The sequence below is a fragment of the Limanda limanda genome, chromosome 21, assembly GCF_963576545.1.
Source record: "Limanda limanda chromosome 21, fLimLim1.1, whole genome shotgun sequence".
Lineage (NCBI taxonomy): Eukaryota > Metazoa > Chordata > Actinopteri > Pleuronectiformes > Pleuronectidae > Limanda > Limanda limanda.
This window is the reverse complement of record NC_083656.1, coordinates 118,113-188,667: the sequence shown is the minus strand read 5'-3', so window position 1 is coordinate 188,667 and position 70,555 is coordinate 118,113. Positions and strand designations below refer to the sequence as shown.

At 42.5% G+C, this 70,555-nt stretch overlaps 5 protein-coding genes across 17 annotated transcripts in view; all 5 read left to right on the top strand.

The window, feature by feature from the left end:
• The window catches only part of LOC133027799 (rho GTPase-activating protein SYDE1), a 10,683-nt gene extending 1,201 nt beyond the window's left edge, over positions 1-9,482 (top strand). Inside the window, exons 2-14 of the mRNA XM_061094929.1 lie at positions 3,758-4,026; positions 4,248-4,743; positions 4,831-5,172; positions 5,293-5,485; positions 5,597-5,760; positions 5,869-5,988; positions 6,073-6,161; positions 6,613-6,747; positions 6,879-7,005; positions 7,084-7,250; positions 7,473-7,716; positions 7,838-8,119; positions 8,195-9,482. Coding sequence (XP_060950912.1) covers positions 3,758-4,026; positions 4,248-4,743; positions 4,831-5,172; positions 5,293-5,485; positions 5,597-5,760; positions 5,869-5,988; positions 6,073-6,161; positions 6,613-6,747; positions 6,879-7,005; positions 7,084-7,250; positions 7,473-7,716; positions 7,838-8,119; positions 8,195-8,379 — 2,813 coding nt within the window. The 3' untranslated portion in view covers positions 8,380-9,482. The remainder of the gene's footprint in view (positions 1-3,757; positions 4,027-4,247; positions 4,744-4,830; positions 5,173-5,292; positions 5,486-5,596; positions 5,761-5,868; positions 5,989-6,072; positions 6,162-6,612; positions 6,748-6,878; positions 7,006-7,083; positions 7,251-7,472; positions 7,717-7,837; positions 8,120-8,194) is intronic.
• Positions 9,483-12,768: 3,286 nt separating this feature from the next.
• On the top strand, positions 12,769-25,930 carry jakmip3 (Janus kinase and microtubule interacting protein 3). Of its 13 annotated transcripts, none has more exons than XM_061095059.1 (22): positions 12,769-12,903; positions 12,991-13,233; positions 14,117-14,356; positions 15,563-15,676; positions 15,781-15,936; positions 16,227-16,364; positions 16,936-16,971; positions 17,087-17,158; positions 17,564-17,668; positions 19,376-19,383; positions 19,945-19,978; positions 20,078-20,161; positions 20,272-20,334; positions 20,411-20,509; positions 20,612-20,710; positions 23,702-23,761; positions 24,045-24,110; positions 24,414-24,482; positions 24,570-24,647; positions 24,921-25,154; positions 25,288-25,353; positions 25,880-25,930. In XM_061095059.1, the coding sequence occupies exons 1-22, from the start codon at positions 12,769-12,771 to the stop codon at positions 25,928-25,930; spliced, it is 2,250 nt and encodes a 749-aa protein (XP_060951042.1). The 13 variants fall into 13 exon arrangements, with proteins under 13 accessions (XP_060951042.1, XP_060951033.1, XP_060951032.1 ...); XM_061095050.1 differs by lacking the exon at positions 19,376-19,383 and adding an exon at positions 14,857-15,045 and having other exon boundaries at positions 15,569-15,676; positions 19,850-19,978; positions 23,702-23,755; XM_061095049.1 differs by lacking the exon at positions 19,376-19,383 and adding an exon at positions 14,857-15,045 and having other exon boundaries at positions 15,569-15,676; positions 19,850-19,978.
• A 4,800-nt stretch (positions 25,931-30,730) lies between these two features.
• LOC133027677 (dihydropyrimidinase-related protein 2-like) lies at positions 30,731-39,627 on the top strand. Its single transcript, XM_061094751.1, has 15 exons — positions 30,731-31,009; positions 33,386-33,474; positions 33,562-33,746; positions 33,887-34,051; positions 34,466-34,527; positions 34,671-34,751; positions 34,878-34,946; positions 35,532-35,652; positions 36,427-36,583; positions 37,686-37,827; positions 38,005-38,089; positions 38,195-38,280; positions 38,365-38,544; positions 38,754-38,919; positions 39,075-39,627. Exons 1-15 carry the CDS (start codon positions 30,731-30,733, stop codon positions 39,164-39,166), a joined length of 1,959 nt encoding a protein of 652 aa, XP_060950734.1. The 3' UTR covers positions 39,167-39,627.
• A 4,569-nt stretch (positions 39,628-44,196) lies between these two features.
• si:ch1073-416j23.1 (rac GTPase-activating protein 1) lies at positions 44,197-51,182 on the top strand. Its single transcript, XM_061095246.1, has 16 exons — positions 44,197-44,397; positions 44,734-44,877; positions 44,960-45,049; positions 45,381-45,434; positions 45,703-45,801; positions 46,047-46,182; positions 46,329-46,337; positions 46,519-46,643; positions 46,751-46,909; positions 47,353-47,448; positions 48,126-48,324; positions 48,746-48,851; positions 49,549-49,681; positions 49,880-49,982; positions 50,309-50,405; positions 51,041-51,182. Exons 1-16 carry the CDS (start codon positions 44,197-44,199, stop codon positions 51,084-51,086), a joined length of 1,797 nt encoding a protein of 598 aa, XP_060951229.1. The 3' UTR covers positions 51,087-51,182.
• A 9,906-nt stretch (positions 51,183-61,088) lies between these two features.
• Positions 61,089-62,082, top strand: LOC133028109 (uncharacterized). The gene is made up of 3 exons (XM_061095307.1): positions 61,089-61,146; positions 61,255-61,948; positions 61,995-62,082. Exons 1-3 carry the CDS (start codon positions 61,089-61,091, stop codon positions 62,080-62,082), a joined length of 840 nt encoding a protein of 279 aa, XP_060951290.1.
• The last annotated feature ends 8,473 nt before the right edge of the window (positions 62,083-70,555 follow it).

The following is a 70,555-nucleotide window of genomic DNA, read 5'->3' as shown; positions in this document are numbered from 1 at the left end:
CTTCATCCTGATGATGTTCTCTGTCTTCATCTTGAGGACGTTCTCTGTCTTCATCCTGTGGACGTTCTCTGTCTTCATCCTGATGATGTTCTCTGTCTTCATCTTGAGGACGTTTTCTGTCTTCATCCTGATGAAGTTGTCTGTCTTCATCTTGAGGACGTTCTCTATCTTCATCCTGTGGACGTTCTCTGTCTTCATCCTGAGGACGTTCTCTGTCTTCATCCTGATGATGTTCTCTGTCTTCATCTTGAGGACATTCTCTGTCTTCATCCTGATGATGTTTTCTCTGTCTTCATCCTGATGATGTTCTCTGTCTTCATCCTGATGATGTTCTCTGTCTTCATCTTGAGGACGTTCTCTGTCTTCATCCTGTGGACGTTCTCTGTCTTCATCCTGATGATGTTCTCTGTCTTCATCTTGAGGACGTTTTCTGTCTTCATCCTGATGAAGTTGTCTGTCTTCATCTTGAGGACGTTCTCTATCTTCATCCTGTGGACGTTCTCTGTCTTCATCCTGAGGACGTTCTCTGTCTTCATCCTGATGATGTTCTCTGTCTTCATCTTGAGGACATTCTCTGTCTTCATCCTGTGGATGTTCTTTGTCTTCATCCTGATGATGTTCTCTGTCTTCATCCTGATGATGTTCTCTGTCTTCATCCTGTGGACGTTCTCTGTCTTCATCCTGATGATGTTCTCTGTCTTCATCTTGAGGACGTTTTCTGTCTTCATCCTGATGAAGTTGTCTGTCTTCATCCTGAGGACGTTCTCTGTCTTCATCCTGAGGACGTTCTCTGTCTTCATCCTGAGGACGTTCTCTGTCTTCATCCTGATGACGTTCTCTGTCTTCATCTTGAGGACGTTCTCTGTCTTCATCCTGTGGACGTTCTCTGTCTTCATCCTGATGACGTTCTCTGTCTTCATCTTGAGGACGTTCTCTGTCTTCATCCTGCTGTTGTTCTCTGTCTTCATCTTGAGGACGTTCTCTGTCTTCATCCTGTGGACGTTCTCTGTCTTCATCCTGATGACGTTCTCTGTCTTCATCTTGAGGACGTTTTCGGTCTTCATCCTGTGGATGTTCTCTGTCTTCATCCTGATGATGTTCTCTGTCTTCATCTTGAGGACGTTCTCTGTCTTCATCCTGATGATGTTCTCTGTCTTCATCCTGAGGATGTTTTCTGTCTTCATCCTGAGGACGTTCTCTGTCTTCATCCTGATGATGTTCTCTGTCTTCATCCTGAGGATGTTATCTGTCTTCATCCTGATGATGTTCGCTGTCTTCATCTTGAGGACGTTCTCTGTCTTCATCCTAATGATGTTCTCTATCTTCATCTTGAGGACGTTCTCTGTCTTCATCCTGAGGACGTTCTCTGTCTTCATTCTGAGGACGTTCTCTGTCTTCATTCTGATGATGTTCTCTGTCTTCATCTTGAGGACGTTCTCTATCTTCATCCTGATGATGTTCTCTGTCTTCATTCTGAGGACGTTCTCTGTCTTCATCTTGAGGACGTTCTCTATCTTCATCTTGAGGACGTTCTCTATCTTCATCCTGATGATGTTCTCTGTCTTCATTCTGAGGAAGTTCTCTGTCTTCATTCTGAGGACGTTCTCTGTCTTCATTCTGAGGACATCCACATCTGCTTCCTGATGTTGCACTGTGTCTGTGGTTCAGTTCTGACTCAGTCTTGGTTCTTTTTGGATTTGCTCTTTACTAGATCATCAGACTCTGTCTTTTTTAAGACGACTTCAGACATGTATCCCAGCATGCATTTCACTGAACAAGCTGCGGTGAAGTGACTGCAGAGCTTTCAGTCGTGGTCATCTTCGGGGTTAGACTGTCAGAGGAACACCAGGAAGATTCCCGTTACAAACCAGTTATGGGAAGCGGGTTAAACATATCAAGGGTATATTTGAGTTATTTATCTGAACTTGACCTTGAATCACAATCAGGCTTTGTGATCACATGATCTTGGTTTAAACTCGTTAAGTGAACTCAGGTTTTTCCACCTATTAAAACTGTTCATTAACCAGAATCTGAATATAGAGTCACATGTCATTGACACGTGTTCTCAGTGTGTGTGTGTCAGTTTGAGTCTTTCAGGTGAAACCCTGGTGGCTTCAAGCTCAGCTGCAGGAAAACAAACACAAATAAACTCTAAAGAATGAAGAAGACTGATTTTCATATATTTACAATTCAACAGGTACAACACTTCTATTTCTACTATATTTCGATATCAGTACACACGTGTACGATGAAAACATGTCAGATACTAAGTATAATAAGTAGAAAACCAGAAAGAATAATAGAATCTAAGGAAAAGACGTTATTCATTTTGATCCTATCAGGCTGGTTCTGTTGGGCTCCAGCAGCTGACAGAGGTTCATCGTCTGAGGAGAATCTAGATCTTTCAGAATCTCATCTTGTGGGTCTCTGAAGACCCTGGTCCTCCTCTGAAGACCCTGGTCCTCCTCTGAAGACCCTGGTCCTCCTCTGAAGACCCTGGTCCTCCTCTGAACCCTGGTCCTCCTCTGAAGACCCTGGTCCTCCTCAGAAACTCGATCCACACCAGCTCTGTTGCATGTTGATTTTCTCTCTCTCTCTCTCTCTCTCTCTCTCTCTCTCTCTCTCTCTCTCTCTCTCTCTCTCTCTCTCTCTCTCTCTCTCTCTCTCTCTCTCTGTGAGTAACTAAGTAAAAGTTAAGTGAAAACGCTGAACTCGTCAACACACAAGTTTAATGTTCCACTTCCTGTTTACAGAGTGGACCACTTCCTGTCATTAGACATGTGTGTGTAGTTACTTCCTGTTTGTCTGATCTCAGATACATTGACTGACGGTTGCTGTTGCTGTGACCGGAGTATAAACTTGATAAATTCAAGTTGTAAGTTACCTGGGTAATCACGCTGGTAACTGATGCTGCAGTTAAATTAACTTCTGACCAATCTGAGTCATAACTGAAAAGTGTTATACTTTATTTTTCATGAGTCATGTGACGTGAAACAGATGTTAGTTTGAGTTATCGGCTCTGAAAGGCGCCGTGTGTGTCTGAGTGTGTTTGTGTTGTGACTAATGAATAGTGAATAGCAGCACTGTGCTTAGTCTGGAATACAGAGAAGTCATTGAAATCTGCGCAGACACATAAACACACACACACACACACACACACACACACACACACACACACACACACACACACACACACACACACACAGTCCTCTATCAGGTCCTCGTTGACATGACAGGAAATGGACGCTGACCTCTGGATAGTGTCACTTCCTGTCTGGTAAAACATTGCAATGAGGTGGAGACGAAACATGGAGATGAAACAAGAGGAAAACTGGACTGATTCTGATCATGTGACTCCACATGAAGCATCATGTGACTGGAGAGTGATCACATGACTCCGAGATTACTTCACAAACTGAATAAAAAGGTTGGAGGAGAATTCCTTGGTTCTTAATGTAGAACCTTAAAGATCTGCAAGGTTCAAATGTTACTGGGGAAGTTTCCAGGATCTTTGAGATGGTTGAATTAGGTCTAAAAGAATCTGACATTTGTCCTCTAGCAGCTTTAATGGGACTAAGGGGTTCTTGAAATGATCAATATATAATATTACATTATCTATTATTATTGATTATAGATTGATTTTAGGTTGATTATAGATGGGTATAGATGGGAATAGACAAACACAAAGTAACTCTGTGATTTCGAATCAAATTGTCACAGTGCTAATTATATCTGTGTATGTGTGTGTTTCCTCCAGATGATCCAGATGAGGTCATGTCGTCTCACTCTGATCAGACGTCATCATCACCATCAATGACAACAACAGTGAGAACAGCTTCACTATCAGACCCTGACCCTCCTTCAGCATCGCGTAACCACATCACAGTTGCTAAGAAACAGCACGCGGTGATGCAGGGGTCTGTCGCTCTGTCCTCAAGCCCCACCCCCAGGTCATTTCCCTGGGACTGCCCACCAGGGATATCCCAAGATGCACCTGGGTGGACCTGCAGCCAAATGCAGGATAAGGTACAAAAAGTCATGTGTAGCTGTGATGGCTTTACGAGATGAGACTCCTTCTACTCATGATTTGAACCCTCTGTTTACAACTTCTTCTTCTCTAGCTTCAGGTAGTCTTTCTCCTGATAAATGACACCCCCCCTCTGCTCACTCTGTTCTATCTTCTTCTGTTTTCTTGAATTTTTGTATCTTCGCATCTCAAGTTTCACACCCACGCCTTTTACTTCCAGATGGAACAGTTCAGCGACAGGAAGTTCATCTGTCTTGCCTTGGACATTCCTGTCAGCTCTCCAACAGTGTCGCAGGAAGCCTCCCAGTCAACAGGGGGCAACACTGATGTCCCCACCACCTCCATCAGCACCAAACGCTCCGGACAACGTGCCTACCTGCAGAGCCTGGATCGCAGCAGCCGAGCCTGGGTACTGTCTTCAGGAAAGTCCCAGGCTTCAGAGGATGTTTGTGGCCCTCCGGAGGACAGCGGCAGCAACATCTGGTACAACCCGATCCCAGAGGAGGAGGACGCCCCCCGCAGGGAGGGGGAGGTAGGGAGGAGGAGAGAGGAGAGGGAGGGAGAAGGGGGTGCTACAAATAGGGTGGGGTCAGAAGATACTAGAGGAGAGGAAGGAGGGGTCAGGTCGATGGAGGCTCGTAGCGATGAACATCCACTGGAGGGCGCTAACCCTAGTGTCAGCTACTGTACTGATGACATCACAGCAGAACTCACAGGTGAGAACACACCTGATTCCAGGTTGGACCTGGACATGTTTCATACAGACACAAGTTACATTTAACTTCCATCTCTTTCCCCCTCAGATCGCCCCCCCTCTGACTGTAGCCCCTCCTCCCAGAAGAAAGGAGGCGTGCCAGGTAGTGTGATTGACAGGCTGAGGTCTCCTGGTACAGTGAGGAAACTTTCTCAAAAGATGAAGAAACTTCCAGAACTACGACGCAAACTCAGCCTTCGCTCGTCATCTCGAGCTCATCGCCATGCCGATGACAGCAGAGGAGGCGGGGATGAGTGTGGCATGAAGAATGTGACATCACTGTCGACGTTGTCCAATCAGAATGTGATCAGCAGATATCACCTGGACAGCTCCGCCCCACCCACTCGTCCCCTGCGACAATCGTTGAGAGGATGCTCCGTGAGTAAAGGAGGTAAAGGTTCATGTAAACTGGGTCACGTACGATGACAAGAATGAACCTTCTCATGTTTTTCCAGCTGCACACACCCGTAGCTTAAAGTACCAGGTTGTTAAATGTCGCCTTTTCTTTCAGGTCATCTTAGCGATGGAGATTCTCCCGAACTGCTGCCACGGCACCAAGGTCCGAAACCTGCAGCTTCTCAGGAAATGTTGTGCGATGTGAGTTCGTTCCGGTTGTACCCGGGCTCGGATCCACCTCGATGCAGCCAGAGGGTGACGGGTTTACTGACAGTCCACCTGCTGGGTCTGGAGGAGATGAAGACCAGGTACACGACAACTGTACATAGTTTCATTACAGTGGCCTCTGGTGGACGTTGGTGTTTGATCGTCTGAGGAGGTGACAGATAAACTGTTAAAATGTTTGCATGTGCTCGTAGGTCGGAGGGCAGTAAGGACGTTTTCCTCGCCATTCAGGTTGACGGGGTGACGAGAGCGAGGACCGCCCTCCTAAACCTGCGAAGCTCCGCCCTCTCATTAAACCACACCTTCCACCTTGAGCTGGAGCGAGCTCGGCAACTCCGCATTGTGGTGCTGACACCAGGTAAGGTTATTGAAATTGATATTTTACTAGGAGGCTGCAGGAGAAGTTCCAGAAGATGTTAGGCTTATGTTTTTTTGTTCTCACAGACATAACCTTCCTGTATTTCAGCCAATCCCCAGACAGGGGGTGTTTCTAAACCAGGATCTGATGTTAATCCGGCTTCCTGCGGTCCAACCAGGAACAGAGTGTGTGGTCTGGGCGGAGTCTCCATCCCGGCACTGTTTAAAGGTTCCCTTCCCTCAAACATATTTCAAATCTAATGTTTAGCTGTATAATATTACAAATATAATGAAACATGTTTGTGTTGTTCAGGGAGTCGGAGTCAACAGCTGTGTGTGAAACTGGAGCCTCGAGGACTTCTCTTCGTCAAACTGTCTCTGCACGAGAAGTGGGACACACAGGTAAACACTGCGCTCACACCAAAGTGAATCTTCATTTTGCATTCCTAACACTAGTTCGGCAATCCGATCTTCATCATCTTCATCAGTTCAACATCTTCCTCATCTTCATCTGTCAAAGGCAGAGGGTGACGGGGACAATTATTCAGGCCAGGAATTGGACTAGAGTAAGTACATAACTAATTAAACAGGACTTAGTCACAGGTAGGTAAAAGACTGCGAGTCACCTTCAGGCTCTGAGAGGTACTGCGGCACCAGGCCATGTCAAAATTATAGGTTATAAGAACCAGAAAGGTCCATTGACTCATTTCTGCCTGCTACATTATTGTTGATCAAGTTATCAGAAAGATGACCAACAGGAAATGTCCCAGTGCTCCCGATGTGCAGTCCGCCACTGCTCAAATGTCTTCATCAGTTCACCCTCTTCTTCCTCTTCTTCTTCTTCCCTCCACAGGTCAACACTGACACATCACCTGTTAATGTGTTTGGGGTGGAACTGCACAATCTGGTGGAGAAAGAAGGTAGTTCAGCTCCGGTTCCTCTGCTAATCCAGAAAACAGTGGCAGAGATCGAACGGCGAGGACTGAAGGTCTGCCTTTTTTTCTGTTATCGGGGCTGTGAGTGGTTGTTTGGGTTGAGATGTGGGATCACTGCAGATCGTCATCTTGTTACGATGCAGTGAGCGATGGTCAGTCACATGATCCCATGTACTTCCCTCAGGTGGTGGGTCTGTACCGACTGTGTGGATCTGCCGCCGTAAAGAAGGAGCTCAGGGATTGGTTCGAGAGGAACAGTTCTGCCGTGTGTCTCAGCGAGGACCTCTACCCTGACATCAATGTCATTACAGGTCAGAATTCAGAAGTGACTCTGGTGGTAACAGATCACAGTCACTGGTTACTGGTGCTCATGTGTGTTGTTTCTTCAGGTATTCTGAAGGATTACCTGCGGGAGCTGCCATCCCCGCTCATCACCAGGACTCTGTACCAGGTGGTCAGGGACACGATGACCCTACGACCCTCACCCACGGCCTCTGACCCCCAGGTGGCCCAGAGCACAGTGGAGTTGCTGTCCTGTCTGCTGCCCCCAGAGAGGGTAACAGTTACTACAGTTATTAGTTATCCTACTGCTGAAGTAATTATCCCTACAGTAACCCTACAGTTCAACAATTCCTCCTGCTCTGACTCAGGAAACCCAGAGTCAGGGGCCCACTCCTGGAGGGCCCCTCAACAGTAGTATGAATTCTGATCAATCAGCTCTGTGGTTGTTCAGGTCAGTACTTCTCCTTTGTCTCTTTCTCCTCATGTCTGTCTCCAGGCAACTCTGTCGCTGCTGCTCGACCATCTCAGTCTGGTGTCGTCCTTCAGCTCGTCCAACAGGATGACCCATCAGAACATCGCCGTTTGCTTCGGCCCTGTGCTCCTCACCCCGACCCAAGAGGCCTGGAGGGGAGGGGGAGGGAGCGCAGCGAGGGGGAAAGGGTTTGGTGAAGAGATGGCGAGTGCGGTGGATTTTAAACGACACATCGAGGCTTTGCATTACCTGCTGCAGCAGTGGCCAGGTGAGATAGGGGGCGCTGCAGCGTGTGAGTTCTTATTCTCAACTATTTGAGACTCTGCTGTTGCCATGGAAACTACTGTGCTCTGCTCCTTTTTTTACTCTCTGTATCTCCTTTTGTTCAGTGCCAGTACGTGACCACACCCGCGACTCCCCTCCTCCCTCACCCACCCTTCCCCATCATCCCCTGGGCCCGCAGCAGCGGCATCCTGTGCTGCGATTAGCTCTGCCTCAGAATCCTGAGGGGGGGGTGGTGGTGTCACGGCGGGGCCGAGTTGGTCAGTCCCGACTGGAGAGTCCACCACCGGTAAACCGCTACGCTGGAGACTGGAGTGTGTGTGGTCAAGACCTCCTGTCGGCACAGGAGGCGGACTACGACGAAGTAGCAGGAAGTGACAGTGACAGAGGTAAAATAACGTCCACAGCCAGATGTTGATTTCATGCTATCATCGTCTGAACACGCCTCCTTGTTGTTGTTTCAGACAGTGGCGATGAGGAAGTGGAGAAGAAGGAGGGCGTGTGGTCTTCAGGAGGAGGAGGTCTGTACGTTGACGACTTCCTGGACTTTGACGCTCCGTTCAACTGTCGACTCAGCCTGAAGGACTTCGACAATCTGATCCACGACCTTGACCGAGAGCTCGCCAAACACATTAACATCTGTCTTTAGAGGAAGAGGAGGCGATGACCTCTGACCTTAAGCAATTGAAACAAACTGAAGAAAAGATGTTAAGATTTGTTTTTATTTTTATAACCATATATGTAACTGTCGTCATGACGATGGGTAGTCAGCTTCTGTCTGTGCCAAAAAAATAACAAACCAGAATAATTTATTTTTGTGATATGAAGAAACGAAGATGCTGCTGGTTCTTGTTATCAGAAGAACTTATGAGGTTCTGTGTTCTCATCGTGTTCCTTCACTCCCTGTCACAGCCATGTTCTGAAGACACTGTTCAGTGTTGTTGTTGTTGTTGTGGATCAGGGTCATCAATCACATTAGATGACGACGGATCACGTTGGGGCCGTTTGCACTCCAGCCATAAGAAGCCATGTCTTTACTTGTTGAGGCTTTTTGTTAAAGCAAAGCAGCTCTGCTGCTTCAGCCAATCAGAGCTCTGAGTTGTTTATCTCGTTCACATATGTTATTATATCGTGATCACATAATATATTTTAACCAATTGTCACCAGGGGGCGCTGTAACTTTACCATTGACACAATCCCAGATGTTTTAGCAGCTGTAACTGTTTATTTTATTCTGGATGTTTGTTCTCCTCTGATTTTTATCATAAAACAGTTTGACCCTCAGCTCTGCTGTCAGTCAAACTGTCCTTGTCTGTGAATGGTCATATGCAGTAAACTCCGCCCCTTTCATGTGCACACACTCAGATCTTAAAGACAAAAACCTGCGTTAATAGTTGATAACCAGCGTCATTTGACCAATCAGCCTGACTGTGATAAGTTCAGCTGGATAACTGTAAGATATCCTGGATATGTTGAACTGCAGCGTCCTCTTTAGGTCACTGCCGGACCTGCAGCGCCCCCTATGTGTGTAGCAGCAGATCATATTTTAGCGGTACAGAGTTTTACGCTCACTGTGTCACTGTAGTTTTCAACAGTATTCATTTGTTTTGCACATACTTCAACAAGCACTTACATTTTTTATCGACGATGTTTCTATGATGATGTAACCAAAGTGTCGAAGCACAGTTCCGGTCGGAACAAACTGTACCTTTCAACCTGAACAATTCCTTATTAAATACGTTGTTATTATCAGCTTGTTTTTGGTTTTTAGATTTTTATTTAAATCTGATGAGAATTGTTTTGTGTATTTTGTTTTAGACGTTCAGACTGAATGTGTGTTGACAGAACGAGAACACTGAAAAGAAGAAGCTCAGGGAAGGCACTCTAAAACCTCTCAACCCTCAGCTTTGTCTGACAGGAGCCTGGTGCTAACAGCAACAGCCTATCAGAGGCACAGTAGGTGGCAGAGGTGTGGACTCGAGTCACATGACTTGGACTCGAGTCATGAATGTGATGACTTTAGACTCGACTTGACAAAATGTAAAGAGACTTGCAACTCGACTTGGACTTGAACATCAATGACTCGTGACTTCACTTGGATTTGAGCCTTTTGACTTGATAAGACTTGCTCCTTTCCCCAAAACCCAAAGATTAAAAAGTATGTTATTAAGGAACGCTCTGTATCTTTCATTGTGTATGTGTGTGTCTGTGTGTGTGTGAACGTGCTGTCGGCACAACATCCAATCAAATTAGATCCACGTTGTTTTGAAGCGACAGCACCCATCCAATCAAACTGCAGGTCAACCAATGAAGAGGAACTGTCAAACAACGCCAGCTCCGAGGGCTCCGGGGAGACAACGTGATCCACCGTGGAGAGCGCGTCTCCCCGGGGTAGAGTCTCCACGATCTCCGCCTCGACGATCGGCATGTTTATCGGCCACTTAGATGTCTGACGGGTCGCGAGCTAGCGTTAGCTCGTGAGCTAACTGCTCCAGCTCCCACTGCGGGGCAGCGCTGGGGCTCCCCAGCTCCACTGCGTTAGCTCGTGGTAGTCTAGGTGTAACTTTTTCCCACATAATCTGATATAATTGACTGCAACAATAATTAAGTATTTCAGTCTAACACACTGCATCACCAACACAAATGGTAATAAGGGCTCATTTGTTTATGCTATTGTTTTTACATGTTTTGCCAGAATTGATCTTGCATGATGCTGCAGAGACTGAGCAACCTGTGCCTCTTGTTGATGAAGAAGAGCTGGAGGACCTTAGAGAAGGAGAAGGGCTGTTTGCTGCATACAATAAGAGGCAGAACTTAGCTGTAGTGCTGGAGTGGTCCCAACGTCCTTCTTCTGCCTCTTATGGTATGCAGCAAACAGCCCTTCTCCTTCTCTAAGGTCCTCCAGCTCTTCTTGACTTAGCCAAAGGACAGAACGCGCTTTTGTTCTGGGCATTGAACAGGAAGACTCTTCCTTCACTGTTCCGAGTGGCCATCAGAGTCCTGGCAGTGCCTGCCTCCAGTGGAGCGAGTTTTCAGCCATGGTGGAATCATACTACGTCCCCATCGTGCACAAATGACTGACAGACTTTTGGCCAATTTGTCTTTTGCAAATGTAATGCAGCATAGGGCCCTGACATATAAAAGGCACAACCCTGTTTATTGTTATGTTCATGTATTTGTTATGTTTCTCACATGTACACACACACACACACACACAGACAATATGAGATGAGATAAATAAGATGAGATAAATACAGGACAGGACAGAAACTGCTGTGGAACTTGTTAAAATGCAAAATACAATTTTAGCACTTTTGTACAAATAATTACAGTTGCACTTGTTTTTCAAATGTGTTCATTCTGTTAAAACACAAACAAGCACAAACACAAACACACACACACAAACACACACACACACAGGCACACACACACACACACGCACACACACAAACACAAACACACACACACAGGCACACACACACACACACACATACACACACTCAAACAAACACACACGCACACACAAACACACACACACACTCACACACACACATAAAAACACACACATACGCACGCACACAAACACACACACACACACACACACACACACACACACACACACACACACACACACACACACACACACACACACACACACACACGTAGAGAGCGAGAGATGACTTCAGACGACTGCTGGAGGCCAACGTCAAAAACAGGTTTTCATCCATTCAAATTCAAATTTAAATTCAAATTTCATTCATGTACACAATGTGACTTTTGAAATGAAAATAAGATAAAAAGATAAAAACTGAATTCACAATTTTTTGGAGAATATATAGTTTGAAGTCGTTGAGTCATCAGTATAAGAACATGTAACATTATAAATAAATGACACTAACATGATAATAACATTAAATTACATGATAATAAAAATAATATGTCAATTACATGACAATGAGTTTGTCCTCTGGAAACACAAGAAAACACTCAAACGTCAGTCATTAGATGATGTCACTTCCTGTTACAGGATAGACACCTGTAATGTCACATATTGCAGTTAATTAGAATTCAATTCAATTGTATTTGTATAAATATCAATTTGTAAATGTTGTGTCAAATGAACACAGGTGATCTCAGGCACTTCACCCTACATATTAAAAATAGAGAGAAAGCAACACGTGTGTGTTCCAGTGTGAGGAACCTTGGAACCTGTAAGGACCAGGTGAGACAGGTGAGACAGGTGAGACAGGTGAGACAGGTGAGACTTCATTGGCAGTGACAGGTGATGGTGTGATGAGGGCGAGCTTCCAGCAGAGGGAGACAGAGCTGTAATGGATCAGCTCCTCATCACTGAGGGATGCTGGGAGGAAGAGGAGGAGGAAGAGGAGGAGATGACGCCAGCAGAGGCTGCAGAGATGCTAACAGCACCGACACACACACTGACAGCAACCAAAGCTAACTGCTAACACACACAGACAGACCGAGAGAGAGAGAGAGAGAGAGAGAGAGAGAGAGAGAGAGAGAGAGAGACAGGGAGAGAGAGAGAGAGAGAGAGAGAGAGAGAGACAGGTGGAGGGAGGCTGATTCTGGCTGTGCACACAAACACACACACTGAGCTACAGTGAAGCTAACTGCTGATAGCATGTTGTAGAGGGGAAGCTATTGACACACACACACACACACACACACACACACAGCAATGCAGTGCTGGAGGCTTTCTATTGGATGGTGAGTGATTTATCTCTTTGGGTGTGTGTGTGTGGGGGGGGGGGGGGGGTTTGCAGCACATACAGTGAAGATGACAGCAGGGTTGATGTTACCATGGAAACAGTCATGTGTTAATGTTGTGAAGTGTTGATCACCTGTCAAAGGGTCACATGACCTGCTACAGGTGCTACTGATAGTAGTAGCCTCCAGTGCTGTGTGCTATGTACTACATCTATGTGTGTGTTTGTGTGTGCGTGTGTGTAGATGTAGTCAACCTTCAGATTGACAGACAGCCCAGTGGGTGGGGCCAAGCCTGCAGGTGCAGGTGGTAATGTCAAAGCGAGGAATTGGGGGGCGGGGGAAAGGGGAGCGAACGGACGCCATGGCAACCCTTCAAGCAGCCAATGATGAGCTTCGAGCCAAACTGACAGACATCCAAATAGAACTACAACAAGAGAAGAATAAGGTAAGGACTGCGGATCCCAGACTGCAGTGGTATCAATGTAGTTCCACAGTGTTGCGGTGTTGTAGTCACATGACTGTGTGTCGTCAGGTGAGTCGTCTGGAGAGAGAGAAGAGTCAGGAGCTGAAGGCGGAGCATCACCGAGCAACGGTTGCTGTGACGGAACTAAAAACCAAACTCCACGAGGAGAAGCAGAAGGAACTGGCAGTTACTAGAGAGACGTTACTACGGCAACACGAGATGGAATTGATGAGGGTCATCAAGATCAAAGACGGAGAGATTCAGCGTCTGAATGGACTGGTGCTCACGCTGCGGGACGGATCCACGGACAAGGTGATCCACGCCTGGTCCCCCCCCCCTGTCTGTAAACATCCTCTCATTGCTTACACTTGATCCTCATCGTCACAGGTAGAGAACATCACACATTCTTCTCAGTCTGGTCTGACTGGACATTATACAAGATCCTGACTCAGGTCTGATGGCATGTATAATACTCCAGGATGTCTTTGTCTGACTTGGGGGGGGTTCTTACTTGGAGGGGTCCAGGATGATCCTGATCAGGTCCATTTATTCCTGGATCTCTGAGCCCCTCAACCTGTCACTGACTCCAAAGTCTAGGAACTCTTTCAAGGAAACCCCAGAACCAGAGGTTCAGGGGTAGGACCAGTAACACAGCATCAGACCAGGACCACGGGGTTTGATTTAGGACCAGGATCACAGGGGGTAGGAGCAGGACCACAGCTGAGGGCGGGTGATCTACTGGTGAATCCTCTGAGCTACCACAGTCTGATAGAGTATATCACTACAGATCCTCCTTAATAAACTAATAAACATACAGTCCGGTCAAATGCCCGGAGACACTGTTTGACTTAATGATCAGAAATGGTACACCGGCTCTTATACTGACACAGTGTGGGTACAGTAATAAACCTTCTCCAAGTTTGTCATTGTCATATATACATAATCATATATCGACTGGACAGAGAAACTCCCACAACATCAAGAATAAACAGCTGTTCCACTGATCCAGGACCAGGGCTGAGTCCATATCTGTTCCCTTGATTTGAGTAGCTTAAGAAGCATCGGTCTTTGTTATCCTTTAGGTCTTTCGTTATTGCTTGTTTTTATTCAGTCATAACTGTTACAGGTTTTGAGGTTAACCCTAACCCATCTTACTAGATAACTAGAACATCCAACTCTTGGTCTTGTTGTTCAGGTGAGGAGCGCTCTGCTGGCGGAAGTGGAAGAGGCAAGGAGGAGCTGGGAGGCAGAGCGTTGTCGCCTCCAGCAGGAAGTTCAGGAGCTAAGAGGAGCTAAGAGGTTCACAGAGGAGGCTCTGATGTCGACTCAGCAGGCCTGTCAGGCCCGAGCAGCCGATCTGCGATCGGCTCATCACCAACACCAGGAGGTGCTGAACAGAACCAAGAGAGACTGCGAGAGGGAGATTCGCCGACTGGTACAAGACAGCATCACACACACATGTCTGCTCAAACCCCAAATCTGTTCATTCTAATGTTCTGTTCTCATTCCTCATCACTCAAACACATCGTCACGGGAACATTTTGACTCGATGTCAATGTGATAAACAAGTAGTTACTTTAGCCGGGTTCTGAAACATTATAAAACGAATTCACTGCAAAAACAGTTAGTCTGAAGTTGACGTGTCCTGAGATCCACTCATTTGTTTTGCTGTGAACTTCCTGTGATGAACCCGCTGTGACACGGTGCTTCTTCAAACATGACCTCTGACCCTCCGGCCCTCTAATTCTAACCAGACCCCTGAATTCAAAGACCCACCTGTAATAAAGCTTCATACTTCAATCTATTTTCATCCCACTTCCTGTTTGACAGACCAACTCTGCCCCTCACCTGCCTGTCTACTTGTAGATCTACTTGTCTAACCCTTCCTCTTACCTGTCTGTCTCCCTATGTGTGTGTCTCACCATGTGTGTGCAGATGGATGAGATAAAACTGAAGGACCGAGCGGTCAGTGTTTTGGACAAAGCGCTGGGGCTGCAGGCTGGACATGCTCACCGCCTGCAGCTGCAGACTCAGGCAGCAGAGCAGCAAATCGCAGCCCTGAGAGACGCCCAGAGGGTGGGGACAAACCAGCCCAGTCACACCCCTAGCCCCGCCCCTAACACTGCTCCTCACATTGTAAGCTCCGCCTCGTCTCGATCCTGCTGCATGATGTAGAATCAAACTTCCTGCTCCCTGATCTCATCATGACACCATCAAACATGTGGAGCCTCTAATCCTCAGAATCACAGATCCCTTTGCTCAAAGCTCAGTGATCTTCACGCCGCAGACGGTCATGTGACCAGATGATGTGTTGTTCAGGTGTGTGCGTTCAGTCAGTCCTTTAAACCAATGGAAAACATCCTGCAGGTGAAAACATTTCAACTTTGGTTTCAGAAGCTTTGCCAGTTAAATGTTTTCAGTGACTGACGTGTTGTAATATCATGTTTTCTCCTAATGTGACTTTTATCCAAGAGAGGAAGTTACATGTCATCACCATAACGACATCAACCTCCGACGATGGAGCGTGACGAGCTATAGGTTTTGCAGTTAATTAAGCCCTTTCACTTTATGGTATCTGTGTGTATGTGTGTGTGTGTGCGTGTGCCTGTGTGCGTTTGTGTGTGTGTGTGCGTGTGTGCAGTCTCAGGATGACCGGGACACCCGGAGGTTTCAGTTGAGAATTGCTGAGCTCAGCGCCATCGTCAGGAAGCTGGAGGATCGAAACGCTCTGCTGTCTGAAGAACGCAACGAGCTGGTAACACAAACACACACACTCAAACACACACACACACATCCTTTATTTGTATAATTTCTTATTGTGTGTTTATTGCTTGTTTATTGTTCACTCATGTTGTTTAGCTGAAGCGTCTGCGAGAGGCTGAGAGTCAGTTTCTTCCTCTACTGGACAAAAACAAAAGACTGAGCAGGAAGAACGAAGAACAGGCGCTTGCACTGCGTCGCCTCGGCAACAAGCTTCAATTTGTCACACAGGAGAACCTGGAGATGGTAGCTATGGTAACCCCTGACCCGCGTAACACACACTGTTATGGTTTTGTCTGAGTATAGAAGTGATGCTTTCAGGAAATAAATTACGTCAAGTTATTATTATTACACTGTTTACTCTGTGACCTCTGGCCGTACAGGTCATGTGAGACAGTTTGGACAATTTACTTGACTTCAGGATGAAGAACTACAAACAGAAAACTACAAACTTCAGACAAGAAGTTTCCTCGGTGTCAGATGCGCAGGACAACCATCTGTTACCTTTTCACCATGGTAACAGCAGCATTTATTGTCATCCATAGAGAAGACCCAGTTCATTAAATGACCTGGACCGCAGCCACTCCACCAGTTACCATGGTTACAGCCAGGAGGAGAGGGAGATGGAGTTTCTGCGGTTACAGGTTCTGGAGCAACAACACGTCATCGATGACCTGTCCAAGGTGAAGTGCTACTACTAATATTGCGACTGCTACCACCTACGGGGGAAGTACTGCTGACAGAAAACTCACAGCTCACTGTCATATTTACAAAGAAGCTGTGACCTCCTATAACAGAGCAACATGTATTGCAAAGAAGGATTATTACAGAGAATGTTGGGAACTCTGGAGTATTATTGATCACGGTTGAGCTGCTACTTCACATTTACACCTGCAGCTCACCTGTAGCTATCTAACCCTAAGTGTGAAGAACTTCTTAACTAATCCTGTCAAACGATGCTTCATCACATGAAGGGATCTTTGTCAGACTCTGAGTGAAACTCCTCCGACAGAACATTATTTTTTAAAATAACATTAATAATTAACAGGTTTTGCTTTTATAAACATGTTTTTATTTTTATTAACATGTTTCTATTTGTATCAATACTGTATGTAAAGCACTTTGAGTTCATTATTATCATAATTATTATAATTATTACCACGGCTACTGCAAGTACTGCTCCCACTAATACTACTACTTCTACAGTTTTTCAGCACGACTGAAATAACTAAAAGTTTCTGTTTTTGTTTTCAGGCTCTGGAGACGGCTGGTTATGTAAAGAATGTTATAGTAAGTATATATGTGTGTGTTTATATATATGTAAACTTTACACTGCTTTCGTTAATTGTGTAGTTATTCATGTTGTTGTGGTGTTGATCACTTTGTGTTGTTGTGTTTGCTGGAGGAGAGAGACATGTTACTGAGATACAGACGCCAGGACTCAGTGAGGAGGAAACGAACGTTCAGAGCCTGCAGGGTGAGACTGTACACACTTTATTATACACACTTTATTACACACACTTTATTACACACACTTTATTACACATACTTGCTCTGTCTCAAAGGAGAATTTCTTCAGATTTGCATAAATGTTAAGGATTACAGGGTCAAAGTTCAGGGCTTGAAGGTCAAAGGTCACTCTAACCTTTTGCCTCGTAAACACGATGTCTCAGGAACACCTCAAGGGAACGTTTTTAAATTAAAATTACTTAAATTTGTCAAAAACATACACTTGGACTCACAGATTAATTGATTCGATTTTGGTGGTCAAAGGTCACGACATTTGACCACCCAAAGTTTCTTGCTTGTTTATAATTTATGAGGGCCTATTCAATTAAATCTGTTTTTGTGTGTGTGTGTCTGTGTGTGTGTGTGTGTGCAGGTCATAGAGACGTTCTTTGGTTATGATGAAGAAGCGTCGGTTGACTCTGATGGATCGTCATTGTCTTTTCATACCGACAGAACTCCAGACACTGAACCAGAGGAGGTAACACACACACACGCAAGCACGCACGCACACACACACACACACACACACACACGCACGCACACACACACACACACACACACACACACACACACACACACATAATAGTTTTTCCGAAAACTTTAACCTGACTTAAAACTGAACCTGACATACCCTTATTCTGAACTAATCCTAAACCTGAATTTACCTTGAACTTGACCTTAATCGTATCTTGCCCTAAACCTGAACTTCTGAACTAAACATATTCTTTCCATTTTAAAACATGTCGCCTCTCAGACTCCGCCTCCTCTCTAATGACCTGTTTGAAGATTTCACAACACACGTCACGGTTAACGTCACCAATGTTAATCTTCTCTCCTCGGAGCCTGAGGTCCTCCTTACCGTCAGTTTTTGACACCATCAACCAATCTCTTTCGTCTTTCCCTTATTGACTCCTCCCTCAACATCACTGACAATGCTCACTGCCATGCATCTGCTCACAGCAGGGCCGGTCTTTCCTACAGGCGACATAGGCGGTTGCCTAGAGCGCCACTCAGAGGGGGGCGCCAAAAACTGCGCCCAGCTAAAAAAAAAAATATATATATATATTTAAAAAAAAAAATTTGCGCCCCTTTCTATATGTGGTATGCCCCAAAATATTGTATTTAATGACTTTACCAGTAATTAAAGATTATTCCTACTAATATACGTGATAGTCGCATGGGTTTATGTTTCATTAGAGAAATCAGTAAACGACCGCAGCACTCAGGTGGAACGTTTGGCACGGGAGCAGTTGCACCCCGGACTGTCTCTCTGGGGGTAACGTCCTCCCACATGCCAGATGCAGTCTGGATCATAGATATAAACACTTAAACTCTTTATATATATCTATGGTCTGTATGAGGAACTGGATGCTCCGTGTCTTCATTGCTGCTGCATTCATCCTGTGTTCTACGGGTTAGTAGTGGGCGGAGTCACCTACGTTAGCTCCTAAAGCTTCGCTTGATCACCACGAGTGTCATTGAGACATATTAATATCGTTTTGATTGTCTACTTAGACTGGTAAAAACTTAGAAACTCCGCTGTGCAGTGGGACACTCGCGCCAATAGGTGGGCGGGGCTACATTCGCCTGTATAGGTGTTTATTTTACCTGCGCGTCGTCTTGCAGGCGGGTCGAGATAGTATATTGTTTACTTTAGACAGGGTGTAGTTCAGCTCCGACACAAACAGACTCTGTAATTAAGTCATATATTGTTATTGTGCCTTATAAACCCAGTTATACGCCAATGTTCAATAGGTCTATATTGTTAATGTTTATATTTCTTTATGAGTGATAATGTTTGAAGTAAAGAGACACCATAATAATTGAATGTATGTTTTATGCACTTTAAAATGCAGTTACACTCAGAGAAATGCGTGTACTTGAAATTGTGTTTAATTTGAATAAGATGCAGTCTGGATGAGGAACTGAAGGCTCCATTCATGCTGTATTCTACAGATATACTTTGTTGCTGTGGTATAAACATTAGGGTAAAATGAGCCAAAAATCGAAAACGGTGTTGTCAGAACATGCTAGCACATTGAGGCTTATGGTTAGAGTGTGTGTGTCCAAGCAACTTCTTCGAAGAAAGAAATAATTTAATACGTTTTTCGTGGAAAATCGTTTTGAAAAAATATTTTATTTTTTTGGGGGGGGGGGGGGCGCCAGGAGTGAAGCTTGCTTAGAGCGCCAAATGTGCTAGGGCCAGCCCTGGCTCACAGTATCAGACATCTGCCCCTCCACCTCTTTCCTAAGGCATCCCCCAGGGTTCGCAGCCTGGTCCTCTCCTCTTCACCCTCTACCCGCTTCCTCTCTGAAACACTCTGAAACATCATTCATCGTCATGGTTACCACTTTCACAGCTGACGTCCAGCTTCACATTTCCAGTGAATCCATCACCACTCGGCCCACTCCACTCTCCAACCGCTGCACGGAAATTAAGTCATGGAAGAGTTAACTTCCTCAAACTCATCATTGATCGTTATCGGTTTAAAATCCATGAAAACATAAACTTTTCCATTAACACTTGTCCAAACAAACACTGGTTTAACCTCTGGTTAATAACTGGTTAATAACTAGTTTTTAATTTCTTGATAAAAGCTGTTGATTGGTTAATAATTGATTTAAAAAACACCTCTGGTCTTCTGTTTGTGTGTTTAAGACGTCTGTGCGTGAGGAGGCGGAGCTTCGTTACCGTCAGCTGACTCAGGAGTACCAGGCGCTGCAGCGAGCTTATGCTCTCCTGACGGAGACAAGTGGAGGAAACTACGATGCAGAGAACGAGATCAAGGTGACCAAACCTCTGAGCAAGACAACGGCAGACAGGGTTCTGATTCCTGTGATGGAGCAAGGCAACGACGGGTTGACGGTTTGATTCCCTGTGTTTCAGACAAGAGAACAGCTGTTGACAGAAATTAACCGATATCAAAGTCGAGTCAGTGACCTGGAGACAGCGCTAACACAACAAGGACTGGTAACACACACAGACAAAAAAGCAGACACACACACATTCCCCTGTCACCTCTCTCTCTCTTACATGTCCCCCCCACACTTCTGTCTGTCTCCCACCTGTCTGCCTCTCAGGATGTGCAGTGGGTGGAGCAGAAACAGTCTCTCTATCAGCGGAACCAGGAGCTCGTTGAAAAGGTAAAAATATTAAGACACAAATTCAAAGTTACCATGACAACACATCAGCTGATCCGAGTGTCGTCGTGTTGTTCAGGTGAAGCTGATGGAGGCTGAAGAGCTGCGACTGAAAAACGACATTCAAGACGTCAGAGATCAAAGCGAACTGCTGGAGTTCAGGATCCTAGAGCTGGAGGTAAACAAACATCAACAACAAGAACAAAACACAGACATACTGAAATCAACAACACATTTAAATTCACACACTGTGTTGCGATGTAAACTCTATTGGTTCTAGGAGAGGGAGCGACGTTCACCTGCCATTAACTTCCAACAACTCCATTTCCCAGAAGGCCTCAGTCCTCTGCAGATCTACTGTGAGGCAGAGGGAGTCACAGTGAGTAACCCCTAAATACATGTGATCACATGACCCCATAATCCAATCATCACCAACGATCTGTTCTATGAAGTGAATTCAACATATCCACCCTGTGTTTTGTTATCCTGCTTCACTGATCCTTCCATTGTACTCATCCTAACATCCTAACATCGTACTCATCCTAACATCGTACTCATCCTAACATCGTCCTGATCCTAACATCGTACTCAACCTAACATCCTAACATCGTACTCATCCTAACATCCTAACATCGTACCAGTGTTAATTTTGGCAGCTATTTTTGATTTAGTCTTAGTCTTTTGACGAAAATGCATATTAGTTTTAGTCACATTTAGTCATTTTTATCCTTCTTAGTTTTAGTCTAGTTTTAGTCGACGAAAACAAATTACATTTTAGTCTAGTTTTAGTCGACGAAAACTAATTACATTTTAGTCTAGTTTTAGTCACATTTAATAGCCACATTAAACTCCTTATCTTCCCTTCTCAGGCCCAGGGACCCCCTGTGTTGTGTCTACAACTGCGTACTAGTCTAGCTTGCAGTACTTAGGTTGTCCATTAGATGTCCCTCCTACAGGTCTATAGCAGGGGTCGGCAACCTTTATTATCAAAAGAGCCATTCTGCCCCCTCTTCCCCCAAATAAAATTTGTCTGGAGCCGCAAAACATATTTGATAACAAAGCTGATAAAATTTTATATAAAGTTATACTATACTAATCTGTAGATTATTGCATTTATGAAATTATAGAACAACAATAAAGAAAACTGTTGACATTTTATTTATTTTTACCTGTTACAACAAAGGGAAACACCAAATGCTTATGAAGAGGAGAAGAAAATACACAGGCAAGTGTAGGCCTACTTCGAAATAAATTCAGAACTATGTAGGGTTATTTGAGTCATCCCGTATATTTGTGGGAAATGTATGAGATAAGAAGTACCCTATTTTGAAATAAATAAAAACATATAGCTGCAGCCTATATATTTAAGTTGGCGAAATGTGAAAACAAAAAGTGAAAGCAGATCAGACCGGAGGAGGAAACTGAAGCTCGGTAGAAACCAGCTGCAGCCTCTGCTCTGATCCAGAAGCTGAGCGCTGATCTCAGAGCAGCTGAGACCAGAGAAACTCTGTGTTTTCACTGTTTCCATAGTTAAGAAGCAGCCGGTGAGTCAGTGACCGGCTGCTTCATGTGAACGAGCTCTGATCTCACTGTGTCTCTCTGAGCAAGTGCGCTGCGGCAGGGGGCGGAGCCTCGGGACCGGAGCGCTATCTGGGACCACACACACACACGCACACACACACAGACACACACACTCGCCTTCATGAAGGCCTGATACGATTATGTTTTTAAAAATTGTTGTGACTTAGTCAACCGCCAACATTTTCGTCTCGTCTCGTTAACGAAAATTAAAATAGATTTCGTCATAGTTTTTATTTTCAAAGATCCATTTCAATACGTCTTCGTCTCGTCTTAGTCATGGGAAAAGGGCCGTTAACGAATATTTTTCGTTATCGTTATCGTCAACGAAATTAACACTGCGTACTCATCCTAACATCCTAACATCGTACTCATCCTAACATCCTAACATCGTACTCATCCTAACATCCTAACATCGTACTGATCCTAACATCGTACTCATCCTAACATCGTCCTGATTCTAACATAGTCCTGATCCTAACATCGTACTGATCCTAACATCGTACTCATCCTAACATCGTACTCATCCTAACATCGTCCTGATTCTAACATAGTCCTGATCCTAACATCGTACTCATCCTAACATCCTAACATCGTCCTGATCCTAACATCCTAACATCGTCCTGATCCTAACATCCTAACATCGTCCTGATCCTAACATCCTAACATCGTACTCATCCTAACATCCTAACATCGTACTCATCCTAACATCCTAACATCGTACTCATCCTAACATCGTACTCATCCAAACATCCTAACATCGTACTCATCCTAACATCCTAACATCGTCCTGATCCCTAAATCGTACTCATCCTAACATCCTAACATCGTACTCATCCTAACATCCTAACATCGTACTCATCCTAACATCCTAACATCGTACTCATCCTAACACTCTACTTATCCTAACATCCTAACATCATCCTAATCCTAACATCGTCCTGATCCTAACATCGTACTCATCCTAACATCGTCCTGATCCTAACATCGTACTCATCCTAACATCGTACTCATCCTAACATCGTCCTAATCCTAACATCGTCCTGATCCTAACATCGTACTCATCCTAACATCGTACTCATCCTAACATCGTACTCATCCTAACATCGTACACATCCTAACAACGTACTCATTCTAACATCGTACTCATCCTAACATCCTAACGTCGTCCTGATCCTAACATCGTACTCATCCTAACATCATACTGATCCTAACATCGTACTGATCCTAACATCGTCCTAATCCTAACATCGTCCTGATCCTAACATCGTACACATCCTAACATCGTACACATCCTAACATCGTACTCATCCTAACATCGTACTCATCCTAACATCGTACTCATCCTAACATCGTACTCATCCTAACATCGTACACATCCTAACAACGTACTCATTCTAACATCGTACTCATCCTAACATCCTAACATCGTCCTGATCCTAACATCGTACTCATCCTAACATCGTACACATCCTTACATCGTCCTGATCCTAACATCGTACTCATCCTAACATCGTACTCATCCTAACATCGTACTCATCCTAACATCGTACACATCCTAACAACGTACTCATTCTAACATCGTACTCATCCTAACATCCTAACATCGTCCTGATCCTTACATCGTACTCATCCTAACATCGTCCTGATCCTAACATCGTACTCATCCTAACATCGTACACATCCTTACATCGTACACATCCTAACATCGTACTCATCCTAACATCGTACACATACTAACATCGTACTGATCCTAACATCGTACACATCCTAACACTCTTATGTTCCTCAGGAAATTGTGATCAGTGAGTTGATGAAGAAACTGGACATTCTGGGAGATAACGCCGTAAGTGTATGTTGAGTTTATTTTGTACATGTATGTTTCATAGATGTCAATTCGATCTGAAGAATAATCAACTTGTGATTTATCTGAAGTTGGAATCATATTATCCAGTCCCCACAATCGTTAGAGTTAAGATTATTTTATAACATATGATATATTCCACACATATCATAACATGTTAACATGATTGTTGACATGTTGTGTAAAGATTGTTATGATGTTGACACATTGACACTTTTGTGACATGTTATTCAAATGTTATTAAAATGTTTTTTGCCTGTTTTTACTCTAGAATCTGTCCAATGAGGAGCAGGTGGTGGTGATTCATGCCAGGACCGTGCTCACGTTGGCAGAGAAGGTAACACACAGCTGACATGAACACACAATATTTGTTTGTTGACCCAGATTTAAATATGTCTCCTGTCCTCTGACGGAACAGGTCACTTCCTGTTGTGTCTCTGTGACAGGTTCTTTACCACAGGTTGAAAAACTCAGGTGTTTATATGAACTTGATTCTGTCTCCACCTGTCTGTCTGTCTCCACCTGTCTGTCTGTCTCCCACTGTCTGTCTGTCTGTCTCCACCTGTCTGTCTGTCTCCACCTGTCTGTCTGTCTCTCTCCATCTGTCTGTCTGTCTCCACCTGTCTGTCTCTTTGATCAGTGGCTGGAGTCCATTGAAGTGACCAAGTCGTTTCTGCAGCAGAAGATGTTGGACATTGAGAGTGAGAAGGTGAAAAATGTATAAAACAGTTTTTGTTTATAGTTTGGTTATAGTTGCTGACTTGTGACCTTTGACCTCTTTTGTGTGTGTGTCTAGGATCTGTTCAGTAAACAGAAAGGTTATCTGGACGAGGAGCTAGACTACAGGAAGCAGTCGATGGATCAGGCTCACAAGGTCAACAAACACACAGCGTAAAACAACCAACACACAAATAACACAACAAACACAAGTTAAAAAGATGAGTAACAAGCGAGGTGACAAACACACAGAGTAAACAGTTAACACACAAACAACACAACAAACACAAAAGTAGCACAAAAAAAATAATAATAATCTGAAACATGTGTATAATGAAATTGTAACTTCAGGGAATGGGGTTAACCTTCATTTAATTTTCAAACTGTTCATATTAAATATTTAGATTTCTGATGTTAAAATTTGATCCAGAGGATCCTGGAGCTGGAGGCCATGTTGTTTGAGGCTCTGCAGCAGGAGGAGTTATCCAGGATAGAGGGATTCAAGATGGACGACAGTCGTCTCTCTGAAACTCTAACGGAGGAGGAGAGGGAGGGGCTAAGGAGAGCCATGGACCAATGGAAACGAAGTGTGATGTGTGAACTGAGAGAACGAGATGCTCAGATCCTCCGAGACAGGATGGAGATACTGCAGCTGACGCAACAGGTAAACATGTCAACAACTATTCAATCAATCGTTCTGGCAGCGTTGTTTGTGTAGGAACTTTTATACAAACAAAATATCACAAACTAAGTGAAACAATCAAACTACATTTACCAGAGATGTTTGTGTTTATCAGAGAAACAAGGAGCTGGAGGAGTTCATAGAAAACCAGAAACGACAGATCAAAGAACTGGAGGAGAAGGTAAAACATGTGACATGTTAGACAATCCAGTTCCATTTATCACCATGGCAACAGTAAATCATCACCATTATCCTCTTCATCATCATCACCATCATCATCATCATCATCATCATCATCATCATCATCATCATCATCATCATCATCATCATCATCATCATCATCATCATCATCATCATCATCATCATCATCATCATCATCATCACCATCATCCTCATCTTAATCATCAAATCACCATCACCATCTTCATCTTTGTCTTTATCATCATCATCATTACTATCATCATCTTCATCATTATCTTCATCATCATCACCATCACCATCATCATCTTCATCTTCATCTTCATCATCATCATCATTACTATCATCATCTTCATCATTATCATCATCATCATTACTATCATCATCTTCATCATTATCTTCATCATCATCATCTTCATCTTCATCATCATTACTATCATCATCTTCATCATTATCATCATCATCTTCATCACCATTTTACTGACACTGTTTCCTTTTCTTTCTTCCAGTTTCTCTTCTTGTTTCTCTTCTTCTCTTTGGCCTTCATCCTCTGGTCCTAACAGCAGCTGGTGAGTTCATGTTTTCTTTGAGTGATGATTCACACTCGGGACTCGTTCACACCTTGTGTGTTTCAGACCATCAGTCTTAGTTTAGTCTGAACCTAAACATCAGGTGTGAAAGGTTCCTCAAACACATGGAGGAGAGGGGGAGGGGGGGGGGGAGGAGAGGGAGCCCAGGAACACATGTGCAGCATCAGGTATCAGCTCTGAGTAATTACAATGAAAACAATAACAGTATAAAGATGCTATTAATTATTAATGATAGAAGCAACACTTCATATAGTAATTAAGTAATGATACGTTTTATTGTTAATAATAATAATAATAATAATAATAGCTGCTATCCTGCAGGTCTGGAGTCGGTGATACATGCAAAGAGAGAGAGAGAGAGAGAGAGACTATGGGAGGAAAAAGACAAATGTGTGTGTGTGTGTGTGGAGGGGGGGGGGGCAGAGAGAAGGGCTGAAGTGCTCAATGCATGATGGGAGTTCTCCAGCAGTCTAGACCTACAGAAGAATAACGAAGGGATGTTTCAGGACCTGATCCAGAAGTATAAGCTTTATCAAAGAGGAACATTTTAAGTTCCTTAAATGTAGATATGGTGTCTGACTCTAGAACCCAGAGTGAGAGCTGGATCAACAGGAGAGGAGCCTGGTAGCTGAAGGTTCTACCTCCTGTTCTACTCTTACTGACTCTAGAACCCAGAGTGGGAGCTGGTTCCACAGGAGAGGAGCCTGGTAGCTGAAGGTTCTACCTCCTGTTCTACTCTGACAGACTCTAGAACCCAGAGTGAGAGCTGGATCAACAGGAGAGGAGCCTGGTAGCTGAAGGTTCTACCTCCTGTTCTACTCTTACTGACTCTAGAACCCAGAGTGGGAGCTGGTTCCACAGGAGAGGAGCCTGGTAGCTGAAGGTTCTACCTCCTGTTCTACTCTTACTGACTCTAGAACCCAGAGTGAGAGCTGGATCAATAGGAGAAGAGCCTGGTAGCTGAAGGTTCTACCTCCTGTTCTACTCTTACTGACTCTAGAACCCAGAGTGAGAGCTGGATCAACAGGAGAGGAGCCTGGTAGCTGAAGGTTCTACCTCCTGTTCTACTCTTACTGACTCTAGAACCCAGAGTGGGAGCTGGTTCCACAGGAGAGGAGCCTGGTAGCTGAAGGTTCTACCTCCTGTTCTACTCTGACAGACTCTAGAACCAGCAGAGAACCTGTGTTTTGGGAGAGCAGTGATCTGTTAGGACAGGACAGTGTTATGAGCTCTTTGATATTTGAAGGGTTTGATTGTTGAGATCTTTCTATGTGAGGAGCAGGATCTTGATCTCCAGAGTTCCACAGGGAGCCAGTGCAGAGAAGCTCAGAGCAGTGAGATGATCTCTCCTGGTTCCTCTAATCCGCTCAGTCTGAATTTAGAAGTAAGAAGTTGTGGGTCGTCCAGACCTTGATGTTCTCGAGACATTCCTGAAGTTGAACTAAGTGATTAGATTGATCAGGCTTCATAGAGATGTACAGCTAGGTGTCATCTGCCTAACAATGGAAATGTACCCGGTTCTTTCTGATGATGTCGTAGGAACTGTTGGGATTTTCTGTTCGTTTATGGTCTCAACCTGATCAGGTACAGTGTTAAGTCCGACCAAAAGAGGAGTTCTGGGTCTGGATCAAACTGAACCATGGTTCTGTTTCAGAGTGAAAAAACTTTTTGGGATAGTCGGAACATTTGGAGCAATCACAGGAGGTAGAGACAGAATTAAACAGTAGAAGAAGAAGAAGAAGTCTTCACCTCTGACGATATAATGTTTGAACCACAAGTGTAGTGTAGAGTACTGTAGTACTGTGGAGTACTGTAGTACTGTGAGGTACTGTGGAGTACTGTAGTACTGGAGTACTGCGCCTGAAGGTGCTGATGCTGCTAGTGATACCATCATGATGTTATCATGGCAACCAGATCAAGCACTTCATTAATTTTCCAAATTCAAACAGAAAGACTACTACCCCCCCACCTGACAACACACCCATGTTTGCCATCTACAAACCAATCAGAGTCAAGTACAGGTAGACTCCGCCCACGTAGGTGATGACGTCAGGACGTACGTATGTCAGACAAAATGACACCATGGAACAAACGCATATATATATATATATATATATATATATATATATATATATATATATATATATATATACATATATATATATTGTAACAGGGTAACTGTTAATGTATTAATGTCTGTGTTCATGTCTGTAGTCAGCTTTTTTCTCAGAGGCTTGTGTCAGCAAGGATCCAGGGTTTGGAACCAGCAGCTCACTGACGGAGGCACATTGGCCTGCCCCCACTCCTCAGCCAATCAGAGCAGAGTCCAGCTGTCACCTGACTGCACTATAACAGCCTCCCAGAATTCCACCGTGCTGCGTCTGATGAAGAGAATGGTTTCCTCTTAGCTATTTTTGACCTGATGTGCAGCTGACAAACACATGGTGGCGTCAGTGAGTCAGTGGATTATCATGGTGCTGGACTGAACTATTGATTCAGTCTGTTTTTAACTAACCAGCTGTTCTCAGAAACAAACCTAACTGGAAACATCTCTAGTTATCCAGCCGCTGGTTGACCTCAGTGTTGACGTGGTTGTTAGTTAACTGTTATTGAAGGAGTCAGAACTCCGACGTGTTGAGAACAAAAATGATGGAAAACTAATGCAAGTTAATTCAACTTTGTTCTGATTGGCTGTTCCACCTGCGGACTGGAGCATTGTGTTACTTCACTCGTGGATCTGAGGTGACAATGTGTAACCTTCTCATAGTTTTGCAGAGGAAATGAACTGGCAGATTAAGCTGTTAAGAAAAAAATGAATCTGAACATTATCAATGATAATAATATTGAATAATATTATTCTGATCAGTGATAAAAAACAAGTCAACTGGATTTGTTTGAGTTGAGTCGACTTGTTTATGTCACTTGGATTTAACATAACCTGGATGACTGAGAATCTCAGAAATATTGTTATCAGTTTCACATGAGATGAAAGTTTCAAGAAGAGCAACGTTTCACACATGAACAGTTCACGAGTATTTCAGCACTTCACATCAATATTATATTATATTACTGAGAAAATAATTTGATTCTGTAGAGTTCAAACATAAAAACATTTTTTTTTTACTGGTTTTCAAATCATATTGATTTTTTGTTAAATTTTGTGTTTGTTTTTCATGTTTCACTTTCGTTATTTTCCTTTCAAATGTTCAAATGAAAAAGAAAAACATGAAAATATTTAATAATCGACTGAAATATTGACTATTTCTCTGATTTTAATCCAAAGCAGAATTATAACATGTTTTAAAAAGTGGATCCTGCTGTTGATCTTTTCTGATTCCAGATGGTATTTTTTTATAATGTGAGTCTGAACATCTTACGAATCGACAGTTTTCTTTGATCACATTAAAAAACTGAACAATAAACTGGGTTAGTGTTTTGTTTTATAATATTGAACTTTAATCAGATTGTGTTTGGTGGAACCACCTTTATTTTCTCGTTCGGACCACAACGAGTTTCCTCATCTGAACCACAATGATTTTGCCTCATTATTAAATCACTGATCAATAAAAACAAAGATCTATAAAAACACAAAGATGTATAATATTAGTATATTATAAAAAAAAAAAATATTTCATGTATTGTTTGTCAGGTTTGTTCCTGAAAAAAACGACAACTTCATGTAAGAGACACACACTTTATTATACTGTGTGCTAGTATGTGTGTACGTGACAAAGTGAATGTGACAAAGAGTTCAGACTGAAACAACCTCAGTTTCACAACATCTACAGTGATGAGCACTGACCTGTGTGTGTCTGTCTGTTCACTGAAGCTCAAATAATTGAGTTGTTCACTGTGATTTCTTTCACTCAATAAAAAAATCTGAGACCTAATTATTTGTTATATATAATTATAATAGCATTTGAATTTTAACACATTTTTAATTTGATTCTTATTTCTAAACTAAAAACTGTATTTCCTTACTCTGGAGCACAGAGTCGTCTGACTGACTGATTGAAGGCCTACAGGAAACGGTGGCTCGGGGTCAGGTTGAGAGTCGGGGGTCAAGGTAGGGAAACAGTCTGGTCTTCTATCATCTGACCTGTAGGTGGAGCTGTGAGTCTGGTGACCATAGATATCATATATAAAGACTAGATGTCTCGTTCGACGGAGCCGGGCGTCCGCACATGGCGGCCATCTTGCTAGGGGGCAGGTTGCTCACCCATAACATTGTGTTGGTAGTGGTAAATAACCATAACTTGCTCAATTTTCAACCGATTTTTAAACGATCTGGTTTGTTATAACAGCAGAGATGTAGTTATGACACTGCACAGATTATTATTTTTTTGTGTGCAGTCATAACTACATCTCTGACATTTATAACAAACCAGATCGTTTAAAAATCGGTTGAAAATTGAGCAAGTTATGGTTATTTACCACTACCAACACAATGTTATGGGTGAGCAACCTGCCCCCTAGCAAGATGGCCGCCATGTGCGGACGTTCGTCTCCGTTGGCCGGCAACGCAGACGAGACATCTAGTCTTTATATATGATATCTATGCTGGTGACAGTCAGGTGAGCAGTGACACCTGAGAGATAATATAAAACGACCTTTGACCCTCTCAGACTCAAGTCAGTTGCTTAGTGTTTTCTTGCCTCTGATTGGTTCCTCTCAATTTCCTGCCTCCTCCATGACCTCCTTTTTGTCTCCTCCTCATCTTCTTGCTTCTTGTCGCCTTCCTCTCATTGTCAAACATCAGATCTGTTCATCATGTCTGAGTGCAGGCTTTCTCCAGAGGACGACTGCTCTTCTCTTCTCTCTCGGCTCGGTTCAGACTCGCCTCGTCCTCGGATGAAGTATGGAGGGATGTTCTGCAACGTCGAGGGAGCTTTCGAAAACAAAACCCTGAACTTCGAATCGTTCAGTCCGCAGACGCAGCGGCGCCGAGTCCGAAGCCGGACAGATGATGGTGACGGAGGAGAAGGAGGACAAGGTCAGACGGTGGTGTTTCCCTCCAGACACACCCAAGAAAACTACAGCAAGAGACAGGTTCAAATGACCTCTTCTGATTTAATGATTTTTTTGTCTGTGAATGATTATTTCTATAATTTAGAATCTTGACAAAAAATGTATTTAATGCTAGAAGATGAAGGTTTAAAGCAACAAAGCTGATACATTGAATGAATTAATAACTCATTTATATCATATATATGTAGCAACATATTGTTCTGAAGTGTCCATGGCAAGATACTGAATCACAAATTGCCCCTGACGGCTACACACATGCGATGGTGTGAAGGTGTAGTGAATTTTTGAGTGGTCAGCAAATATATATATGTATATTTATATATATATATACACATATATGTATATTTATCAACATATTTAGATCCATCTGAGGTTGGCGAACAGGGACTCCTGGTGGTGAGCTGAACATGAAATATGGTTAGATTTAGAGTAGGATTAGTTAAAGTTAAGGTAAAGTTAAAGTTAGGTAATCGTAAGGTTAATTAGATTTAAGGTTAGTTAAGATTGAGGTTAGATTAGGTTTGGGTAAAGTTGGGGTTAGGGTTTCTTGTTGTCGGCAGAAATCAGACTCAACTCATTTTCTCTGTAAACGGATGTGGAGGCTGTGATTCTGTCTCCTGATTGGTTGAGTGAGGAGCCAAGTGACTCAGACAGAATGAGGTCGTGACGTCTCGGAGCGGAACTCGTTTATTATGCTTCATTGATCACGCTGTGAAATCCAGGTCAGATGATCAGCTTCGTGTTCTCACTGACTCCAGTTTCTGTCGTCGTCTTTCAGAGCAGAACCAACTCGGACCACAACAAATTATCAAAGTAACTAAGAAAAGGATAAATAATTTGAAGATAAAATAATTTATCTATTCTATTTATATTTTTCGTTGTTACTTTTAACATGTCAGGAACATGTCACATTTCGGAACATGCAGGGGCGTAGCACAAGATTCTGGGCGCCATATACAAGCAGTCTCTGTGGGCCCCCTTCCTCTCTTGATTCATGATGTCCCTCATGCATGAATAACTGTAGTGTTTGTTATTGTATTAAATAATAAACAGTACATACAAATCAAGTTCATTTCAATCCACCTTTCGCAGACTTTTGCCTACTGTTACTTTACTTAAATGAGGTTCGTTTCGAGTATCTTGCTTTAAAGAACAATTTTTAACATGTATTCAGGTATTTCCTAAAGTATAAAACACACCTTAAAAATGCCATCTACATGTTCATGGCCATCTTCAAAATAAATCCTCTGTAGAAACTCAGCTGTAGCTCCTCAGCGGATCATCACCCAGTGTGGTTATTTAGCTCCCAGTAAAGAAGACAAACCCTCGGCTCCATGAACATCAGACGACTGGGAACAAACAGTGTGACCCGATGGAAGACACTGTTATGATGGACTCATCTCTCTGTGGAAAGAAATCTGCCCTGTTTGCTTTCTTTCGCTTTCCTGTCTTTCTATTCTTTTCTTTTCTGATTCACAGACGTTTTCTTTCCTGACATATTGAACATCACTCCTCCAGCAGTCAGTCACTCTCTGACTTCCATTATGTTAACACTATGCAGCGTTCGTAGACTTTATTTTGAAGCTCCTCACCGGAAGTCGAGGGTGTGTGTATACTGTCTGCAGCGTGACGTCAGAAAAGACGGAAACAATAGCAGGTTGTGTCCGCGCGAGCATCGATCAGCTGATCACAGATCGGTCAGGATGTTCCACAACAAGAACAAGAGGCCCGCGGTAAGTCACCGGACTCACCGGAGTCACCGGAGTCACCGGACTCACCGGACTCACCGGAGTCACCGGAGTCACCGGAGTCACCGGGCCGGTGAGGGAGGATGCTGAAGCTGCGGCTGTCATCCATCCAGCCCTGGTCCAGTCTGCAGCAGCCGCTCGGGTTCCGGCTCGGCTCGGCTCAGTTCGGTTCTAAAGCTAAAGACTGGGACATTTCAGCTTTGTCTGTTTGACCGAGGATAAAACATCTCTGTGAACCACGCCCCCTTTTGACCGGTTTCCATACACGTGACCGTCAACACAACTGAAACGTCATCATCAGATCTGAAATCATTAAAACTGAATTTACACGTTTCTGACGATAAAAACTCAAATGTGACATTAATATTAAAACTGAACCTTGTCTGTGAAATGAAAAAACTTAGTTTCAGATAAAAATCACTTGATTTTCCTTGAAAACAATTTAATTATATATATACTCATATTTCATTTTGTCTTTAGACCGAAACTATCAAATAATTGATCAATTCACTCATAATTCACAGGTTCAGATTATGATTGAAACATTTTCCTTTTTTAAAATAAATTTCATCTGTTCTCAGATGTTTTATCTTTGTATTATTCAGAAGTGCTGACCGTTTTTTTACCCAGAATGCTTCTTGTTTTTCAGGGCGACCGTCTGATCATCAAAGGAGGAAAGGTTGTCAATGACGACCAGTCGTTCTACGCTGACGTCTACGTGGAGGAGGGAACCATCAAGTAAACTGTTTACATATCAATAATTCTTAAATTGATGGATGTGTGGCTGTGACCCGACTCTGACATCACTTCCTGTGTCCTTATCAGACAGATCGGTGAGAACCTGATTGTCCCGTCTGACGTGAGGACGGTGGACGCTTACGGTCAGCTGGTGATCCCCGGAGGCGTGGACGCCAACACCAGTCTCCTCGCTCCGCAGAAGGGCCTGAGCCCGACGGATGGTTTCTACCAGGGAACTAAAGCCGCAGTGTCCGGGGGAACCACCACCATCAGTCAGTCAGCAATATTCAATTATTCAATTTGTTTGTATAGCACCAAATCATAGTAAACATTATCTCAAGGCCCCTTTGGTATTAATTAATACTGATTAATACTGATTGATCATGCTACAGTCAGATGTTTGTCTTCACAGTCGACCATGTGCTGGTGGAGCCGGGCACTAGTTTACTGTCAGCGTTTGATCAGTGGAAGGAGACGGCAGAGCAGAGGGCGTGTTGTGACTTCTCTCTTCACCTGGACATCACTCGCTGGCACGACGGACTTTACGAGGAGCTGGAGACGCTCGTCAAAGATAAAGGTCAAAGGGTCAAAGGGTCAAAGGGTCAATGGGTTAATGGGTTAATGGGTTAGGGTCAGACATTTACTGACCAACTCTTAGTCACAACCAGAAAAACATGAGGAATAGATCACATGACCAGGAAGATGAAAATATGTAACTCATTTAAGTAACAACACAAACTACACATTTAACACACTGAGTCTATGTTCTATACAAATGATATAAAGTTTGACATTGACGGTTTTAAACTTTCTCTCAGGCCAAACCCAATTTTCACTAATAACGAACTAACTAACTAACTATCCGACGGACTGACTAGCTGAAGAAACAATGGGAGGTGAAAACTTAACCTACTCGCTGAGGTAACTTAATTGAACTAGTGCTGTTGTTGATTTACTGTTGTGAGTTTACTGTTGTGTATTTGTGTTGCAGGTGTGAACTCCTTCCTCTTCTTCATGTCGTACAAAGATAAATATCAGAGCTCCGACTCTCAGGTGGATAAATAGTTAATTACTTTATTGATGATATTATTAATGAGTGTATATGATCAAATATTGTATTAATAATTATAATAAGATTATTGTTTGTTGCTGTTTAATTCCAGTAATGGAATCTTCCTCTGTTGTCATGGTTTCAGCTATACGAGGCGTTCGGGGTCCTCCGAACTCTTGGAGCCATTGCCCAGGTCCACGCAGAAAATGGTGACATCATCGATGAGGTAATCACATTCTGACTAATCAGAGAAGAACTCTCACTGTCAGAATGAGAACAAGTTGGTTCAAATCTATTTGTTCTTAAATATATTTGTTACATTGTGTTTAAGTCCTTTGATTTTCCTGTTCAGGAACAGAAGAAGCTTCTGACTTTCGGCATCACTGGACCAGAAGGACACGTTTTATCTCAACCTGAGGAGGTTCTCTCTCTCTCTCTCTCTCTCTCTCTCTCTCTCTCTCTCTCTCTCTCTCTCTCTCTCTCTCTCTCTCTCTCTCTCTCTCTCTCTCTCTCTCTCTCTCTCTTTTTATATATATATATATATATATATATGTGCATATATATATAATAGGGCTTTCAAAGTTAAAGCATCAATGTAGGATGATTAATTTGTGGAATTAACCCATTTCTTTTACACATTAACTCATGTGCAGATGGTTGTTGTTTGTTTGATTTAAAAAAGAAAAATCCGATATTTACCACAAAAAAAATCTAAATATCGTCATTCTAGGTTTGCTCAGAGGCAAAGCAAGGAGACAGACACATTGAATTATGGTGTGATATGTTTTAGTTAGATTTTATATAATTTTATCAATCTTCTATCTATCTTTCCGTTCCCACAATAATGTAGAAAATTGGGATTTTTCAGGCATTTAGAAATGGTGATTAATCTGATTAAAATGTTTAATCGTTTGACATATATATATATATTTCATATAATATATATGTATACACACACACATGCACGTCCACCAGGAGGCTTAAGAGGGGGTGTGTTGGGTTTCAGGTGGAGACGGAGGCGGTCTATCGAGCCATCACCATCGCCAAACAAGCCAACTGTCCACTATATGTAACCAAGGTGATGAGCAAATCTGCAGCAGATGTCATCGCAAAATCCAGGAAGAAAGGTGACATCATCCTTGTCTTGTTTTCATCCTGTGTTTTAGTCCAGATTAAGTTCAGATTTAATTTGGATTGAAACAGTTCTCATTTTCTGTAATCTTTAAAAAATCCGTCTGTGACCTCTAGAGCTTCCAGCATCACCTGGTCAAGGTTAGAGGGAGTTAACCCTGACCTTTAACCCTTAACCTGCAGAGCCTTCCAGCATGAAAGCGAAAACTTCAACCTCTTCCATGGAGGATGAATGAGTTTGGTTAAGTCTGGGTTAAACTTCACCTGTTCATCATTCGTTTCTCTGGTCGCTGTTATGACCTCTGACTTTTGGCAACAGTACTCAGCTCCTTTGTATCACTACTGAAGCCTCTAGAAAATTAAAGAGCACGTTCTGTACGCTGGAGTTTGATTCCAGACCTGGTGCCGTGAGTAAAAGATCAAAGAGCTCACCTATGTCGAGTTGGTTCTTCTTCCCCACCACGGATGTTATGTTCTTCATTCCAGGACCAGTTAATGATGCCAGAGCTCAGCATTTCTAGGTTCGGCTCTTTGTCTGCTCACATAGCTTCCTGTGACTTTGGGCCCAAAGGAAAAGACCTGTGGCTCCATATTACTTCTTGGACCAAGGCCACCAGATGGTTGTTGCAGAGGCACAATGGGTTCTCATTGTCGTCTTGGAATAGCTCTTGGTCGGGGGGCCCAACCTGGGAGTGAGACTCCAGCAGGGACACACAAAAACCTGTTCAATGGGTTGAACACAAAGTCTTGTCTCATGTTTCTGCCCTCAGGTATAGTGGTTTATGGGGAACCAATTACAGCCAGCTTGGCCACTGATGGCTCTCACTATTGGTCCAAAGACTGGGCCACAGCTGCTGCCTTTGTCATGAGCCCACCCATCAACCCTGACCCAACAACTCCACAGTACTTGACCTCTCTGCTGGCGTGGTGAGTAAAACTCCATCTATTTATTGGGCCTGGGTATGATGGTTAGCATCATGCAGCCTGGTCTGCCTCCACTGGGGGGTAGGGCTGGCTCCACAGGAGAGGAGCCTGGTAGCTGAAGGTTCTACCTCCTGTTCTACTCTGACAGACTGTAGAACCAGCAGAGAACCTGTGTTTTGGGAGAGCAGTGATCTGTTAGGACAGGACAGTGTTATGAGCTCTTTGATATATGAAGGGTTTGATAGTTGAGATCTTTCCATGTGAGGCGCAGGATCTTGATATTCACAGGGAGTCGGTGCAGAGAAGCTCAGAGCAGTGAGATGATCTCCTCTGGTTCCTCTCAGCTCTCGTGCTGCAGCATCTTGGACCAACTGGAGGCTTCTCACAGACTCACTGGGACGTCCTGATGATAAAGAATCACACTGATCCAGTCCAGAGGGAACTAATGGACGAGTTTCTCAGCTTTCTCCTGAGACAGGATGTTCCTCATGTTCATGATATTGTGCAGGTGGAAGAGAGCTGTCCTAGAGACATGTTCTCTATGGGGGTCACATGTCCTGGTCCTAACTGAAGGTTCCTCACGATGGAGCTGGAGGAAATTTGATTAAAAACACGATTAGATAAAAGTGTTTAGAACAACTAAACCTGCTGCACATAGTCTGGTAACAAAGTTACACATCTGATTTCATACTTAACACTTAATTAAAGGTAAAACCACATTAAACATCTGTTTTAGAATCGAAAGGACAAATTGATGTTTCTGATGACGAGACAAAAGTCAGATCTATGAAAGAAAAGCATTGATTATTGAGGAAGCTCATGAGTTCCTCCTGGGAGTTAAAGGTGGTTCAGTAAATACAGTGATGAAGGTAAATCTGAGCTTCTTCTGATTTCTTCTATCAATTATCAGTAATGAAGGGTCTGTTTCTAGTAGATTTAGCTTCTTTTTTTTTACATGCTTTTACAAAGGAGTGTCGAGTGTCTCAATCAACAACACCATCAACTTGTGTGCCAGTAACAATGAAGTAGCTGTCGTGTTGAAACCTCCGACCTCAACAGTCCAGATGCAGCAGGTGAACCTCACACAAGTTTTATGTGTTGTCAGTGGTGACCTCCAGGTGACCTCCAGTGCTCATGCCAGTTTCTCTACGGCTCAGAAAGCCATCGGAAAAGACAACTTCACTTTGATTCCAGAGGGAACCAATGGGATTGAGGAGAGGATGTCGGTGGTCTGGGATAGAGCTGTGGTAAGACAATTTGACCTTTGACCTTTGATCCTTGGCTGACCCATATACAGACACGTTTACTCCCTCCTCTGCTCATGATCATAAAGTTTTCCTATTTGAACTTTTTTGAATGCAATTCCACTCATAACTAACAAATCATCAAACATGAAACATTTGACATGAGTTGTCTCTCTACAGACGACAGGGAAGATGGATGAAAATGAGTTTGTTGCAGTTACCAGCACCAACGCAGCTAAACTCTTCAATATGTACCCAAAAAAAGGTATTTACAGACGCTAATGATGTTTGTTTTGACTGTTTCACTTTAAACCTTTTCATTCAGGATGAGATGTTGACTTCACTCTTACTGGTGCACCTGTGTGTTCAGGACGCATCGCTGTAGGTTCTGATGCGGACATTGTCGTCTGGAACCCGAAGGAGACACAAACTGTTTCTGCAAAGACTCACAACCTGGTAACAATATCAGTATGATCGACTGATGACATTAACGATCAGTCACGATGTGATCCTCCCCTCACATGTTGCCTGTGTGTGCAGACAGTGGAGGTGAACATCCTGGAAGGTTTGGAGCTTCGCGGCGTGGCTTCTGTGGTGATCAGTGGAGGTCGAGTTGTTGTTGAGGATGGAAAACTTAGCGTGACCGAAGGTTCTGGACGCTTTGTCCCCAGGAAGGCTTTCCCTGACACTGTTTACAAGAGGATCCGAGCCCGCAGCAAGGCAAGCAACTAAGTATATACTGTAGTTCAGTGATTCTCAATGGTTGCGTGCACCAGCTGGTTGGTCGTGAATTGGAAAGATTGAGAACTACTGACCAAGTTAACCAACCTTAGCAGCTGGTCAGGTGGTTAACCAGATAACTAGTGAATGGGCTTATCAGTCAAATGATTCATCAGGTAGTTCTTTCAGTTTTTCTCTCTTTGTCTCAGATGGCAGAGGCTCGCGGTGTTCCCCGTGGAAACTATGATGGTCCAGTCCATGATGTCATCAGCATGACTAAATCTGTCCCGCACACTCCGACCAGCAGAGGGCACATCTGTCCAAAAACCCAGGCTGGCCCCCGAAACCTCCACCAGTCAGGATTCACGCTAGCTGGTAGGAGGGAACACGTCTGCAGGGTGTCCATCAGTAATCTGTTCAAACAATTGACCCTGAGATGCATTCGGGGAAATTTAATTTACAGCAAATACTTTAAACAGTTGAGTATGATAGTTGATGAATTATGAACATCATAACTTCTTCCCTTCCAGGTGCTCAGATTGACGACCACATACCTCGTCGCTCTGCTCAGAGGATTGTGGCGCCTCCTGGTGGACGATCCAACATCAGCTCTTTATCTTGAAACAACATCAACACTTACTGCAAGACACAACTAGACCTACCGCAACCTTACAAATCTTACAACTATACAACAATACCCTATGATTAGTGCTTCACCCTACTGCTAGACCCTGCAACTAGTACTTCACCAGAACAAAAAATACTACAATCTTCAACCAGCACTATACCTACAACTAATACCATACATTACAACTAGTACTAAATCTGACAATGATTTATACAACCTACAACTAGTACTACACCTTGCAAGTAGTACAACACCATACAACAAATACTAAAATTGACTGTTAGAACTGAAGTCTACAGCTAGTACTATGTCATAGAACTAGTACTACACCATACAACAAGTAAAACCTACAACTAGTACTTCACATTACATCTAGTACGATATCATACATTTAGTCCTACGTCCTACAGCTAGTATTATATCATACAACTAGAACTACACCCTAATCCTTCAAACAGAACTTTGTGTTTTTTGATACATTTCTTTAAATGAGAGCTCTAAAAAACTTCCTCTCATCTTGGGTTAGAGTTAGACAGTAACTGTAATATTAGTATTAATATTAGTATAAGTAATATTATTATTAGAAGTCAAAACCCTGAATATTCCAGAACATTCTTCTTTAGTTTATTTAACTTCATCTGCAGAAATATCATCAGAACAGTTTCACATTGAGGATTTAAAATGTTTGTTTAATATTAATAAAGTGTGATTACTCTGTTACCTGCAGTGGCTGTTTCTCCAGATGTTTCAGAATGTTTCAGTCTCATTTCTGTTTGTTTAGTTTAATTCTTTCCCTGTGAGACGTTTAGAATCCTCTGTGGTGACATCCTCAGTCCTCCCAGTGTTTCTAGTGGGTGGACTGACTCCAGGTTCTTTGTCCCAACAGGGTGAACCCAGTACATATTTATTTTTATTGAACTGATCAGTTTGAATTAAGTTAGACATCATGTGACTGTAAATGGTGCTAATTAATCCATTGATACCCGCTACTGTCAATAGAATTCCCATCTAAGCCACGCCCCTTTATGATTCCAACGTGACATCATATAATGACTCCACCCCCAGAAGAATCCAAACCAAACTAATATCCTCATCCCCCCACAATCCACACTTTTTAACTGTGGTTGAAGTAACTAAAGTAACTATTGACTGTAGACCATTGCTAGAGTTTGATGTTGACCTCTGAACCCTAACCTACTTCTTTGACCTCTGACCTCTGAAGGGATTTTTTTTACAGTGTGTTTGATTTGTTAAACACTTCATTTTATAACATGATCATTTTGTAATTTTCTACAGTGTTTATATCCTGCAGTTTTAGCATCAGTGATCATTGTCATAGTCGCCGTGTTGCCATGTTGTTGCTATGGTAACAACATCTTGTTTTGGCCAACCTTTCTGTAAATCCTGTTCTTCTTTCCAGGAGATGTTCAGACAGATGTTTGAACATGAGAACAGCTGGATTAGAGTTGAAACATAGGAACAGCTGGATTACAGGTGTGGCTCCAACACGGCGAATGTCTTCCTGTGTCGTTGTGTATCTAAAGAGGGGTTACTATGGTGACTGCTCTGTATCTATTGTGCAGTGATTGTGAAACGACTTCCATTTGTGATGAGAGTTGCATGAATAAAGGAGAGAAAACCCCCCAGAGTGACACGTCTGTTTTTATCAAGTATCTATGTTGATTCATTAAGTAATAATCCACGTTCATTGTTTGTTCTGCATCTTCACTGATTGACATGTTTGCACTTTTCAGGTTTATTTTTAGAATTTCTATTATATCAAAGCAACGAGTTATCTCATTAGTTAAATTTAAAGTAAATCTTGAGCAAAGTGAAAAACACAATTTTACTCAGAGAACAAGCAACTGAATTATTGTAGCATGCACCGAACTTCAGCTTGAAGGTAGAAGCATCTGTGGTTCAGGTAATTTACTCACCATGTCAAGAGTTTGATTCCCGGCTGTAGAATTTTACTATATTTTATTTAAATATATACTCACATTTTTTTACTCTGAAATAAGTAAATGTTTATGAAGACGAGAGAAAAGATTTACGTAAATTATTTACTAATACTGTAAACAGGAAACTGAAAAATCGGGATTTTTAATATTTATTAGACTTTTATTTTCTCATGCATACTCCAGAACAGAAGGTGGCAGTAATGCACCAAACAATGGTTGTGAAATGCTATAAACAAGAATAAATAATCACGTGGTCACAGACTCAGCTGATTTAAGGAGAATAGCAGCTGCTGTGTCACAGTGAGTTCATTCATTGTTCTGTGATTGGCAGAAACAGAACCTGACCACATGTGAGTTTCTTCTTTGTTCAAGTTAGTTTGTTGTTGTATTTTTGTCTTTGCTTGTTGTTTGATTTATCGTTTTGTTAGTGTTCTTTGTCTGTTGTTTATTAAATTACAAGAGGGTCAGAGGCAGTGTTCAAATTACGTTGGAGCCAGAGGGAGCCGAGCTCCCAGAGAGTGAGGACTAGCTCCCATGAAACAACAAAGTCAAAAATCTGAGGGGGTCTCTCATATCTGAAGTAGGGGTGCAACGATTAGTCGATGTCCTCGACAAAAACGATGACAAAAATAGTCGGCGACGAATTTACTCGAAAGTCGCGCATGTGCAATAGCGACAGAACATGGACCAATGGCGGCGTCCGTTCCATCTCGTACCAGGAAGACACAAATTCGGGAGAACTTCACTCTAAACATGACCCGATAAAAACTACCTGTAATATCTGTACGGCGGACCTGCTCTCCATGGAAGCAGGACACGTGCACGTGAGGAGAAGGCACGTGTGACATCGTAACGGAGACGATGCGGACTCGCCTCTGTAAGATAGCGTGTAAGCTAGCCTGTTAGCTAGCTTGCTATATAAACGTCCTGTGCCTAGAATCCATTTCAAAAATATGGTTTAAACTTTTTTTTAACGAGTTTAAAAGCGTTGTATTGCCTGACAAACGTCATTTTTTGATCACAATTATTTAGTCCGAAGAAGACTGTAGTTTGGTTTGTGGATGTTTATATTGCTGTTATTTTCATTTTCATTTTTGTTAACAGGAAAAATGGATACTTGATTTTAAATTTTTTTTTTTTTATTAGCACTTTGCCTGTCCATGGTTTTAAATGGGCAAAAACTAGATTTTTCTTTGCTTTTGTGTCAACAGTACACTTATATGCAGCAAAGTTTATTAAAAGACTTTTTTTTTAATGAAGTATCGATCTTTATTGTCTTTATTTTCAGTCATCACATGCCTCGAACAACCTCAAGCTAAATTTAAAAGCTGTTTGCTATATAAGAGCAATTGAGAATTTGTGTCATTCATAATCCGATTAGTCAATTAATCGTTTCAATAATCGGTGACTAATCGACTATCAGAATTGTCGTTAGTTGCAGCCCTGATTACAACCAATAATATATTGGAATTAATTAAAATAAATCAATTTCTGTACAAAAATGTCTCTGTCTGTTGTGTGCGTGTGTCAAGTTATATACAGCCTATGCCTACCGTGCGCAAAAGCGATGCTCGCGCCTAGGCTATTTCATTGTATAGCCTTGGTTAGCTATGTGCGCGGTGCGCCAACTTTTTTATGAGAGAGAGACCACCTGTCAGGGACCGAGCAGAAAGACTAGAGAGCCACAAGGTTTCTTGAAAAAAAAAGTTGTTTATTAATTTGGTTTCCTTAACAAAGTGCCAAAAAGATAAATTTCACAAATCGTCAATTTCTTACACTAGCCTCCTGTAACTGCTGGAGACCAGTTAACAGCATCACAAAAAAGAAAGGCCCCACTCAACTGAGATGGGGGAACATATATGATGGCTGGTCAAGCCACTCAAAATCAAAGAGGGGTATAGACTTAAACATACTAACATTGAAAACAAACTACAGCCACAACATAACCCCCAGTACAAGACCATATAATATTAACTAAGGGAAATTAACTAAATATAAATATCAAACAATAATCAAGGATTTAACAACTACAAATCAAGATAATGAAATGATGTCCTTCCCTATGATAACACGATACATGGTGCAGTCCAATTAGTACGCAACCCCATTTAAGGTTGCCTGCTGCAGCTGGGCCTCCTGTTGCTGAATGGCCAGATGACTCCAGCCACAAACCCCAGGAACTGGTAACTCAAAGAAAATGTAATTATTTATAACAGAAAGAAAATTTGTAATAAATAAAAGTACATTGTTTGAAATCAAAATGTGTCCAGTTATTTAATAGATGAAGGGTGGGTGTGTGTGTGTAAAAAGAACTAAGCAAATTAGGAAGTTACCACCATGTTACTGAGTCTCAGCATGTGTTGTTGCTGGTGCGGCCATCACACCACCTTAGAGACAAAAAGAAAATTTGAACCCTGGTCAGAGGTCATGAGGTCAGAGGTCAGGGGGTGGTGCCTCAAAATGTTTTTTATTTTAAATCTTTCCTGTCTGATTATCAGATTGATATGCTCACCATGTATTGATTATCACTGTGTATTGATTAGACCTCTGGTGGTGATGGGGGAGTCTCAGGTCATCGTGGAGGAGCTTCTTGCTCTGGGTCTGGTTCACGACAACGGTAAAACTGTTCACACACATTTAACCAATTTAATCCGATATAAACCAGCTCAACCAGTTTAACACGTTCAGCTGGATTTAATTCTGTGGTGCAGAAAAAACTATTGTTTAAAACATTTTTGAATAAAACCAATAGAAATTTAAATAATGATTTAAACAAACAAGAGATGAATCGATTCCTAAAGTGAATAAATAAAAACAGCTGTTACAGGTTCACTGTGTAGAATGTAGTGACATCTAGTGGTGAAGTGTCATGTTGCAGCTAAATACCCCTCACAAGGAAAACATTTCTTGTCATCTTCTTTGACTTTTTTTCTTTCATCTGTTTACTGTTTGATTTATAATAATAATAGTGAGAGTAATAGAAGTTGGTGAGGATCTTTGATGTGATGAAGAAGAGGCAGATTAATGGATCGAGTCATGATGGAGATGTTTTTTTCCCCAGAGATGGTTGAAGTGGTGAGGAACTTTGAGGCAGTGAAGAAGCGATGGATGTTGGCTGAGGCGGAGCTGAAGAAATACAAAGAGCTGCTGGTAAAGTCTGATGTGGCCAAAGCTGCTCTGGAGGTGAAACTAAAACACGCTCGTAATCAACTGGATGTGGAGATGAAGAAACGTTACAAGATGGAGGCTGACTACCAGTATTTGGTGAGCTGTCACAGGAGGAGGACAAACTTATTTTACATTTCGTCAGGACATAAGTCCGACTTAGAGTTGTCAAGGTGTTATCCTGTTTAACCTGATTTGATTTAATCTTATTTCAAGGTTTCTTTATTAGAACCCAAAGGTAAATTTGTGATGCAGACAGGATACAGTATTCCAAAATTCAAACAGGAAACACAACTCAATAGTCTTAAATCAATGATCATATCTGTTGCTATTTGATCTAATCTAGTGTAATCTAATCTGATTTATTTTGATCGAATATGATCTGATTTTAAACTAATTTGTTGAACGTGATTTGTTCTAATCTCTGGTTCACAGCAGCGGCAGATGCAGCTCATGTGCGATATCCTCGTCCACGACAGTAAATCGAGTTCGTGTCTGAACGACGAGCAGAAATCTCTGTTAGTGACGTTCGAACACAGAGGAGGAAACGTGACTCAGCAGCGGAGCAGCAAAAGGAAAGTTCACTAAAATATTAAAGATTAAACAAAGGGAAGAGGGAAACAATTCCTCAGTAGCTTTGATTGATGTTCCTAATAATGAGTGGATTTGTCTCTTCAGGTTGTCGGTGATTGATGAGTCGTCGTTCTTGTCTCACTCTGACATCAGCTACGATCGGACAGATGATGACGTGGTACGAACATGTTTTTCAACACGTCAGGAAATTATGTGATAAAGTTTGAATGTTAAGATTGAATATTTTTTTAATTCAAATTAGGCGTTTGTATTTAAAACCGCTCAAACAGAAAAGTTACTGTAGAAAAGTTAAAACTGAGTGTTTCTATTAAAACATAAAAACCTTTTAAGATGAGTTAATGTAGAATAAATCGTGTGAACTTCCTCGTTTATCGATGCAGATAAATTCATTTATGTATGAATGATGTAAATTCTGTACAGTTTAAAATGTGTTCCCTGATTTGAATATTTGAATAGTTTGTTAATAAGTTTGTTTTAATATTTTTTAGGATTTGGACTCGACTGTGGTTAAACCTCTGAGATCTCGAGTCAGAGAAAAAAGGGTGAGTCTGTCCCCTGACGTCCCCTGACGCCCCCCGGTTGTCCCCTGATGCCCCCCGGGGGTCCCCTGATGCCCCCCGGCACCCCCCGGGGGTCCCCTGACGCCCCCCGGTTGTCCCCTGATGCCCCCCGGGGGTCCCCTGATGCCCCCCGGCACCCCCCGGGGGTCCCCTGATGCCCCCCGGGGGTCCCCTGATGCCCCCCGCCACCCCCCGGGGGTCCCCTGATGCCAGACGCTCTGACACTTGATGTTCTCTTGCTTCTATGCAGCGGTCCTCGATGGGACCTGGTGTTGGCGTTACTGTCCTGAAGCGACGAAGAGGCAGTAACGTGTCCTCAGAGCTGCTCGAGAGGAAATCTTTAGAGAAGGTGAACGGATCAATACAATTACTTGATGGTTAATTTGATAATCAGTCAATGACCAATAAATTAAAGAACTAACAGATGTATTTATAGATATTTATCACAGAGGATACTTCATAGAAAACAGAAGGAGATAAAAACACTAAGAAGTTAATGTTGAATCAGAACATGTGGAGAAGTTGTTCTGTTCAGTTGTTTGTATTTTAAATGTTGACATTAAAAGTGTGAAGGTGAGTATTTTTGTGACTCAGGAGGTCGAGGCGATCGTGAAGGCGTCGGTGACGACTCCGGACACTGGAGGTCAGATTCACATGGTCGTAGGAATCTCTCAGGAATCCCCTGAACGTCCAGCACAGAGCGACAGTCAGGAATGTTCAGTGGTTGGAGGTGAATATCTTTTTATCATAATATTATATGTTTTATTATTAATGTTCATATCAGTCAATTCACCTTCCCAATGCTTAATTTAGTCTCATCCAGGGTTTATAGTCATGTTTTCCTCAGTGCATTGAAGAACAAAAGAACTAAAATAGAGCATATTTGTAGATTAACCTTTTTATTCACAAAGAAATACTTGGAAAATAAAAACATCATTGATTTGATTTCTAATATTTTTCTGACAGTTGATGAAGGTTCCTCTTTTTACTGAAGACAGTTGGAAGTGACAATAATAACTATAATATATAAGGATGAATAAAAACTGATGTGTTGATTATTCGTCAGATCAAACATCGGTGTGGTGTCCCTCTGAAGAGACGAAGCCTGAATCTGAAGATCGTTCGTTAGTCACTTCACTTCACAACTACAGAGCTGAAAAAACCCAGAAACATGTTTTTCTTTCTAAAACGGTATCATCATAAAATCAATCACTAAGATGCACGATGAACATCGAGGTCACTGAGCCACCGACCCTGACCTGCTGCTGTGATTCACCCCCCCATCCCTAACCCTGCAGGTGATCCGACCCGAGACCTGCTCGCCGTGTGGTAAGAGGATCCGCTTTGGGAAGATGGCTGTGAAGTGTAGAAACTGTCGCCTGGTCGCTCATCCAGAGTGCAAACAGAAATTAATGAATGGCTGCTCGGCCACCGCCGCAGGAGCTTCAGCTCCGATGGTTTGTCACTTTTATATTTCTACCACGTTAAGATTAACCCAAATGGATTTCAGCCACATTCAGACAAGATGAACCAGAGAGAGGGACAGAATTTTTACTGTGACAGTTTCACAGATTATCTGATTAAAGTTTGACATGCACCTCTAGATTTAAACCTGCAGAATCAATCTCCAGATCTAACCTCCACGTTAACACTCCACAATAATGCTCCAGATTAAACCTTCAGATTAAACCTCCAGGTTAAACCTCTAGATAAAACATCCGTATTAATGTGTCAGTGTAAACCCCCAGATTAATATTCTAGATACAATTTCAAGACTAGAACCTGGAGGATCAATATCTGGATTAAACCTCCAGATTAACATTCCAAATAATTCCAGACCTCCAACTGAATCAAAAAACTAAAGAAAAAGCTAAAGACAGATTTGATTTTTTTTTTTCAGGATTCGTTGGAAAGTTTTGCTCCGGTGACTCATCCCAGAATACCTCGGTTAATCCAAGAGTGTGTGACAGAGATTGAAAGGCGTGGCCTGCAGGAGGTGAGTTAACGTTATTCAAAATTGTAGATTAGATCAGATTAAAGCCCCTACATTGAACTTTACATTTTCATTAATTTTGCCGCCTCTGTGGACAAAAGCGGGTTGGGGTTGTTTCCACCAGTGCCGTCTGTGTATTGCCGTTGGTCTCGGGGTACGTAGGATCTGTGGGGCAGGTTTACATGATGCTTGGAAATTGGTGAGTTAAACCTCACCCTTAATTGAAAAGTGGACGTATTCACTCAGTGGTTTTGCGAGTTTTCACAAAGCAGGCTTTTATTTGTGGTTTTAATTACCCTTGCCAGAGAAAACACATGTGCCAGCTTTTAAATTTGATTATAGTTTAGGCAAAGATGTCGGTGTATTTGAGCCGGAAAAGAAAAGTGGAAGAAGAACTTAACGTTGATGCGGTTCAATTGTTGGTGAAATTCAGACTTTTTATAGATTTTAGTTTTTGTAAAGCTTGTGAGCTGGAGAGTTTCAGGCTGATGTGGGGACAGAGGATCTCTGCTGTCACAGACCCACAGCTGGTCTATGGACACGTGATTCATTTGTAGTCTCTAGTTATTCCAGTTTTTCACTGGCCATGAAAAGTATGAATGTCATTTATCACGTTTTTGTACATTGTGAAAATGATGGTTTAAAAATCCACATCTGTGTCCCTCCCTGTCTGTCTGCAGCGGGGTCTGTACCGTGTCCCTGGCGGCGACCGGGTGGTGAAGGAGCTCAGAGATCGCTTCATTCAGGGGAAAACGTCGCTCATGCTCAGTCACATTCAGGACGTCCATGTTGTTTGTGGACTTCTCAAAGACTTTCTGAGGAAACTCAACGAACCTCTGGTGACGTTCAAACTGCACCGCACCTTAATGGAGGCTTCAGGTAGGAACACGGAATATTTCCACATGTTCTGACAACGATAAAATCAATGAGATCAATACACACATATATCCATATTAAATATATTTCCGGCTTGGTTTGAAATCTAATTTGCAGCAGTGTGAGATCCAGACCAAAATGTATTCATGCAAAAATATATTCCTATACATTAAATTATTAACAAATATCTTTAACCTTAGTTGTAGCTTAATATTTTTTTTAAATACAAAATAATTTTCTCTGTAATTTAAATACATTTTATTTAAGTCAAGTTTTAAGTTTTTTTTCTACCGTGTTTAATCTGATTGTTAGTGAGTTTCGTATTGCACTTTGTTGTTTGTATTAAAAGGTGCTTCACAAAATAAGTTATTTATGTTATTTCCAGCTGATGTGAGATCAGCTCTTCTTCATCACTGTGTTTCAGAGCTGTCTGATGAAGACAACAGCTCATCCATCTTTTATCGGACCATAGCAGAACTACCCAAATCCAACAGAGACACTCTGGCTTTCCTCATGCTTCACTTACACAAGTAAGAACTTCCAGCGAACAGTTTTCGGTTTCTTCTTGATGGCACGTGACATGTCGACAGTGTTTTTTTTTAGTTTCATTTAACACAATGTAGCACATGTGTCGAGCTGATGCAAGAAAAACAGTCAAATTCATGAAATAATTTTTCCTTTAAAATGTAAACATTTTATACTCTTGAATATTTAGTTGTCATTGAAGCGTATGTGAAGCAGAAGAACCAGTAAAAACTAATAAAAGTTTTCATTTTGAATATAAAGGTTTATTGATTAAAGCACATGAAAAGATTCCACCTTAAAACTGCTGCAAATTTTATAAACGGTGTGAAAAAAATATTTGTCTTTGTTTTACAAAACAAATGTGTTCATACAAGCTTGTTGAGCAGCTTTCCCTTCACAATGCATGCTGGGAAATGCGAACTAGCATAATTATATAATTATTATATAAATTATTCAAATATACACATATATGTAATATATATATATATATATATATATATATATATATATATATACATACAGAATAAAAGCAGACTGAGAACAGAACCGTGAGGAACTCCATCAACAGTTTGAACTGAAACAGATTTTTACAAAACTTTTTCTTTAGCAGGAAATTATTTACAGGGATAAAGTATTGATTATTTCACAAAAGTAGAAAGTTAAATTTCTTTTTAATTTGACTTGTGTCTTTTTACTTTTCAGAGTGATAAAGAGCCCTCAGTGTCAGATGGATCAGAATAATTTGGCGAGAGTGTTTGGACCAACTATAGTTGGTCATGGGATATCTGAACCGTCGGCAACGACGATCCTGAGAGACACAAACACTCAACCGAAGGTAAGTGTCCACTTTCACCTCAAATTCATTCAACTGAACGAACAGCAAATGTTTTCTTTTAGCACTCACAAAAAATTAGATAAGATGAAAATCACATGTAAACAATCATCATTCAAATGTTATTGTCTGACCTGAAACACTAAATTAACGTGTATGTACATGACTGTGTGAATTCATTGTGCACATCATTTCTCACAGGTTATTTGTCGACTCTTGTCTCTTCCTGAAGATTACTGGAGGCGTGTCCTGGCTGTTCACTCAGATCAAATGTCGTCCTTATCCTCCACCAATAAGACTCCCAGTGAGTTAAAGACATGTTCCAGGTCACTGACGGAGAGGAAAGCAAAACAATGCTTGCAATGCAAATGTCCTTGACATCTTTCCTTGACCTTGTTACGTATATTCCATCGGGGTCAAGGAATAGTGGTTAGGAAGGGAGAGGATTTTAACTTTCCAAAAACGTCCACAGGGATGTGTCGTGTGACATAAGTCCTTTTATTGTCAACATGTCCAGAGAATACTGTCGACCATGTCCTGTTCAGTTTTTACACAAAGTCAGTGCGATCTTGAGCAAACATTGAACACACGTCTGTCGCCATGTTTTTATTCATGACTTTTTTCTTTCAGGTCCGTTGTTTCAACCATTGACGTCTCCAGAGTTGAACAGTTACTATAAAAGCAGAGGATCTGTGAGAGGAAGGATCAGAAACCCATTAACTAACACGTAAGACCACGACACACCCAATCCAATCAAAGTCTATTGTCACATGCACCAATGACAGCGTCATCGGAGCAGTGAAATTCTTGTGACCTGGCAGGCAACATCTACGCAGTAGACGGGCATTACAAAATAAAAAAAATAACATAACATAACATATAAAATAGCAAAATAAAGCAGCAGTTTACCGGGTGAAGGAGTGGGGAATATTAAATAAAATAATATGAATATATGTGTAGTAAGTACGTAAATTAAATAATATGAACATATGTGTAGTAAGTACGTAACCAGATCCAGCAATCAGAGAACACGACGCTAACACTAACTGTTCAGTGATCAGTTGATCTAACCCTAACCTAATTTCACTGCTTAATGTTTAAACAAAACAAATACTGATTAACAGAATAACTTATCCTGGTGATAATATCTAATCACCTGATGATGATTTAACTACAAAATTGTGGAAAGAACTTAATGAGAATTTATATATCTATATTAAATGTTTTTTTAAAGGGATGTTAATTTGAATACAAATAAAATAGTTATCCAATTGACCCTGTCTGTCACATCACTGGAGCAGTGACTGAAGTTTACACTTTACACTTTCTCTGTTTTGTGTTTTTTTTTTTTTCTTTCATCAGTGGTCGGGTTCCAGCAGGAAGGAAGTTCTTCACTTCACCCAATTGATCCAATCACCTGTGAAATCGGACCCACTTCAGCCTTTAACCGCTTTATATTTCAAATGATATGTACTGAAACCCAGTCACAGACACATGGTTATTGTGTTAAGATTCATGTTTATTTAATGATAGTGTGATAAACAGAATTTAGTAGAATTGTCCATTGATAATGTTCATAATCATCTGTTTTGTCTAAATCCTTAACTGTGCAAAGAAACACAAACTCAAAAGAAGTTTCTCTTCCTCGGCAGTAACCATTCGTTTGGTTCTGACACATTTTCTATTTAGTCAGTAAAAATTCTGAATGAACCATATTGTTACCTGTTGTTGACCCTGACCATGAATTCGACTGGTTGCCTCAGACAGACCAGAAAACTATTCTTTATTGTTTCTTCACTACAGTAACTTGTCGTCTAAGCTACAACATGAACATGAATTGTAATGTGTGCATATTTGTTTGTTGAAAACCTGGTTTGGTTCTAGGTGTGTCTGTGGGTTTTGAATTGAAGAAAATGTAAACTACTGAAGATAAAATTACCTCCATGTTATTTAGGTAAAAAGTTTGAAATAAAGATGAAGTATTTAACCGTAAGAGTTTATGTTATTTGTCAATGTCTTGGTAATTCCTACATCTGCAGATGGACTCACCATACACTTCACCTTATGTGGCATGTACAATGAGCAAAGAGCAATCAGATTCTTATACATGACAAGCTCCTCCTCCAGCTTCTCTAATGTCTGAGCCGGGTGATCAGACATCCTGTCTCCATCTCTGTCCCAGACGCCCTGTCTTTGTTTACAAGACAAAGACCCGTGGATCCATCTGCTCAGACGCCTTGAGGGATCTTCTGCAGTGAACCATTTGCACAGAGACACTGAAAGAGAGGAAGCCATAAACATCTAAGTTCATAGAGCAAACACCCATAAACTTCAAGTTTACTCACAGAAACCTTTGTTCATTCTATCATTCACATATATGTCTGTTCTTTCATTAAACATTACCCAAATGCATGAATGATGGCAGTTCCCTCCTGGGTCCCAGTATTATGAAACAAAACAAATAAAAACAAATAATACTTTGGATCCAAGGGAGTTAGTAGAATTGTCTAGATGCCCCCCCCTCGGGTTAGGTATAGAGGTGAATATGGGTTTTGACTCACATCAGGAATTATGTCATGAGAAGGTATTAAAAAAATACCTTCAGTTTCCTCTGAGATGACAGAACTTTGTGTTTGGTTCTCTATATTCTCAGTTTCTTACCTTTTACTTAATTTCTGCTGTTTTTGAAGGTGGTAGTGACATTAACCCAAAAAATGACTTGTAAATTATTGACCTAGAATGAATGAATGGATCCACTTCAGCAGTCACAGCCTTCATAGGTAAGTGTTTACCAATGTGACATGAGTCCTGGTGGAACTGTACAACCTGCAGTTCACCTGGATTCATTCTGTCTTGTGTAACAAATGTTTACTGCTGTTAACACTTTAAAAGTATGCATTACATATAAGTGATTCAGTGTTGTCATAACCTGTGATATTTATCATTAAATTGTACTCAGTACATTTTCAATTGTCTACAGATGATGTGCCTGTTTTTTGCACATTTACCCTTTTTCTAATAATATATCAAACAGGACACTTTAGAGAAAGAATGTTTTCATTGTCATAAAATCTAGTCATATGACACATAAACAAAGTATTAACTCATATCTTAACTATCAATGATTGATTTGATTCAAAGTAAAATGTAAAAGGTCGGTCATTCATTTTTAAATTCCAGCAACACGTTCAGTCAGTGTGAGACAGCCCAGAGTTATCTTGGAGATGGTGGTGGACTTCAGGAGGTCTCAGCCTCCTCTGCTTCCAGTCTCCATCGAGGGGGTCAGTGTGGAGGTGGTCAACACCTTCAAATACTTAGGAGTACATATGGACAATAAACTGGACTGGTCAGCCAATGTGGATGTAATCTACAAGAAGGGTCAGAGCTGGCTCTACTTCCTGAGGAGGTTGAGGTCCTTCAACACCTGCAACAAGCTCCTGCTCATGTTCTATCAGTCGGTTGTTGCCAGCGTCCTTTTTTATGCTGTGGTGTGCTGGGGTGGCAGCGTGAAGAAGAGGGATGAGGGTGACTGGAACGGCTGGTGAGGAAGGAGGGAGCTGTTGTTGGCTCTGAACTGGACTGCCTCACCAGTGGCGGGGGGGTAGGACCCTGAGTAGGTTGCTGACTATCCTGGACAATGAGCACCACCCACTACACAGAACTCTCATCGGACAGAGGAGCATATTTAGTGGCAGACTCCTGTCAATGTCATGCTCATCAGACAGGCCGAGGAGGTCCTTTGTCCCCAGGGCCATTCAGCTTTATAACACCATGCTGAAGAGGGGGGGGGGGGGGGAGTGATCTTCCCTGCATGAGTCTACCTCAGTCTGCCCTCCCTTCTCTTCTGTACTCTTCTCATATCATCTCATTATTATATACCAACCCACTGTCCATCTCTTTACTGGCTATACTTACTATACTTAATATGACATATTCTTATGTCTTTATATATTTATATATGTATATATTTTTGTTGTTTTATATATATATATATATATATGTTATTGTACTTTCCATTCCAGCAGCTCAAGGAATCAGGAAGAGTAGATTTATATTAGAACCTTGTCGACTGAATGATTCTCGCCTGTTCTATGTTTTACGTTCTGACAGAACCGCTGGCTGACCGAAGACTCCATCTACAAGGTAACAAACTTTGTTTCATTTCCTCAGAAAACATCAAGTTACGGGTATTAAAATAACGTTATTATAGATATTTAATAGTATTGATCATATTTAATTTTTTACCAAGATCCAAGATGGCGCCGCGTATGGCTGCCTCGGTGATTTGGTCGATGTGTTTTGTCTTGTTTTGTTAGTTAACTCAGTTTTCTGCTTAAAAACCGGGAGCTCTTTCACCAGAGAGATGCTAATGAACATAAGGGACATAACTCCTGATAATTCATTACCGACTTTTATTGCCTCATCCATCGATATTTTGGACATTCTGGTCAAAGGTGCACTCACCTTTGTTAACACGGTGAAGCGGCGGAGGAGAGGTAAAAGGGCCGGCGCTCTTGTACGTCTCCGCCAGCACAGCGCTTCCGGGTATATTCCTCTCCAACGTTCGCTCACTGTGCAACAAGCTGGATGAACTCCATCTACTAGTTAGTAAAAACAGAGACTTCTCCACATCTTCCGTTTTGTGCTTCACGGAGACCTGGCTGTGTGGATCTGTACCGGACTCCGAGCTGCAGCTGGCTGGTTTCCAACTTTTCCGAGCGGCCCGCAACACGGAGCTCTCCGGCAAAACGAAAGGTGGAGGTATCTGCTTTTACACTAACTCTGGCTGGTGCAACGATCTCATCTCATCTCATCGTCATCCGCTTATCCGGGGTCGGGTCGCGGGGGGAGCAGCTCAAGCAGGGGGCCCCAGACTTCCCTTGCAACGATGTGACAGTGATTCAACAACACTGCTCTCCTGATCTGGAATATGTTTTCATTCACTGCAAACCCTTCTACTCCCCCCCCGTGAGTTCGCTTAATTCATTCTGGTCGGTGTTTACATCCCACCACAAGCTAACGTGCAAGAGGCACAGCGCATGCTCGCTGATCAGATTCCCAGTGTGGAGCGGACTAATCCGGACTCCTTATTGATTGTCCTCGGTGACTTCAATAAAGGAAATCTCACCCGTGAACTCCCCAAATATAAACAATGTATTAAATGCCCGACCAGAGAGGAGAACATTCTGGATCACTGTTACACCACAGTAAGCAATGCTTATCACGCCGTCCCCCGGGCTGCACTGGGCCTCTCGGACCACGTCATGGTCCATTTGATCCCTGCATACAGGCAGAAATTAAAACTCTGTAAACCTGTTGTGAGGACTTCAAAGTTGTGGACCAGTGAAGCTGTGGAGGATCTTCAGGCGTGCTTGGACTGTACAGATTGGGATGTGTTCAGGACTGCTACTAATAGTCTAGATGAGTACACAGAGGCTGTGACTTCTTATATCAGCTTCTGTGAGGACAGCTGTGTCCCATCACGAACCAGGGTGAGTTACAATAATGACAAACCCTGGTTCACAGCTAAACTCAAAAAGTTAAGGTTGGAGAAGGAAGAGGCGTTCAGGAGCAGAGACAGAGTCAGGTTCATTGAGTCTAAATACAGGTTTAGCAAGGAGGTGAAAGCAGCTAAACGAGTGTACTCTGAGAAACTTCAACATCAGTTCTCAACCAATGACTCTGCCTCTGTCTGGAGAGGGCTAAGGCAGATTACAAATTGCAAGCCAAGAGCCCCCCACTCAACTAACGACTCACGCCTGGCCAACAACTTGAACGAGTTTTACTGTCGCTTCGATAGACAATGGGACAGTCCTGACACCATCCCCCCCTGACACCACACCCCAGCCCATCAGCTGAAGCTCCCCCACAACACAAAGGGCCTGCATCTTTCCACAACTTCCCACCTCTGAGCCCCCCCCCTCTATCACAGTGACGACTCTCTCCATCCTGGAGACGGACGTCAACAGACTCTTCAGGAGACAGAACCCCCACAAAGCAGCCAGGCCAGACTCTGTCTCTCCATCTATCCTGAAGCACTGTGCTGATCAGCTGTCTCCGGTGTTCACTGACATTTTCAACACCTCACTGGAGACCTGCCACGTACCAGCCTGCTTCAAGACCTCCACCATCATCCCTGTCCCCAAAAAAACTAAGATCACTGGACTCAATGATTACAGACCAGTCGCCCTGACCTCTCTGGTGATGAAGGCATTCGAGCGCCTCGTGCTGTTCCATCTCAAAGCCATCACTGACCCTCTCCTGGACTTCAGAAGGAACCCAGCTCCATCCACCCCCATCATCCTGAGAGACGTCACTGCGGAGTCCTTCCGCTTCCTGGGCACCATCATCTCCCAAGACCTCAAATGGGAGCTGAACATCAGCTCCATCACCAAAAGAGGACGACAGAGGATGTACTTCCTGCGACAGCTGAAGAAGTTCAACCTGCCAAAGGCAATGATGGTGCACTTCTACACCTGCATCATCGAGTCCATCCTCACCTCCTCCATCACCATCTGGTTCGCTGCTGCCACCACTAACGACAAAAGGAGGCTGCAGCGGATCATCCGCTCGGCTGCAATCTGCCATCTCTACGGGACCTGTTTGCCTCTAGGACCCTGAGGCGTGCAGGCAAGATTGTGGCCTATCCTTCACAAACTCTTTGAGGTTCTTCCCTCGGGCAGGAGGCTGCGAGCCATCAGGACCAAAACCTCCCGCCACAAGACCAGCTTCTTCCCGACTGCAGTCGGCCTTATCAACAAGGCCGGGGACCCCCACCTGACTCGGACTTTTCTTCCACCCCCACACCTCTAGGATGTGTTAAATTAACACATTATATCATATCATATTATATTATACGGCATTACATTGCATATTGTAATATGACTGTTAATTGTTTTGCATTTAGCATTTCACTTTTTACTTCACTTTTTATATTTTTTATATATTTTTATTCAGAAATGTTTATCTCAAAATAAATGTTACTTTGTATAAATATTGGTAAAAAGTGAGTAAATAAGAAGTAAACAGTGAGTAAATATATACTGGTTTCCCATTTTTTATTGCTCTCCTATGCATGTTGTATTTATTGCGTTTCTATGTTCATTGTTTGCACCAATACCCAGAGCAAATTCCTTGTATGTGTGAACGTACTTGGCAATAAAATACTTCTGATTCTGATTCTGATTCTGAACCCTAATTACAGTTGCGCTGACTGTGACGTCACGTGAATTTCAAACCTCTATAGCGTTGAAACGAGTGAGTTAGAAAAAAAATTAACCCCCCCAGAGTTGTGAAGAAGGAAGAACCTCGCGATTGAGATTAAAACCGTTTTTTGAACCAGGCTGTAAACAGGTTTAATTCTGCTCTAAAGTCGGGCTTTTTAACATGGAAGTCAATGGGAATTAACTCCCTCTTGGAGCCAGCCACTAGTGGCCACTCAGTGAACTGCAGCCTTTTATACTTCCATATTGGCCTCATAACTCAGCCCAGGAAGTTGCCCCTTCATTGCAACCCATACCCTAACCCTACTTACAACCCTAGTCGGGTTAGGGTCAGGTTTTGAATAGATATCTCGATGACTCCCCCTGCTTCGTCCAACGACTGGGCAGTTTGGATTAGGGCGCCAAAGGCAATGCACTGGCCGACGCTCGTCATTAACCCTTGTGTTGTCCCTGCTTCCCCATGCTGTTGGCTGTGAGCGTTTGGGTAGCGAATTAGCTAACGCTTGTTGTGATACCCTGCTTCAAACACACAGACGCACGCGCACCCGCGCACACGCACAGCCCACCACACATCAGCAAGCGCACGAAGGGCAATAGAAAAGCGAACAGCCCTCGCATATGTATTTGTTACGTAGGGCCCGTCTTTTGTCGTTCGGGGTCTCCCTGACCCTGAGAGTCGCAACGTCGGGCCCGCCCGGCGGGCCGCGTTGTGTACTCGAGCCCGTTCTTGCTCAGTGATGCGAAGGAGAAGAAGAAGAAGAAGAAGAAGAAGAAGAAGGAGAAGGAGGAGAAGAAGAAGAAGAAGACTCTTGCGCAGTAATGATCACAAAAAAGAAATTTATTTTTCTCATTTTTTTTTTATAGCTGCACACGACACACGCAAAGACGTAGGACTTGTCTGTTGTCGGTCGGGCGCCCCGCGACCCTGAGACTCGCGACGCTGGGCCGAGCCGTCTCCCTCCGTTGTGTACTCGAGCCTGTTCCTGCTCAGTGATGCGGAGAAGAAGAAGAAAAAGACTCTTGCGCAGTAATAATAAAAAAAAAGAAACTAATTTGTGTTCTTTTTTATAGCTGCAAGACACACGCGAAGACGCGAGACGGTGTAACGTAGGGCCTGTCTCTTGTCGTTCGGGGTCTCCCTTACCCTGAGAGTCGCGACGTCGTGCCCGCCCGGCTGCAAGCGTTGAGGGCCGTCTCTCCGATCAGACGTCATCCTGACCCTGAGAGTCGCAAAGTCGGGCCCGCCCGGCCGCCCACGTTGTGTACTCGAGCCTGTTCCTGCTCGGTGATGCGAAGAAGAAGAAGAAAAAGAAGAAGAAGAATTAGAAAAAGACTCTTGCGCAGTAATAATAAAAAAAAAGAAACTAATTTGTGTTTTTTTTTATTGCTGCACGACACATGCGAAGACGCAAGATGTTGTAACGTAGTCTATGCATGCAGGTTTCTGGTGGTGCCTGGAGGTGCCTCTTCCTGCGACCCCTCGACCCCACCGTTGGAAAATCCTGTTCAATTCTCCAACCGTACACACACACACACACACACACACACACACACACACACACACACACACACACACACACACACACACACACACACACACACACACACACACACGCATGCAGGCTTCTGTACGCTGAGCACAATAATATTGTCTTTTGCACACTCTGTCTACATATTCTTACACTCATAGTATAATATATTATCTATTGTATAGTCAAATACTTGGTGGTGGCGCACATTTTACTCGTTTATTTTCTAAAAATAATTTGTATTGCTGCACGCCACGCGCAAAGATGGGCGACGGTCTAACATAGGGCCTGTCGCATGTCGGCCTGGGTCTCCTTGACCCGAGGGCACGCGTCGCGGGCCTGCTCGGCTGCCTGTATCTATTGTGCGCACACACACACACACACACACGCTGGCTCAACCAGACCCTGGGACAACACATGGGTTAACTGATTTCTCCTCTGAGCCAGAACAGGATAAAAAGATCTTCACCTCATCTCGATTCCAACCAACCTGGAGTGTGTCTGTGTGTGTGTTCAAAGAGTGTGTTGTGTTTAAATATTAACCCAAGCTGCCTCTTTCTTTCTGTATGTGTAAATCAAAAACAAACAGAAACCAGCAGCAGTAATAGAGAGAAATCAACCACATACCTCATCAGGTTTTGCAAACCCTGTTTGCTGGAGTTTCTCCTCAGCAGTGCGTTGGACAGGTTGACCACTTCTCGATCTACTACTTCTAATTCTTCTTCTTCTTTTTCTTCTTGTTCTTGTTCTTGTTCTTGTTCTTGTTCTTGTTCTTGTTCTTGTTCTTGTTCTTGTTCTTGTTCTTGTTCTTGTTCTTGTTCTTCTTCTTCTTCTTCTTCTTCTTCTTCTTCTTCTTCTTCTTCTTCTTCTTCTTGTCTCACCTCTGGCAGAAACAAACACAATTCCACATCCTGTGGCAGTTAGGCAGGAGAGGAGTATCCACTACACACACTCACAAAGAGCCGAACCATGGCCAACTGCCTGCTAGAATGGTTATAATCTTCATCCAGTGGTCTCAGCCCTCCCCCTGCGATGTCTCAACCTGGCACAGGCACACACACACACACACACACACACACACGCGCAACGATCGGAGACCGGCTGACGTAGGACCTGTCGCATGTCGGCCGGGGTCCCCGTGACCCGAGGGCACGCGCCGCGAGCATGCCCGGCTGCCAGTGTTGTGTGCTCGAGCCTGTTCTTGCTCGGTGATAGTAAAAATAATAACAATAATAGGAAGAAGAAGAAGAAGCAAGAAGAAGAAAATGCGGTTGCTCACGGTTCACTCTTTTTTTAAAAATAATTTTTATTGCTCCACATGACCATGCGCGAAGACGGGAGACTGTCACACGCACACAAACACATGCTGGGTCAACCAGACCCTGGGACAACACAAGGGTTAAACAGATTTTAATGGCAGCATCATACATTCAGATTTTAATTTACTTAATTTGAATGGAGCACAGCTTCAGCAGAGCAAGAAGACAAACAGACGGTGACGGGAGTGAATGCGTCAACACCAGTGTAAAGCAGTAGAGCTGAACATCTTACACTTCTATACATGCTGAATGTAAATTTTCTCCTTGCAAAATTAATTTAAGATTTTAAATCAGATGAATTGATTTGATGTTGTCAGTTGCCATATTTAACCCCTCCCACTAAATATAGAATATACTTCTTGAACTTAACCCCAAGTTGTTTGACAATTTCCTACCTGACATGTGAGGATCTGTATTTAGCCTCCGTGTGGTCAAAAGACTGTCTGCTCTCTTTGACTGAGCGCTTTCAAACAGGAAGTCTCTGCAGTGTCCTCACTACACCCCAGCAGACTACTTCAAGTGAACAGCAAGGAAATGAACAGAAGTTGACAGAAAACAGAATCACCAATGCTCTCATCAAGCAGTGTTGCTGTTACTCTTATGTTAGAATTGTTGCCTCCACTAAGGAGGTCATGTTTTCACCCCTGTCTTAGCTGATTGGCTGCTTGGGAGAAGGACAGGACATGGGCCAAGCAACAACTCATTCAATTGAGGTGCAGATCTGGAGAAAAGGGGCTGATCCAGGATTCTTTCATCACTTCTCTTCATTGCCTAAATTGTAGAGTAGTAGTAGATTTTAGAAATTATTTTGAGATTTTATAGATGACTTCAGACTTTTTGATACCATGTGGTCCCTGTTGAAACCTGAGGTCCACGGCACTAATAACCATTCCACATTGGGTCTGAATTCACCTCTAACTTTCATTAATATATATTAATCTCTGTCTGATCTTACCTTCTGTTTGTTATTTATTCATGGAAGACTATATATTTTTTTCACAATTCTTTCTAATCTGTAACATTGGTGTCCTTATTTTTTTGCTCTTATGCTTTATTTTAAATATTTTCTATTGTTTCCCCTCAATTCTTCACTTTTAACTGGTAAATCACCTTGTAACTGTGCTTCGAAAGGTACTGTTTGAAAAATTGTAATACAATTGTAGTAGTAGTAATAGTAGTATACAATATGCTATCTAACTACTCAAAGAAAAAAGATTCATATCAGAGGTGGCAGTGATCATGTGATCAGTGTTGCCCTGCTGGCCAATCAACACAAGTCTTTACTCTGAAGAGAGGAGAAAGTGTCGGGCTGTTTGTCATTCAACACGACGATTTCAACATGAAGACATCTCCGAAGTTCATTCTCTACCTGACATGTTTCTTCTTGGGGAAAATGGGTGAGTTGTGTGTTTTTAAAATATTCAGTCAGTCCTGATGATGATTACGATTTCATTTCTGTCACATAACATTAACTGTTACTTTGCTTTTCTCCTTTTTCTCTTCAGTTCAGATGCATCATTTTATCTTGACTGCTCAAGACAGCGTATTTAAATCAGTTGATGTTGGAGACAGCTTGACTTTGCAGTGTTTCTTTGAGAGGGATGACCATAGAATTTATTGGTACAAACACAAACCAGGACAGAAACCTCGAATTATCTCAATGACGTACAAATTCTCTAAAGATTTTCCGTTATTGAATGAATTCAAGAACAATTCCCGCTTCACTGTGGAAACTATTGATGATAAGAGTCACCTAAAAATCTCAGATTTGCAGCTTTCAGACACAGCTACTTACTACTGTTCAAAGAGTAATAAATTTAAGTTTGAGTGTATGCAGAGCGTCACTGTCAGTGTGAAAGGTTCAGGGTCTAACATCCAGGCTGTGGTGCATCAGTCTGAGAGCATCCAGACAGGAGGCTCAGTGACTCTCAGCTGTACAGTTCACACTGGGACCTGTGATGGAGAACACAGTGTTAACTGGTTCAAGAGCTCTGAAGAACCTCAGCCAGGACTCATCTACACCCACGGAGACAGGAACCATCAGTGTGAGAGGAAACCAGACAATCAGACACACACCTGTGTCTACAACTTGTCAATGGAGAGACTTAACAGTTCTCATGCTGGGACCTACTACTGTGCTGTCGCTGCATGTGGACACATTGTGTTTGGAGACGGGACCAAGTTGGAGTTTGATGGTGAGTCGCTACCAGACTCATTTAATGAATAGTGACAGTTACGTATAAAGAGACGGGACCAAACATTTGGTAAAATACATATATCAGCAAAATTTTTTTATCAGAAGCCATCTTGATGTACTTATATGTTGTTTCTAGGGCAACCAACATGCAGATGACCTCCATTACGCTGCAGTAAATGTGAACGTGTCCAGCAGATCAAGACGACAGAGGGACAACACAAACGATGAATGTGTGTACTCAAGTGTTAAACTGTAGAATTGTGTTTTTTAGAACGTTCTATGTTGAGATGAGGGATTTCTCAGTCTCTCTTTAGAGGTGGAGCATGATTCTTATATGTAATACTTTTTTTTATCCTTTACTGATTGTAAATGTGTTTTTTTGTGATTAATGATAAAACGATTAATGATGTTAGTACACTTTTATGGTTAGACAATGTGCGTGGGGGGGGCAATGTTTGGACAGCTGCTGTTGGTCTTTGATGGAATGACACTTTGACGATGACATATGGAAAACAATGATTCAACTTCTTGTAATGAAAGTCGAATGAAGGGTATTACTCATATAGCAGGGACCTAAATACGTTAACACCTTCACATTATGGGAACAAAACATGAGTCCAGAAAATGTAAATCATACAATTTCAAGTGTTTTAAGCTTCGGTTGAGGTCAGGGTAAAGGTTGGAGTTATGGACAAGTCACTGTAACGTCCTCTGAAATCATGGAGACATGTTGCAGGACACATCCAACACTTCAACATTGCATTTTATATTTTTAGTAGTAGTTGTAGTCCTCTCTTTTATTTTGTTTTATTTTATTTAGATACTGATTCTATAGAACAAAGGGGAAGTATATGGTTTTGACGGCCCTTTGAATTGTTGGTCCAGATCTTCCCAGGTTTTCTGTTTTTGTCGGGCCTCTACACTCATTCATATTAATATAACATTTGTTTAGACTTTGGTTTTGTGAATAAATTCTTCGCTAAATCTGGCGTGTCGTCCTCTTTAATATGTTGAAGCCACTGGACTGAACCAAACTTTAATTAGGGCCCGAGCACCGAATGGTGAGAGGCCCTATTGAAATTGTAATGATTATTAGGGCCCGAGCACCGAATGGTGAGAGGCCCTATTGAAATTGTAAGGATTATTCTTATTATTAGGGCCCGAGCACCTCCGGTGGGAGGCCCTATTGAAATTGAAAGGATTATTCTGAGCGTAGTGAAAGGGCTTTTTGAGGGCTTTCCCATGCTCAAAAACTTTCTTAAATTTGCAGTAAATTAGAGAGTGGTGGAAATTGACATATTCTGGAGTAATTTGAAATGGGCGTGGCGAAATAGCTCAACAGCGCCATCTACGGAAAGCCCCCTCAGTTAGCTTTAACCGATCCTCACGAAAATAAAGACAATTGTGTATTATGACCAGACGCACAAGAAAGCCTCTTGGAGCATTATAAAAAACGCAACAGGAAGTCCGCTATTTTGGATTTAGTGGCCATTTTTGCCATATTCCACATTTTTACTTTGATGTACTTGTCGTAGAGCTTTCATCGGATCAACTTAAAATTTAGACGAGTGTCATCACAACAAGATGGAGATCTAAAGTTATCAAAAAATCAACTTTTCGTCAGAGCCTGTGACCGTGGCCTGGCATCAAAGTTTAATTAAACGCCATCAAAACACGGTCGTCTGTATCTTGGACATATTTGGTCTAATCAAGTCCAAACTACACACATAAGACAAGAGTCGCGACCCAAAGACATAAACACAGAAATCGTGACTTAAAAGCACAGCGCCCCCTGGTGGCAGCAGGAAATGTCTTGTTTTTTGTACGTCTTACACTTGGAAGTATTTCTCCTCATCCACTTTGCGCAACCATGTCAAACGGTGGCGAATGGGTCTCAAGGGATTGATAATGAAGATATAAGATTACTGTGACTTTTCGTCAAACGCCATATTAATGGCGTGGCATCAAAGTTCATCAACTCGCCATGACACACGAAATTGCTATAACTTCCGTGTTCAAGGTTCAATCTCCCTCAAACTACATGTGTGTGTCAACAGCCCCCCCCCTGAAAGCTGTCAGATGGGTTTAAGGAATGGGCGTGGCAAAATAACTGACTAGCGCCCCTTAAAGGGCAGCCCTGGCACTACGATTGGCCTACAGCTACGAAAATCGACGGGGACATGTGTCTTTTCATGACAAAGAAATAAGTCGATAGATATGCTAGAGTAAACAGGAAGCCCGCCATTTTGGATTTGGTGGCCATTTTGGCCATATTCAGCATATTTACTTTGACATACTTGTCGTAGGGCTTTCATCAGATCAACTTAAAATTAAGATGAGTGTCGTCACAACAAGATGGAGATCTAAAGTTATTGGAATTTTAACATTTCGTCTTTCCTTGTGACCGTAGCCTGGCATCAAAGTTTGATTACACGCCATTGAAACACAAGCTTCTGTATCTCAGACATATTTGGTTCAATCAAGTCCAAACTAAGCATGTAAGACAAGAGTCGCGTCCTGATGACATCTACAAAGACACCATGACTTAAAATCACAGCGCCACCTGCTGGCTACAGGAAGTGAAGCGTTTATCCTTGCCGCAGTGCAAAAAAACCCATGCAATGCGGAGACGAGTGCTTGGTCATTGAACGCTGTCTTTTCCCCGACCGCGACAGACTTGAAACGCGCTTGTGCTCGGGCCCGTTAGTGCTACAACGTAGCCCTAGTTATTATTAGGGCCCGAGCACAGACATCAAAGGTGTCTGGTGAGACCCTATTGAAATTGTAAGGATTATTATTATTATTATTATTATTATTATTATTATTATTATTATTCAGGCAAATGAATTGGCTTTTTGAGGGCTTTAACATGCTCAACTTCTTACCAAAATTTGCAGAAAGTTAGAAAGTGGTGAAAATTTACGTATTCTGAAGGAATTTTCAATGGGCGTCGCAAAATGGCTCAACGGTGCCCCCGGAGACCCCCCGAGACCCCCGGAAGGTGTTCCCATTGACCTATCTTCACAAAAATCGATATACAGGTGTATCATGACCAAACAAACAAAAAAGTCTCTGGGTGCAATTGTAAAAACAAAACAGGAAGCCTGATATTTTGTATTTAGTGGCCATTTTGGCCATATTCCACATTTTTTCTTTGATACACTTGTACCAGGGTTTTCATCGGATCAACTTCAAATTGAGATGAGTGTCATCACAACAAGATGGAGATAAAAACTGACTGACGGATTTTTTTTTAATCACACGGTGTGACCGTGGCGTGGCATCAAAATTTGATTACACGCCATTAAAACACTATGTTCTGTAACGCGGACATACATGGACCATGAATCCTTTGATTTCAGTCTTCCTAGATCAAAGGAAACTTTATGTCTTGCAAAGGTCACGTCTCTTTCTCTCTCAGAACTGGTTATTTTTGTTTTTTCAGACAAAAAGCATGCAACGCTTCAAAATGGATGTGCTCGGGCCCACCCAGTGCTGCTTTGCAGCCCTAAAAATTTTAGTTTTTTTCTTTCTTATTATTATTATTATTATTTGATTTGTTTCGTGTGACGATCATGAAGCGACTAATTATTGTTCTTCATGTTGTTCAGTGAAGTCTGTGGTTGTGTTGATGTGAGCATCTGCTGCCTCCTGCTGGTCGACTCCCATCACAACATCCAGTTATTATTAGGGCCCGAGCACCGAATGGTGAGAGGCCCTATTGAAATTGTAAGGATTATTCTTCTTCTTATTATTATTATTATTGTGACTAAAGTGAATTGGCTTTTTGAGGGCTTTAACATGCTGAACTTCTTACCAAACTTTGCAGATAATTAGAGAGTAGTGAAAATTTACGTATTCTGGATTAATTTGAAATGGGCGTGGCAAAATGGCTCAACAGCGCCCCCTGGAACCCAGCCCCTAGGTTTCCACATAACCGATTTTCACCAAAATCGGGCAAGAGGTGTATCGTGACTAATCCTGAAAAAAAGTCACAAAGGGCATTATGAAAAACGCAACAGGAAGCCCACCATTTTGGATTTAGTGGCCATTTTGGCCATTTTGGCCATTTTTGCTTTGACGTACTTGTCCCAGGGCTTTCATCAAATCAACTTTAAATTTAGATGAGTGTCATCACAACAAGATGGAGAAAAAAGTTGACTTAAAAAATCAACTTTTCGTCTCACCGTGTGACCTTGGCGTGGCGTCAAAGTTTGATTAAACGCCATCAAAACACGAGCTTCTGTATCTCGCACATACATGATCCAATCAAATCCAAACTACACACATAAGACAAGAGTCCCGGCTTGAAGACATCTACACTGAAATAATTTCTTAATATCACAGCGCCCCCTGGTGGCTACAGGAAATGTCTTGTTTTTTGCATGTCTTACACTTGGATGTATTTCTCCTCATCCACTGACCTCAACCATGTCAAACTCTATCAAATGGGTCTCAAGACATTGATAATGAAGATATCAGATTACTGTGACTTTTCGTCAAACACAGTATTAATGGCGTGGCATCAAAGTTCATCAGCTCGCCGTGAAACACGAAATTGCTGTAACTTCCATGTTCATGGTTCCATCTCACTCAAACTACATGTGTGTGTTAACATCCCCCCCCTAAAGATATTCATATGGTTTTAAGAAATGGGCGTGGCAAAAAAACTGACTAGCGCCCCCTAAAGGTCGGTCCCAGCACTACGATTGGCCGACATGTACAAAAATTGAGTATGGCATGTGTCTTTTCATAACAAACAAATAAGTCTCTTGGATCGATATGTTAGACCAAACAGGAAGCCCGCCATTTTGGATTCAGTGGCCATTTGGACCATATTCCACATTTTTACTTTGATGTACTTGTCCCAGGGCTTTCATCAGATCAACTTTAAATTCAGATGAGTGTCATCACAACAAGATGGAGATAAAAAATGATTTAGGGATTGTTTTTTCGTCACACCGTGTGACCGTGGCGTTGCGTCAAAGTTCATCAACTCGCCGTGAAACACAAAATGCTGTTACTTCAGTGTTCATGGTTCTATCTCACTCAAACTAGATGTGTGTATCAACAGCCCCCCCTTCAAGATATTCATATTGTTTTTTTAGGCCGTGTGACCGTGGCGTTGAAGTTTGATTAAACGCCATCAAAACACGAGGTTCTGTATCTCTGACATATATTGTCCAATCGAGTCCAAACTAGACATGTAAGACTAGAGTCCCAGCCTGATGACATCTACACAGAAATCATGACTTTAAATCACAGCGCCCCCTGGTGGCTACAGGAAGTGAAGCGTTTATTGTCCAATCGAGTCCAAACTAGACATGTAAGACTAGAGTCCCAGCCTGATGACATCTACACAGAAATCATGACTTTAAATCACAGCGCCCCCTGGTGGCTACAGGAAGTGAAGCGTTTATTGTCCAATTGAGTCCAAACTAGACATGTAAGACTAGAGTCCCAGCCTGATGACATCTACACAGAAATCATGACTTTAAATCACAGCGCCCCCTGGTGGCTACAGGAAGTGAAGCGTTTATTGTCCAATTGAGTCCAAACTAGACATGTAAGACTAGAGTCCCAGCCTGATGACATCTACACAGAAATTATGACTTTAAATCACAGCGCCCCCTGGTGGCTACAGGAAGTGAAGCTTTTATTCTTGCCACAGAGAGGAAAACGCATCCAACGCGGAGACGGGCGCTTGGTCATCGACCGCTCTCTCCCCCGACTGCAACAGGCTTCAACGTGCAGGTGCTCGGGCCCGCAAGTGCTACAACGTAGCCCTAGTTAGGGCCCGAGCACCGAATGGTGAGAGGCCCTATTGAAATTGTAAGGATTATTCTTATTATTATTCTAACCCAAATGAATTGGCTTTTTGAGGGCTTTAACATGCTGAACTTCTTACCAAACTTTGCAGATAATTAGAGAGTGGTGAAAATTTACGTATTCTGGAGAATTTGGAAATGGGCGTGGCAAAATGGCTCAACAGCGCCCCCTGGAACCCAGCCCCTAGGTTTCCACATAACCGATTTTCACCAAAATCGGGCAAGAGGTGTATCGTGACTAATCATGAAAAAAAGTCACAAAGGGCATTATGAAAAACGCAACAGGAAGCCCGCCATTTTGGATTTAGTGGCCATTTTGGCCATTTTTGCGATTTTTGCTTTGTCGTACTTGTCCAAGGGCTTTCATCAAATCAACTTCAAATTCAGATGAGTGTCATCACAACAAGATGGAGAAAAAAACTGACTTCAAAAATCAACTTTTCGCCACACCGTGTGACCTTGGCGTGGCGTCAAAGTTTGATTAAACGCCATCAAAACACGAGGTTCTGTATCTCGGACAAACACGGTCCAATCGGGTCCAAACTACACACATAAGACAAGAGACCCGGCTTGATGACATCTGCACTGAAATCATGACTTAAAATCACAGCGCCCCCTGGTGGCAACAGGAAATGTCTTGTTTTTTGCATGTCTTACACTTGGATTTATTCCTCCTCATCCACTGACCTCAACCATGTCAAACTCTTTCAAATGAGTCTCAAGACATTGATAATGAAGATGTAAGATTACTGTGACTTTTCGTCAAACACAGTATTAATGGCGTGGCATCAAAGTTCATCAGCTCGCCGTGAAACACGAAATTGCTGTAACTTCCGTGTTCATGGTTCCATATCACTCAAACTACATGTGTGTGTTTACATCCCCCCCCTGAAGATATTCATATGGTTTTAATAAATGGGCGTGGCAAAAAAACTGACTAGCGCCCCCTACAGGGCAGCCCCGGCACTACGATTGGTCGACATGTACAAAAATTTAGTATGGCATGTGTCTTTTCATAACAAACAAATAAGTCTCTTGGATCAATATGTTAGACCAAACAGGAAGCCCGCCATTTTGGATTCAGTGGCCATTTTGACCATATTCCACATTTTTACTTTGACATACTTGTCCCAGGGCTTTTATCAGTTCAACTTTAAATTTAGATGAGTGTCATCACAACAAGATGGAGATAAAAACTGACTTAGGGATTGTTTTTTCGTCACACCGTGTGACCGTGGCGTTGCGTCAAAGTTCATCAACTCGCCGTGAAACACGAAATGTTGTTACTTCAGTGTTCATGGTTCTATCTCACTACATGTGTGTATCAACAGCCCCCCCCCCCCTGAAGATATTCATATGGTTTTAAGGCCGTGTGACCGTGGCGTCGAAGTTTGATTAAACGCCATCAAAACACGTTGTTCTGTATCTCGGACATATATTGTCCAATCAAGTCCAAACTAGACATTTAAGACTAGAGTCCCAGCCTGATGACATCTACACAGAAATCATGACTTTAAATCACAGCGCCCCCTGGTGGCTACAGGAAGTGAAGCGTTTATTGTCCAATTGAGTCCAAACTAGACATGTAAGACTAGAGTCCCAGCCTGATGACATCTACACAGAAATCATGACTTTAAATCACAGCGCCCCCTGGTGGCTACAGGAAGTGAAGCTTTTATCCTTGCCACAGAGAGGAAAACGCATCCAACGCGGAGACGTGCGCTTGGTCATCGACCGCTCTCTCCACCGACCGCAACAGGCTTCAACGTGCAGGTGCTCGGGCCCGCAAGTGCTACAACGTAGCCCTAGTTATTATTATTATTAGGGCCCGAGCACCGAATGGTGAGAGGCCCTATTGAAATTGTAAGGATTATTCTTATTATTATTATTGTGACTAAAGTGAATTGGCTTTTTGAGGGCTTTAACATGCTGAACTTCTTACCAAACTTTGCAGATAATTAGAGAGTAGTGAAAATTTACGTATTCTGGAGTAATTTGAAATGGGCGTGGCAAAATGGCTCAACAGCGCCCCCTGGAACCCAGCCCCTAGGTTTCCACATAACCGATTTTCACCAAAATCGGGCAAGAGGTGTATCGTGACAAATCATGAAAAAAAGTCACAAAGGGCATTATGAAAAACGCAACAGGAAGCCCACCATTTTGGATTTAGTGGCCATTTTGGCCATTTTGGCCATTTTTGCTTTGACGTACTTGTCCCAGGGCTTTCATCAAATCAACTTTTAATTTAGATGAGTGTCATCACAACAAGATGGAGAAAAAAGTTGACTTAAAAAATCAACTTTTCGTCTCACCGTGTGACCTTGGCGTGGCGTCAAAGTTTGATTAAACGCCATCAAAACACGAGCTTCTGTATCTCGCACATACATGATCCAATCAAATCCAAACTACACACATAAGACAAGAGTCCCGGCCTGATGACATCTGCACTGAAATCATGACTTAATATCACAGCGCCCCCTGGTGGCTACAGGAAATATATTTTTTTTTGCATGTCTTACACTTGGATGTATTTCTCCTCATCCACTGACCTCAACCATGTCAAACTCTATCAAATGGGTCTCAAGACATTGATAATGAAGATATAAGATTACTGTGACTTTTCGTCAAACACAGTATTAATGGCGAGGCATCAAAGTTCATCAGCTCGCCGTGAAACACGAAATTGCTGTAACTTCCATGTTCATGGTTCCATCTCACTCAAACTACATGTGTGTATCAACAGCCACCCCCTGAAGATATTCATATGGTTTTAAGAAATGG

Excerpts from the sequence above, each read along its gene's own strand:
- jakmip3 (XM_061095047.1), top strand. The coding sequence starts at position 12,769 with ATGTCAAAGCGAGGAATTGGGGGGCGGGGGAAAGGGGAGCGAACGGAC. Across the intron at positions 17,159-17,563 it reads GAACGTTCAGAGCCTGCAGG|GTCATAGAGACGTTCTTTGG; the intron begins GTGAGACTGTAC and ends GTGTGTGTGCAG. Across the intron at positions 23,756-24,044 it reads ACATTCTGGGAGATAACGCC|AATCTGTCCAATGAGGAGCA; the intron begins GTAAGTGTATGT and ends TTTTTACTCTAG.
- LOC133027677 (XM_061094751.1), top strand. The coding sequence starts at position 30,731 with ATGTCTGAGTGCAGGCTTTCTCCAGAGGACGACTGCTCTTCTCTTCTC. Across the intron at positions 36,584-37,685 it reads TTGACCTCTCTGCTGGCGTG|TGGTGACCTCCAGGTGACCT; the intron begins GTGAGTAAAACT and ends ATGTGTTGTCAG. Across the intron at positions 37,828-38,004 it reads TGGTCTGGGATAGAGCTGTG|ACGACAGGGAAGATGGATGA; the intron begins GTAAGACAATTT and ends GTCTCTCTACAG.
- si:ch1073-416j23.1 (XM_061095246.1), top strand. The coding sequence starts at position 44,197 with ATGGTTGAAGTGGTGAGGAACTTTGAGGCAGTGAAGAAGCGATGGATG. Across the intron at positions 45,050-45,380 it reads ATCGGACAGATGATGACGTG|GATTTGGACTCGACTGTGGT; the intron begins GTACGAACATGT and ends AATATTTTTTAG. Across the intron at positions 48,325-48,745 it reads CACCTTAATGGAGGCTTCAG|AGCTGTCTGATGAAGACAAC; the intron begins GTAGGAACACGG and ends ACTGTGTTTCAG.
- LOC133028109 (XM_061095307.1), top strand. The coding sequence starts at position 61,089 with ATGAAGACATCTCCGAAGTTCATTCTCTACCTGACATGTTTCTTCTTG. Across the intron at positions 61,147-61,254 it reads TTTCTTCTTGGGGAAAATGG|TTCAGATGCATCATTTTATC; the intron begins GTGAGTTGTGTG and ends TTTTCTCTTCAG. Across the intron at positions 61,949-61,994 it reads AAGTTGGAGTTTGATGGTGA|AGACGGGACCAAACATTTGG; the intron begins GTCGCTACCAGA and ends TTACGTATAAAG.